At 39.8% G+C, this 72089-nt stretch overlaps 2 protein-coding genes across 3 annotated transcripts; both read left to right on the top strand.

Moving 5' to 3' along the window:
- Positions 1-4542: 4542 nt before the first annotated feature.
- Positions 4543-7805, top strand: GPR61 (G protein-coupled receptor 61). Its single transcript, XM_021000780.2, is given in 4 exon segments — positions 4543-4673; positions 6021-6425; positions 6427-7161; positions 7163-7805. Coding segments are annotated over 3 exon segments (1353 nt in total). The 5' UTR covers positions 4543-4673; positions 6021-6353; the 3' UTR covers positions 7709-7805.
- Positions 7806-14009: 6204 nt separating this feature from the next.
- GNAI3 (G protein subunit alpha i3) lies at positions 14010-64461 on the top strand. Of its 2 annotated transcripts, none has more exons than XM_021000785.2 (9): positions 14010-14295; positions 45294-45336; positions 45471-45612; positions 52183-52340; positions 53122-53250; positions 57123-57252; positions 58489-58642; positions 62900-63105; positions 63204-64461. In XM_021000785.2, exons 1-8 carry the CDS (start codon positions 14178-14180, stop codon positions 63088-63090), a joined length of 1065 nt encoding a protein of 354 aa, XP_020856444.1. In that variant the 5' UTR covers positions 14010-14177; the 3' UTR covers positions 63091-63105; positions 63204-64461. The 2 variants fall into 2 exon arrangements, with proteins under 2 accessions (XP_020856444.1, XP_020856454.1); XM_021000795.2 differs by lacking the exon at positions 14010-14295 and adding an exon at positions 27309-27381.
- The last annotated feature ends 7628 nt before the right edge of the window (positions 64462-72089 follow it).

The following is a 72089-nucleotide window of genomic DNA, read 5'->3' as shown; positions in this document are numbered from 1 at the left end:
ACATAGTCCACTCAGCTGCCAAAGTGATTTTCCTAAAGCACAGGCTTGACCACGTCACCTTCCTACTCAATAAATGTCAGTGGTTTCCCATTACTTCTTGGGCCAAATATAAAATCCTCTGTTTGATACTGAAGACACTTCAGAACCTGGCCCTACCTTTCCAGGTTTCTTACTCTTTACTCCCCTTCACCATCTCTCCAATCCAGCCATATTTGCCTTTTTGAATGTTCTTCATACACGATACTTATCTCCCAACTTGGTACCTTAGAATAGCTGCCCTTCCTTCCCTCTCTCTTCCTCTTGGCTTCTCTGAAAACTCAGCTGAAATTCCACCTTCAGCAGGAGGCCTTTCCCAACCCCCTCTGAGGTTACTTTACTGCTCTGTACATATTTTGTATTTACATGTTGTTTCCCTCATTAGAATGGGAACTCTTTGAGAACAGAACCTGTGATTTTACCTTCATTTCTCCAGTGCTTAACACAGCATCTGGCACTTGCTTGTTGACAGAGATCATCACAGAGATTCCCCCTTTGATGCTTCCCAGGGCTCGTTTACCAAACTGCTTGGATAAGGATTAATTCTCTGATGAATTGGGTTCCGTGACCATCCCTTCCTCCCAAACTTCCATATAATTGTAGGTAAGCTATGCTCCCATATGAATGCTAAGAATTTAACTAAAATTGGCTAGCATGTCTTCTAATCTACCCATTTTCCTTTGATCTCTATAATATAAAGGATATCTCCAAAGTCTTAGTGAAGCTTTTAAGCCAATAAAAACCTAAAGTTGAACTAAGACTTTGGGGACACGATAATAAAATAAGCATCCTATGCATTTGTGCTTGGTTTAACATTTTGATTTTGCTGTTTCTATCCTCTCACAGATACATATGTAGGTCTATATCAACAGGTCTGTTTAAAACTGTAAATTCCCAGAGGACAAAATATCGGTCTATAGAATTCCCCATAGTGTAGTAAAATGTAATCATAGGTCAGGCTAAGGAATCATAAGCAATTTGTAGAGGAAAGGGACTTAAGAGATCATCTGATCCAATCTTATGATTTTCCAGATTAGAACATGAGATCCCTCTGCCTATAATAGTGGTATGGGTACTTTGGAGGGATTTTCACCAAAGTGTCAGGCTACTAATTTTTAAAACAGCAGGCCTCCATCATGTTACATTTTAATTTACATGAAGGAATGCCCAAGAGACAACCCAGCCCTTTGGCCTAGGAAAACAAATGCAAGTTAAGTGAGCTTCAATGCAAATGATATTTCTGAGTCTTAGTCCTAGGGTTTGGGGGCCTCAGGTACAAGGGTTTATAGGTCACAGCAACACTGTTCTTGCTGGGGGGCAGTGATGGTCCTTCTGAAAGGCTGCTTTTTAGATTTGCTATACGGAAGTTTCACCAAGTTCTTTATTTCTCTTGGGACCCCTGTGTCCTTTGCTTTCCTCCATACTAGGATAGCTTGGCAAGGTAGCAGAAAGTCATGAGTTTATGGGAAGGGCATTTTCTCTATTAGAAGCATCTGATTAGTTTCCCATCTCTGATGTAACTGACTGGAAGATGCTAGGAGACTTGATCTTTGAGGCCCTAACTATACAAGCAAAGAGCTGGTAATAGACATTTCTAGAAAACGGAAGTAGAAGGGACAGTATTAGGTAGGAGGAAGGGGGTAGGTTCAGAGAAGAGGCAGCCTGCTGGCAAAATAACCCTAGAGGTCTTAGAGAGAATCAAAAGGGCAGAGGACCTTTAGACATCATAGGCCCACAGAGATTAAGTGCTTTGCCCAAAGTCACAGAGTTAATTAGTGGCAGAGCCAGGATTAAACCCAGTTCTCTTGCTTCCCAGTCAGATGAAGTTTCCTATAAAGCCTTGTTGATGGTGATGGTGGCGTCAAAGACAACACAAACAGCGGCTGATGACAATAGTTCTGTTAGGCTGCTCAGAGGCTTAGCTCAGCTTCATCTGGGGCAAGGGTACCTGGCTGGCTGCTGCTAAACTGGCTAGGAATGTTTTCTTTCTCCCGACAGTATGGGCACAGCCTCAAAAGGAGCCATGCATGAAAGGGGAGTAGAAGAGGAGGGAGGACCTTTGGTTAGGCAGATCCTGAGGCAGTGTGCTCTGGGGTGGGCATCATGACCTCCAGCATCTACCCTTTTCTGAGGGTGCCAGCAGGATAGACTCTACCAGATAAGAATGATTTTTCTCTTGGGTCTGTCACATACACTTTTTGTTCTTTTCCAAATGTGTGTGGGGGGGGGCGAGAGGGGAGACACTATGCCCAGAGAAGCTCCCTCTGGAACCTGGAGACTGTCTAGTAGTTTGGCTTGTAGAGATCATCCATTATTTGGAATTGGGGTATCCTCTTAAGGGCTATGTGATCGACCTTTTCAATTCTATTCTTTACCAAGGACCTGGTTCACTCCCTAGAAGGAAAGTCTCGGAAAAGAAATTGGAGTCCTCAACCCGATGCACACCTAATCCCAGGGGACAGTCTTATTTAGCTACATGGCTGCTCTATCCTCTGGAGTGTTAGCTTCATTCCCAAGGAAGAAAGGGGGAAAAGACCCCCTTATCATTAGCTGTCATCAGGCTCTTAAATGATCATTCCACGAAACTGTGGAAAGAGTTTGGACCCACCTCAGGGCTCTTGCTTGGAGTAGTTCCTCATAGTTCTGACAAGTGATCCAAAGGGCTGGGGCAGGAAGCAGGAGGTCATTAGGACCCAGAAGCCTTCTATGCGTCCTCCACTGCCTGCTGCCTCTCACTCCTCACTGCAGTGGTTCTGAGCTTCAGCAGGCATAGAGGAGCATCAGCTGAGTGGGGCTGGTACCAGGGAACTGGAAAGCTTCTTGGGAAAGGTAGGAGTCGATGACTAGGCCAGGACCCAGGGCCAAACCTGGGGCCTGGGAATGGACACTGAGGTACTCTGGAGAGGGCCACCTTCGTACCTAAATCATAGGTACCTGAGTGTCCTGTGGTGGTATTTCATTTCTAAGGGATGGGTACCCAGGTATCCCAAAGATGGATATTTTATATATAGGGCACTTCCATAGCTTGTCAGTTGGCAAATCTTTCCTAGTAATGACAGCATCTGCATCCTAGGGATGAAATCCTGGTTTCTTTCTATCAGAAATCTGTTTGTTCTGCAGTAAGATCTTCCTATGTGTCAGAGATTAATCTGTATCCTACAGTGGGCCCTTTAGAAGCCTGATTGAATGGGCAACTCTGAGCATAGGTGCCTCTCTGTTCCAGGAATAGAAATCTCTCCCTTGGAGAGACCACAGGCAACTCTCTAGCCTAGGGGTAGGCACCACTAGTGTCCTTGAGATAAACATCTTCAACTTGATGTGTGTGTGTGTGTGTGTGTGTGTGTGTGTGTGTGTGTGTATGCCAATGGCACATTTGCATTATGGAACTGAGTATACTTGTATCTTAGCAATAAGCACATCTATATTCTTAGCACAAACGCAACTGCAGGGTAACCAGGAACTTGGGGAAAGGCTCAGGTCCTATTCCCTAAGGTGGCAGCTGTCTCCAGAGGCTCAAGAGTCCACATATCTGCAGGGAGGGGGATGGGAGAAGCCAATGGAGAACATGGATGGTCAGAACTGTACGAGACATTGTAGGAGCAAGGTTCCCTACGGTTCACTTTATTAAACCTTTAAGCCATGGTCGTTCCCTTTACTACCATAGTCCATCAGGGAACCACTCTGTACTCAGAAGAAAGAAGTGACAGGAAGGTGCAGAAAGCCAAGGGGTATCTCTTCAGTTCACTGTGAATGGGAATGGGAATCACTGAGACTTAGAAGTCAGTGTGATGCCGATGGGAACAGTGAAGGAAAGAGATATGCATGAGTGAGGCCTTTCAGGCTATCTTTTGAGCTCTACTCATTGCCTGTTCCCTTTATCATTGCTATTACAAGACTTCTGGGGATCGTGGTCTGCTCCCCCTTAGCCTGAACTCTTCTGCATTAGGATGGCCAACTCTCTGGCTGGGGCCTTAACGTTCCAAGGGTATTTGTCCAAACAGGGTCATGTCTATCATCATGTTGAATAATGTTGGTGGTAATGGCTATCAGGATGGTTGCTGCCAGTTCTGCTGTGCCTCAACTCCCAATTCTAAGTGGCTATGTGTGCTGACTAGTATGGAGATGAAAGGCCCAAAACACCCAACCCTTTCCCCCATCCTGTGCTTCTCCTTAAGCCACTGTGATTAGAGTTTGTTATAGGTTAGGGGGCTGGCCTACCCACGATACTTCCCTTGGTCTCATCACCTTCAATTATTATCTTTGCAGAGGCTGAATTCAAGTATCTATTTTAGCTGTGATATGAACTTTGTGGTCAATACATTCTGGGATTCAGGATCCACATTCTCTGTGGAACACTCCTGACATAACTATGTATTCTTAGGTGGCAAAAGGTTTTAATTGTTCACACTGGATTGGGAGCAAGGAAATCCTCAGTGGAAGAATTGGGCTCATCTTTCCTTGTGTCCCTAAACTTTGGCATCCTACCATTTTTTCTAGGGTAGGTGGAGGGCATGTCAGTATGAAGGGCAAATGAAGAAAGCAAAGAATTATGGTGGCATAAGCTACTACTTTCAATGAAATGATGACCAGTAGGCTGTTTGACTGGGACCTTTATAGACTGGCAACTGAGCAGAAAGGTGAGCAGACTGCATGTCCTCAGTTTGCATATTAAGTTGCTTAAATTTAAATACTGAACTTACAAGGCCCTGACTTCAGGAGTAGTACATGTAAAGCAAAATAAATTACTAAAATTATCTATTGTAATTGCATAAAAATCTAGTAGTGACACGTTGAACCACCACCAATTAAGTGCATACTAGGCTCTGTGCTAGACACTAGCGTATTGAAAAAAAAAAAAAGGAAGACAGACAGAATGACAGACACAGTCCTCAATGACTTTATAATCTAATTTGGGAGATGACAAGTACACAAATGATTATATAAAATAGGACTATTGCATAGGAGGGATAAAGATATATAAAAACAGATCAAATATTTTATCAATTCGATTTTCCCATCTTGGAACAGGAAACATGGAAACCAAGACAGAAACTTTCTTCTCTCTCAGTCTCCCCATATTGTCCTCCATGATTTATACTCACCCACATACTTTGAAGATTACAATCATTTGTCCATGTTCACAGTCATGCCTATGCTCCTTCTTGTGTTACCCTCAGGGACATTGGGACCAACAATATAATTGGCAACACCAAAAAACAGCTTCCTTTCCCTCTGCCCCTTACAATGAAGAGGACTTTAGAAGCAGGGACAGGGGGATCTGGAAGTTCAGTTTTTCTCCTGCCTGCAAGGACAGCAATAGTTCTGGTTTTTTGTTTTTTTTTTTTTGGTTTTTTGGCTAGGCACTGGGGTTAAGTGACTTTCCCAGGGTCATACAGCTAGTAAGTGTTATGTATCTGAGGCTGGATTTGAACTCAAGTCCTCCTGAATCCAGGGCCGGTGCTCTATCCACTGTGCCACCTTGCTGCTCCCAGCAATAGTTTTTTAAAGTTGAAGAACCCCTAGGAAGAACTATGAATTGCCTTTAGCAGTCCATACCATACCATACAGCGAGGTTTTGAGGAAGCAGAAACAAACACAACCCCTGCTGTACCCCCCTCCCTTCCTAAGGTAAGAATTTTCCCAGTATGTTCCCAGTAATGCCCTTGGGGTGGAAGGCTGGCTTATTAGGGACATATGCAGTTACGAACATACAGTACTGACATGAGTTGTCCTTAGAAATAGGGGAGATAATCCCATTTTTCTGCAATCCTAACAATTGTAGTCCTCCCTCAAAGTTTTCAGTGCCCTCGTGGAAAAAAAAAAGAGAGAAAGGATTTATGGTCACTATGAACCAATCTTTAGAGACAGTACAAGGGAATGGATGAAAAGAGGAAGGATGGTTGTGTTTGTGTAGTGGCATGGAGTGGGGATGGGCAGTCAATTTAGAGGGCCCACAGTCACTCATTTCTTATGTTTCTTTGTAGGCTCTGAGTCAGACCCTGAAGCTACTATACCTGCTAAGGTGGAAGTACATATTCCCCTGAGCCCTCAGTTGACTGGTCTGGTACTGCCTGTAACTCATGGCTGACCTGGACCAAGAGACCTTCTGTCACTACAGTGCCATTTAGCAAGAAGGCTGGTGATAAAAGCATTGTGGGAAAGACCACTTGAGAAGTGACCCATCACGGAGCTAAGAAGGCTGAAATCTGGGCATGCCATTCCAACTGTCTGTTCTTCCTGGGTCCCCAGGGGGCACTGGACTAGGATGGCTGATGGGCTTATGACAGGAGGTGCCCCAGTCATCCCCTTCTGGCCCTATGGAGTCCTCCCCTATCCCTCAGCCATCAGGGAACTCCTCTACTTTGGGTTTGCTCCCTCTACCCCAGGGCCCCCCCAAGGGTCAATGGTAGCCCAGAGACAGGGCATCGGGATGTGGCCTCGGAGTCTGTGGCCCTCTTCTTCATGCTCCTGTTGGACCTGACGGCTGTGGCAGGTAATGCAGCTGTGATGACAGTCATTGCCAAGACACCTGCCCTCCGCAAATTTGTCTTTGTTTTCCACCTCTGCCTGGTGGACCTCCTGGCTGCCCTGACCCTCATGCCATTGGCCATGCTCTCCAGCTCAGCTCTCTTTGACCATGCCCTCTTTGGGGAGACCGCCTGCCGCCTCTACCTGTTCCTGAGTGTCTGTTTCGTCAGCTTGGCCATCCTTTCGGTCTCTGCCATCAATGTGGAGCGCTACTACTATGTAGTGCACCCCATGCGCTATGAGGTGCGCATGACCCTAGGTCTGGTGGCCTCAGTGTTGGTGTGTGTGTGGGTGAAAGCCGTAGCCATGGCCTCTGTGCCAGTGTTGGGGAGGGCCTCACCAGAGCGTGGGCCCCCCGATTTCCCCCCTGGCTGCTCCCTCCAGTGGAGCCACAGTGCCTATTGCCAACTCTTTGTGGTAGTCTTTGCTGTGCTTTATTTCCTGCTACCCCTGCTCCTCATTCTTGTGGTCTACTGCAGCATGTTCCGTGTGGCCCGGGTGGCTGCCATGCAGCATGGGCCCTTGCCAACATGGATGGAGACTCCACGCCGGCGATCTGAGTCACTCAGCAGCCGTTCTACTATGGTGACCAGCTCGGGGCCCCCCGCGGACCACCCCCCATAGGACATTTGGTGGGGGGAAGGCAGCTGTGGTCCTGCTGGCTGTTGGGGGCCAGTTCCTACTTTGCTGGCTACCCTATTTCTCCTTCCACCTTTATGTTGCTCTGAGTGCCCAGCCCCTTCCTACACAGCAGGTAGAAAGTGTGGTGACCTGGATTGGCTACTTCTGTTTCACTTCCAATCCTTTCTTCTATGGCTGCCTCAATCGACAGATCAGGGGGGAGCTCAGCAAGCAGTTCGTTTGCTTCTTCAAGCCGTCCCCAGAGGAAGAGTTGAGGCTGCCAAGCCGGGAGGGCTCCATAGAGGAGAACTTCCTGCAGTTCCTTCAGGGGACTGGTGCCACTGAGCCCTGGGCTCCTCAAACCCCAGTCAGCCCAAAGCAGGAACCACCAGCTGTGGACTTCCGAATCCCAGGCCAGATTGCTGAAGAGACTTCTGAGTTCTTGGAGCAGCAGCTTCCTAGTGACATCACTGTGTCAGATGGCTACCTCCATCCGACTCTCTCACCCCAGCCTGAACCATGATGCACTCCAGAGGACCTGGAGGGAGATGGGGCTGGGGGTAGGGGATGAGAGCAAGGACTGCTTTGCTGGATATTCTTTTAGCCAGCTGTGGCCAGTAAGGGGGTCCTGGATATGGTTTATGCCTACAGCTTTGTGGAGCAGAGAGGGAACAGAGCTAAGAGAGGGGAGCCTTTGGCTTCAGTGTGAATAAGTTAGGGATCTCTAAAGGAAGGTGCTTAGGTGTGGTTATAGTGTGTGAAAAGGGGGGACATAAAGGGAAAACCCCTCTATTAGTGAATTCCCCTTTCTGCTTTAGGACTGGGGAAACTCTAGCATTCGGGCTTGAAGGGTATGATATAATATACATGCCAGATGACTTCCAAAGTCACTCTGGGCTCAGCTGAGGTATTTCATTTTTAGTGGCATTTTCTGGAGCAAGAACTGTACCAAGAGAGGGAAAGAATGGCCCCTGGCCTCCTTTCATTTCCATATTAAGTCAAAACCAATTGTAGCTATGTGTTCCTATTTCAGTTTTTAACTTCTTTTAGCTTAATATCTAAGACTTTCCCCTTGAGAGGACTAGCTGGAGCTATCCCCTCTGAGCCTGAATCTAGCCAGAGCCAAGTCGGCTGGGAGTAGGAGGGAGTGGATCCCAGACCCCATTCTTAGGTTTCTAAGGAAGGTACTGAAGGAGACAGGAAAAATCTAACCCTCCTGAGCAAGAGAAAAGAGGCTCCCAAACAGGACAGACACTCTCCCACTGGTCCTGTCTGTTTCCTCCTATCCCTTGGCTGCCTCCTCTTCTATCCCACCAAAACAACCCTTTTGTGGTCCCTGTCTTCCTTTTACCAAGAGGGCAAAAAGCTTGGGTGTTTTTCTAAGTAAAAGACCACAGCATGGCCTTCACCCTTAACTTTTAGGTGGGGAGACTGGGGATCTGGTGAGTTAGAAGGTAGGGGTATTGGGAGGCTGGGAACGAGATACTGGAGCAAACGGGGACAAATATTTGAGGGAATAATTGCAGGGATACTAGCCAGGTGGTCACCCTGACCAGTAACATTGATGATCTTTCCCTTCTAGGACTGGCCTCTCTGATCTCCCTCCTCATGGCAGTGACCCACCTCCAGCCCCCTGGACAATCTGGTACAAGAGACAAAGGTGGGGCATGGGGAGAATGGGGTTTCCAGACATTGGCATTGCCAGTTAGTTCTCTACTCCTGTCCATCAATCTCAGAACCATCTTCAGTGACAAAGACTTAAATGTCTCTCCTACCAAGAGCTTTGGGCAGGGGAAGGACACTGGGCTCAGATGTTAACCAACTGCGACTTGAATAATAGTGCGTTTGATGGTTTCAACTGGTGACCGGAGCATGGACCTGCCAAATCTTAGAAGGAGGGATAGCAAGTGTAAGCAGGAAAATCTATAGCCTCCTGTGCACTCCATTCTTCCTGGTTTAACTGGTGGACAGGGTGAGCCCACAGGATCTCCACATGGTCATAGGGCCCTGTCAGGTCTAGAGAGTGACCCGGCCAGCACTGACCAAATTTCTGGCTCATTCAGCAAAATGGGAAAATGAGCTCATTCTTACCTTTGAGCAGCCAATAAATGTTTTCTTTTTAAAAATTTATGTTGCAACCACCAATGATTCCATCAATTCAATATAACACATACCTATTGAATACCCACAGAGTATTTTTGGGCAGGGGGTATGGCTTGTGTTAATTCCTGCCCCCAAGACATTGAAGTTCAATTTAATCTATCAGTCAGCAAGTAGTTTTACTCACAAATTAGGCAGCGGTATAGAAAGCATTTGGAAGACATATTAATGAACAGATAAAGTCCCTGCCCTCAAGGTGCTGAATGACCCAAATTTTTTTTGAAAGGATAACTACATCAGAGAATGCTGTACACATGAATATTTCAACCAAGCATTTGTTAGTCTCATGCTTTTCTTGTGGAGAAGATGGAGCTATGTGGGCTAATTGAGACTATAGCTAGGTAGATTCAGACTTGACTGAATGATCATATCCAAAGATTAACCAATCACTCCATGCCAAATTAAGAGGGAGATTTCTAGTGGAGTGCCCAAGGAAACTGTCCTGGGCCCTATACTGTTCAATGTCTCTGTCAATTACTTGAATGAATCCACAGAAGTTATGTTTGTCAAATTTTCATGATACAAAGCTAAGAATGGCTAACAAGCTGAATGATGATGGTTAGGATCCAAAACGTTTCAACAGGCTAGAACAATGGGCCAAACTTAAGATAAAATTGAATAGAGATAAATGCAAAGTTTTACAGTCAGGTTAAAAAAAATGATCTTTTAATGAGTATTGGCTAGGCAACAGTCTATGTGAAGAAGTTCTGGGGGGGTTTAGTTGAATGCATGCTTGATATGAGTCAACAGTGTAACGTGGAAACAAAAGAACTAATACTATTCATAGTGTTATAGATCAAAGGTGGTGAAATAGCTGGAGAACATGCCCAAGATTCAGATGAAATAAATGAGGGTGTTTACTCTGGAGAGAAAATGGGATAGGGAGGGTACATCTGGAGTGCTGTCAAGTACAAATGATTAACCTGTTCTGCCTGGCCCCAGAAGGCAGCACCAGGAGCAAGGGGTAGAAGTTTCAGGGAAAACTTGGATTGAATGTTAGAAAAACTTTCTAAATGATTGGTGCTGCCTAAAAGGTGCATGGCCTGCCTCCCAGCATGGTGGGTTCCCCCCTCAGCAGACATTCAAGCAGAGGCTGAATGACCACTTGTTAGGAATGGCCTGGATTCTTTCATCCAGAATTCGGAGCTTACAGATCCCTTAAGGCATTCACATAAGGAGCTCTAGGGGGTCATGGGTAAAGGCAGGTGGGGCAGAAAAGAAATCTGGGAGATGACTCCCCCAGAAAATAGCAGGTCGTCCAGGCTCTCTGGCATTTATTAAGCACCTACTCCAGTCTAGCCTCTTGAGGAACTCCACTCGGAAGAAGGTGTAGCCAGTGAGGGAGGTAGTTCATGTTTTGGAGAACAGAGCTCCATTGCTTTTTCTTCCCTCCTATGACAAGGATGGTGGTACCCTTCCTACTGGATGTGGGACAACTGCAACTTCTACAGCAGCTAGCTTGCAGCTCCCACAAAGAGCCAGCAGGTGGCACTGCAAGACACAGAAATAGGAAGAGTGGCCTCCGCCCTTGCCCCCAGTGCCTGTCAGCCATTTTGTTAACTAATTTTGCCCACTCTTTTGGCTATTTCACCCAACCTTTGGCTTTTACATTTACCGGGAACTTATTAAGTGTGAGGGTTTCTCTAATCTTTCAGTGCTAAGAAACCTCAAGTTATCTTACACCACATCCCAATGGTGTTGGAAGGCAGGTAGTTTTGTAAAAACAACACTAGACTAGATGCAGCACTTGAGTTCTAGTCTTGGCTCTGCCATTTATTAGTCATGTGACCTCAGGATATTTTTTAATTGCTCCAAACCTCAGTATTTTCATCTGCAAAAAATGGAGATGATGATACCTACCCTATCTTATAGATTTATTATGAGTAAAAAGTGACAGTATATGAAAGTGCTTTGTAAACTGAAAAGACAAATATGAAGCATTATTATTGGTGCTACGCTACGAGAAAAGCACATAGGATCAAAGATCTAGGGCTGAAAGGGACCTCAGAGGCCTTCTAGCCCAATTCTCTCATTTTCTTACAGTTGAAGAAAATGAAGTTCAGAGATTTCTCCAAGGTCACACAAGTAGCAATTGACAGAGACAGTATATGAAGCCAGGTCCTCTGATTTTAAGGCCAGTGCTCTTTCCATTGCACATGTATCACGCTGCCAGGGAAGCATGGATTAGTTTGCTCTTTAGGTTGTCCCTGTCTGCATGGACCATGAAGGAAACTGAAGACCAATTTATTGTCTTGAGATGCCCTTTCAGCTGTCCTACCGTGTCTCAGTGCCTTGCATATAGTATGTGCTTAATAAATGTCAATATTGTTATATTTTCCTGTCACCAAGATGATCAATTAATGAAGAGGGATTGTTGTCATCCTATATTCTGAAAGCTATCTCATTCCAATAGCTTGCCAAAGAAATGACCAAGAAGGGCAACTCTTAACCGCATGACTTCTTTCCTACTTTCACAGTGTTGTAGTTACTATCAACCAAAAATAACAACTCTCTAACCAATGCAAATGCCTTATAATCAGGTCTCTTTATTTATTTATTTATTTGCTTGTTTGCCTGGACCAGCCCTTCCCAGTATTTAGGAATGAAAGGGAATTTGTTTGAATGTGAAGAAGTTGATAGAATTGTCTTTGCTGGGTTACAATTAGAGTAAACAAGGCCATGTATCTTTGGCTGTCCTACAATTATTTCTGAAGGAATCAATCTTCTGTGTTAGCCAACATGGTCTCTATCTTTAAATTCACAATATTGTTGGGGAATTGAAATTGACGTGACTTAACAAGTAATGTGCTGATAACAGCAAAATAAATGGATCATAGTCATAATGGATTGTACTGCCCTGAAGTATTTGGGTACCCATGAAAAGTACCCTTTTTTTTCTCATCCCCTGGATCAGGGGTGAGGAACTTGTGGCCTTCTAGGTCCTGGGATGCAGCCTTTTGACTGAATCCAAGTTTTACAGAACAAATCCTTTTATTACGGGGATTTGTTCTGTGAAGTGTGGATTCAGTTAAAGGGCTGCACTTGAGGCCCTAGAGGTCCACACGTGGCCTTGAGGCCACAAGTTCCCCACTCCTTCAGCCTGGACTATTTCAGGGACAAGTGTGTTAGGGTCTCTTTCCAAAGTTCTGCCTGCGCATCAGAAGTTTGTAGCACTAATTGTAATACAAGTAATATGACTGTATTAATGAAGTATAGAACTTTGGTGTAGAGACTATCGTATTACCTCACTGGAATTGCTCATAGTACAAAGCACGTAAGTTCAATAAATGAGGATGGTAAGATATCATCCAGTAACAAAAACAGCACTGGACCTGAGGTCCAAAGGCCAAGTTCTAGTGCTGCCTGTCACTAATGAGAAGTGTGAACTGGGGCAAGATGTGAGCTAAGGGGCAGGGACTTAGACTTAAGCCCCCACCCTGGTGATCTGACTGACTTCCAAAGCAATCCCTCTGACTGGGCAAAGCACTAGGCTCCTCACTGGCTGAGGGAAAGAAAGATTTTTGGCAGGGCTGAGTCAAGCTTGGAATGATGTATGGTATAATGGCAAGAAACCCTAGACATGTGACCTTGGGCAAGTAAGGATAACAACAACTGGTACTTGTAACATAGTGCTTTAAGGTTTGGAAAACACTTTACATGTTTATAATAACTGCTATTTATATAGTGCTACACACACACACACACACACACACACACACACACACACACACACACGTGCTTTCATCTGATCCTCCTAAGCACCCTATCAGGTATTAAAAGGATCATTATTCTCATTTTACAGATGAGGACACTGAGGCTCTGGTGAAGTGACTTGCTCATGGTCACAGAACCAGGGAATATGCTAAAGTGAAAGGAGCACTGGATGTAGACTCAGAGGACCAAGCTTCAAACCCCAGATCCGCTGCTTGTTTATTTGTGTGTCCCTGAGCAAGTTAATTCACCTCTCAGTTTCCTCACCCTTAAAATGAGGGATTTGAACTCAAATGTGTCTTCCAGTTCTCGGTCTGTGAGTACTGCCAGAGATAGGTTTGCAAAGGTAGAGTGACTTTCCCAAAGTCACATTGCCAGGATTTGAATCCAGGCTCTCTGACTTCAAATCCAGCCCTGTTTCTACACGAACTTACCTCTCTGGTTCTCATTTATAAAACAAGAGGCTGGGAATAGATGATCCCTAAGATGCTTTCCGGTTTGGACCCTCAGGGATGCGCTGACAGGTAAGTGGCCAAAGGTTTTTTCCCCAGGGGAGGAACAAATGGGTAGAGGAGAGTTTTGGCCTTGTCAAAGGACCTGGGTTCGAGTCCCAGCTCTGCGTGGGGAAGTGACTTAACCCCTGCAGGCCTCGGTTTGCTCGTCGGTAAAGCGAGGGGAATGGAAGGCCAGGCGCCGGGAAGACGCTCAGCCCCGGCGGCGGGCGGGGAGTCCTCGGTTCTTTCACGTTCCCCTGCCTCGGGCAGCACGGCTGAGTGGACGAAGCCCGAAGAAAGTGGGGTTCGCCACCGTGCTCTCCCTCAGGAGATCCCGCCAGGTTTGTGCGTACCGCTCCCCGCCCCGGCCGCCGGCCGGCACTTCCTTCGCCCGTCCAGTTCGAACGCTAACGGCCGCGGGGCGTCGCCGGAAGTGTCGTCACCACAGGATATCCGGTTCCCCGGGAGCTACGGAAGGGGACGGACGGGGCCTCCGCCCAGCAGCAGCAACCGCCGCGGTAGCCCCCGCGAGAGCAGCCGCCGTCGCCGTCGCCGCTGCCCCAGCCGGTGCCGAGCCTCCGCGCTTTGTGAGTGAGCCCGGGCCCGGTCCCCTCTCCCGCCGCCGCCATGGGCTGCACGCTGAGCGCCGAGGACAAGGCGGCGGTGGAGCGGAGCAAGATGATCGACCGCAACTTGCGGGAGGACGGCGAGAAGGCGGCCAAGGAGGTGAAGCTGCTGCTGCTCGGTGAGGAGGCTCCGCGGGGGGCCGGCGTGGGGTCGGGGGGGAGCCGGGTGGACAAGGGACTGTGGGCGTGTGTGTGTCTGTGTGTGTGTGTATGTGTATGTGTATGTATGTACACCAGGGAGGGCGTGGCTGGGGCGTGCGGGTGTCTGTCGCTGGCGGGGGGGGGGGGGAAGCCCGGGAGGGCGTGACTGGGGTGGAAGGAGAAAAATTCCGGCTGTGGGGCCGGGCCCGAAGTTAGCAGCTGGGCCTGGGGGGTAAGGAGTAGCCTGGCCCTGGGGTTTGGGAGCTGGAGACCAAGATGGGGCCTCCAAGGTGAGAGAGGAGAGCGGAGGGGCTGAGATGGCCCGGGTGAGGTGCCTACTCAGGACAGTGGCCTCTGAGGTCCAAGTTCGCACGTCAGGAGCTCCTGACAAAGGCTAAGGTGTATGCGGGGCTTTGAATGTTTGTGGAAAGGCAAGGACAGAACTGTCCCACCGGGGCAGCCTCGTTAATAATAATACTAATAATATTCAACAGGAGCCGGCATTTAAGTATTGCTAGCTCCTTCCCTCTCTTGATGGTCTCCAAAGTTCTTTGCATGCTGTTTCCTCCATCAGCTCCCTGAGAGCAGAAGCACTGTTTTTGCTTTTGCTTTTTTTTTTTGTATCCCCAGCACTTAGCACAATGTCTGTTGCTTCGTAAGAGCTGGATAAATGGTTTTTGATTGACTGCTCTAAAGCTTGTAGAATACTTTACAGACATGTAAGGGATGCTCTGACAGGACAGAAAAAAGGTTGTTTTTTCCCCCCCTCTGGGGACCGAAAGGTAAAGGAGGGTTGTGGTCTTTTTGTTGCGTGTAGCAACATTTGAGCTTCACAACAACCTTGTGAGGTAGGTACTATCTACGTTTTGCAGAGGAGGAAACTGAGGTCCTAGAAAGTTCAGTAACTTGCTTGTGATCATTTAGCTAGTGTTGGATTTAAACTCAACTCATTCCCGACGTCACGTGCAGCTCTCTTTCTCTTGCTTTCTCTTTCTACCTTGCTTAGTGGTGTAGAAAATAAGCATGTGGGATAGTTAGCAAGATAAAGAGGAATATAAGAAAAATAGAGATAAGTATCTGCTTGGGAATGAGAGATTAATACCAGCTTGGGTAAATGATAAGACTCTCTGCAACTAGAACATAATGTCTTGGTATAAGACCGCTTCTGTGTCTGTTGCAGTTGCTGCCAAAGTATCAGTAGTCTAACTTTCAGTCAAGCATATTCTTTTTTTCCCCTGCTTTTTGTATTATAGACGGGAAGATGGCTGAGTAAACTTCAAGGAGTGATTGGGGTTGATTAGGAGATGGTGAAGAGAAAAGATACTTTTCCTGTAAGAGTGGTTTGAACTGAAGGAAAGGGATGATCTACATAAGTCAGTCATCTAAGCTGATATAAACTTTGAAATAAACTATAAGGTGATGGATTTTTTTTTCTTTAAAGAGTGACAGACTTTTAGAGGACTGTTTCTTTTATATTTTCTGATAGGCTTAAAATAAGGCCTCAAATCAATGGTCCTGATACCTGAAATTTGATTTTAGTGATATTTCTTTGAAATCAGATATATTTTTCACTCAGCAAGATTATCTTGGAATTTTTGAAGTATTTTGGTATCAAAAATTCTAAAAATCATCCAGAATATATTGGCATTTAGGGTTCTAGTAAATCAGATCACATTAATGAACGTTTTGAAATTTAATTACTCCTAAGAATGGAATAATCTCTCCAAGGGAAATTACATAAATCTCATAATGTTGTAAAATAACTTCAGAGAACTCAGTATAGGTCATAGCCATAGTTGTATGAGACCTTCAAGGATTTACCGGATAGCCCAACTGTCTTATTTTCATGGTCTGAACAATTTTAAGGTTACAGATGTAACCTGGGGTATACTATTCCACACGGATTTACATAACTGGGTTCAATCTAGAGGTTCTCATAAATCACCTTTTGGTTCACATACTCATTCTGAGATTCTCCTGGGAACCTCAGAATTTGACTATTTTTCTCTCCCTACTCAGCTTCATCCCCAAGAGTTATATCAGAATAATGCTCATGTTATGGTCTCTATACATGTGAATAAAAGTGCCCTCAACTCCAAAGCAATTTCTAAAGAAAACAATATATATATATCAAATACAGGACAGCCTTTATTTTGTCCTCTAGAAAAACTTAAAAGACCCAAAAGATTTCTAGAAATCCATACACATATAAGATACATTCCTCCTTTTCTTTGGTGAATCCTGTCTTCCTGTAGGGTTTCTAAGCACAGCCCTATGGTAAATACCCTAGAAAAAGACTTATTTATCCCTCTGTTCCCAAGGAACTTGTACAGATTTCCAGACTTTGAATGCTACCCTAGCCCCAAAAGAGAATATTATACTTCACATTACCCTTCAAGTCAACACCTTCCTTGAATAGTAGCATATGACTTTAATCTCCGCTACTAGAAAGGCCATAGCTGGTAGATCACTTGAGCTCAGGAGTTCTGACTTGCAGTAGGGCTAAAACTGTTCTGTTGTTTGCAAAAAGTCTGGCATCAGTATGGTATATCCTAGGGAGGGCAGGAGGATGGAGCTAGGGATATGGGGAAGAACTGACCCACACTGATAGCAGAGCAGGTCAAACTTCTTGTGCTTATCCATAGTGGAGTTGGCCCCATTGATGGTCTTGACCCAGTCATGCCTTTCCTAACTTCCACCTTCTTCCCTCCTCCCTCAAAAAAAGAAAGAAAATCAAATCAAATCAAATCAACCCTCTTTCCCATTGCACCTGCTCAGTAGTAGAGGAAAAGGTGTAGGTTGCTCTGTCACATCATAGCCCTATCTCTTGCTGTTCTGCTAGTTGCTAGGGCCACATGGGTGCTACTCTTCTTTTCCAAGAGTCTTGGTTGAGGAGCTCCAGTGGAAATCCTCTTCTGCACTCCAGAAGGCTAGGTCAAGGAGTTTTTGTTGTTTTACTGTTGCTTTGGCTATTGCCATCTCTTTTGTCATGAGGTTCGTGTGGTTCCTCTTAATGCATCTCCTATCTTTGGGGTGGATTTTAATCCAGTTAAAACATACCTTTCCCTCTTCCCCATTCCATCATGCAGTTATTTAGTCTCATTGAAGTATTAACAGTTACCCAGACCAAATGTAAAAACCTGTCTGAAGTGAGGTGCCTGTGGGGAATGTTCACATCTATTAAAATCTCAAAACTTTATCCTTTACTATTGTTGTATTGTTTAAATTTTCTTTCGTTCACACCTTCTACACTGTCTTGGTAAAAGCTTTTTTCAAATGTGCTAAAAATAATTATTGGATCCCAATCCTAAAGTTTGACTATATAAATCTCAGATTTAATCCTAAAACTATTTTTTAAGTATTCCTCAATCCCCCCCCTTTTTAAACAGCTGTTTGGTAGTAAACTGTATATAGTTTAACATTGCCAGCTGATGTTGGACATTGACCTCACAGTCTAATCTTTAGTGTTTATAGATCCCTATTTGAGATGTAAGCAATTTAATTCACCAGTCTAATCATAGAATCCTAGAAATTGAACCTCAGTTCAATCCTTACTGAAGTCTTGAATCCCTCTACAACATGCCTAATAATGATGATGATGATGATAGTAATAATTGACTAATATAACATTTTGAAGTAGAGTGTTTTACATATATTATCTCATTTGAGCCTCCTAAAACCCATCTGAGGGAAGCTGTACTGGTACATACAACTACTATTATCTCCATTTTACAGATCAAGAAAATGAGGCTGAGAGAGGTTAAAAGAACTGCCCGCGATTATACAGTTAGTACTCGAAGTAAACTTGGAACCCAGGTCTTGACAAGAGGGCCAGTGTTCTGTCTGCTATGCCATGCTACTTTCCACAGCCTCTTCTGGAAGATTTCTAGTGATAGAACACTAAATGTGCTTGAGGAAGTCCATTCCAGTTTTTTTAGTGTCTGTAATTATTAGGACATTTTTCCTTATCTTGAACTGAAATCTTCCTTCTAACTTCGGCTTATTGTTCCTCAGGGTTGTGTATCAAATGAGACGTTTTTTAAATGCTTTGCCTTTGGGGGCCTAGCAGAACAAATGTAATTCTTAAACATGGCAGTCTTTTAGATATTTGAAGATTGTTATTTTGTTCCTCTAAATCTTTTTTTTTCTTTTGGTTAAACACTTCTATTTCCTACAATTGATTCTCATCGAGTCCCCTAATCATCCTAGTCACCCTACTCTAAAACAGCACCCTAGACTTGGTCTGATCAATTTTAGCTTTTTGGGCTACCATAACACACTACTAACTTATATTAGGCCCATTAAATCTCTACATATTTTTCACATATGTTATGTTCTCATAACATCTCCTTCCCTTTCTCTACTTGTTCGGTTGTTTTTTTTTTTTTAATTGATCCAGGTTCTGGAGTTTACATTTCTCTATTATATTTCATATCATTGGCTCCACCCCAGCATTTGAACCCATCAAATTCTTTTTGAATCCTAATTTAGCCATGCAGTATCCCAGTTTTGTATCTTCTCCAAATTTGGTAAGCCTTGTATATATACCTTCAATTAGAATGGTGATTTTAAAAAAAATTGAACAAAACAGGTCCCAGAACAAATCCTGTGGCCCTGCAGATTAACATTGACCCTATACTTTTACATTTTATCAGGAAGAATAACAGTAAAAACTGTTAAATGCCTTATTGAAGTCCAGATGTTTTGTAGCTACATCATTCCCCTAATACATTAATCTGGTATCACTGTTAAAAAAAAAAAAGAGATTAGGTTAGGCTGGCTTGACTTGTTATTAATAAATCCAAGTTGGGAAGCAGCATTCTATAATGGAAAGCTCATTGGATTTGGAGTCAGATGATGTAGGTTCAAATCCTAGACCTTTTGTTTACTACTTCTGTGACCTTAAGCAAGATACGTTGCTTGCTGGGTTCTCTGTTTTCTGATCTATAAAATAATGGAGTTGAACTAGATAATATCTCTTCCAGCTCCGAGTCTTATGATTCTGGAGTCATCCCTTTCCTTTTCTGAGTGTTCACAGGTTGTCTCATTGAAAATGTGCTTAAGAATTTTATCTGTAATCAACTTTAGGCTCACAGAAGTTGTAATTTCAGACATTTATGAGTTCTTCCTCTTTTTGGAAATTGGGATAGTATATGACTATCAGTCCCCTGGTGCCTCTCCTGTTCATCACAGTTGTTCAGAGATCATCGGCCTGCTCATCCATCTCCTTTCTCAGTACCTTTTCACAGCTAGCTCCCCTACCTGGAATATCCTCCTTCCTTCCCAACCTCCACTTCTTGAAAGCCCTGGTTCCCTTCAGTATTTGGCTCATGCACTACCTTTTATGTGAAGCCTTTACTGATTCCCCCCAGTTGCTATTGTATTGTATTAATTTTGTCTCTGTGCAAGTATATATATATATATATATATATATGGAGGTACACACATGCATGTTCTTTCCCATGTTAGAATGTAAGCACTTGGAAGGATTACATTTATTTCACTTTTGTATTTGTGTCCTTAGTGCTTAGCACAGTGCCTGACACATAGTAAAGGCTTAAAAGATGCTTTTTAGTTAATTGATCACTGATAGTAGGCAGTCATTCCCAACAGTTCTTTGAGTATAATGGGATTTAATTAATTTGAGTCACCTAACCATCCATCTGGGTTATGTGGACCATTATTTAACGTGCAGTGGTACCCTTACTTCCACTTACTTTGAGTTTCAGTTTCTGTTAATCGTTTTTGTATTGTACTTTTCAATCAGAAGATCATTTTCCATGGGAGAGAAAATAAAAGAAAAAAAGCAAATTGAGTAAAGATATGGGTATCTCATACTAAGTTTAAGGCTTTATTATATTTTTATAGGACCTTACAACTCTTTTTTTTCCCCTCAGTTACCTATTGCTTCTATCTCGAGTCAGTTCACAAACATTTGTTAAACAATATGTGCTAAGCACTGTGCCTAGAGATACAAAGAAAAAGAAACAACATGGTCCTTGCCCTTAAGGAGCTCACATTCTAATGGTGACACAACATAAAAACAACTATACATAAAAGGTCTAATTAGAATAGCTTCCCAGCAGAAGTCATTGAAAGGTAGAGAGACTAAGACAGGCCTCCTGCAGAAGGTGGGGTTTGTGTTGATTATCTTGCACACTTTTTTGAAGTCAAAGTTTAAAATGAGCTCCCTATTGCAGCCATTCCCTATTTTCTTTCTCATCCAGAACAATTTTGACTATATTGATAGAATTTTATTCTAGAGTCTTAAACCATAGATTCCCACTTATCCTATTTCTGAATGCTTTAAAAATCTAGGTTGTGGCTGCTGATAATCACCTCCTTGTCTACCATGAACTCTTAAGATGGAATGGCACCAACTTCCAAGGTTCTGGTCATTCTTTACCTTCTTATTGTTATTAATTAGGTCCACCTCTCCTTTCTTCTTTTGAAAGATCATTAAGGAAAGTAGAACATTTATCATCTACTTCAGTTTTAGCAGGGAGACCTCCATTAGGATGACTGATGTGTCCCCTATCACCACTGTTCTACCAACTTTATGGGCTGGGTCAGACATTCATCATCCAATCATTTCCTCTAGGTTGGATGGTCAGTAATATATTCTCACCAATATATCTTTTAAAAAATTCAATCTGTTCCACTCTTCTTTGAGCAAATTAAATAACAAAGTGTCTCCTCACCCCCACCCCTCAATCCCTCAATACATAGCTCCAGCAAACAAAATCCCACATTAGCTACATCTGAAAATGTTTGACTCTGCATTTTCAGTTCATCACTTCCTTCTCAGAAAGTGAGCAGAGTGTTTCATCATTCTTTTAAACTCGCAGTTTATCATTGCCTTGATAGGATTTTAAATCCTTTCAGGGTTGTTTTTCTCTGTAATATTATTATATAAATTATTCTCTTAGTTCTGTTCACTTTACTCTGTGTCAGTTCATAAAGATCTTTTCAGTTTCTTCTACAGCTAATGGATAAGAGTGGTGGACCTCAAATCAGGAAAACCTGAGTTCAAGTCCTTCTGTATGACACTAGCTGTGTGAACCTGGACTGAAACTGCTGCCTCAGTTTCCTCATCTGTAAAATAGGGATGATAAAAGCAACCACCTCCCAGGGTGGTTGTATCAAATGAGAGGTTTTTTAAATGCTTTGCAAACTTTAAAATGCTATATAAATGCTAGCTATTATTATTTATGACACAGTAATAAATGAACATAAGTTCGTTTACCATAGTTTATTTAGCCACTTCCCGATAGCTGCCACTATTTCACTAATATTTTATCCTTCTCTAATCTTTACCCAAATGTTTCCCAGCATACCTCTTTGCCTTGCTGTATTTCACTGTACTGGCTGTACCTTACTGCTTTCCACTCCACCTGATCTGTTCCTTCGGAATATAGTGTACCCTCATTCAAAAGGTTGCAGTATATTTAAGTGGAAAGGGACTGTATGTGGAGTCCTGAGACATGGATCCAAATCAAAGTTCATCTCAGAAATCTTGGGCAAGTCTCTGATCTCTCTGAGTCTTAGTGTCCTTAGCTGTAAAATGCATATACTACTTGTACTATTTTCTTCATGGGGTAATCATAGGGAACCACCTTTGTAAAGGTAAAATGTACTATGTGCTTCTAAAATCAGGTGAAGTTAATAAAAAACCTCTGACTCAGTATTTTTTATGAGTTCATATTTTTTAAAATGAAAATTGTTTTGCTTTATTTAGAAATGTTTACTTCATCATTTTAAAACTCTTAAAATTTGTTGCTACTTGAACAAGTTCACTTAGGTTGCAGATAGACCAGTCAGATTTTCCAGTGTTCTTATACAGTATACATACATAAAGTCAAAATGGATTTCTTTGTTCAGTCTATAAGCAAAACCAGGAGTGAGCCTGATCTGCATTGTTCTAAATACTTAGGGTAGTTATAAAGGAAATACTTCACAAGAAGATAGGGGTTAGTTTAATTTATTGGTATGAAGAGGGTGATGTGGGTCAGAAGGCTGTGTTGGGGAGCCCCTTTTTCTCATTGGGTTACACCAATGTTCTGCACTGTCTTTGTGGTTGCTACTATTAATTGATGTATTCAATTCAAATAAAAAATCGAAGTATTTAAGAAAAATATGTAGAATTCTAGGGCCTCCTAAATTAGACACTAAAATATCATATCACATCTTTGAAATTTGTCAGTTGTCTAATATTCACGCCTATACATGCATATGTGAATACATACATGTATTCATCTCCACTCTGAATTAACTTGACAGATCACAGATTATATTTGGTAAGTGTATGGTTTGGAAATAGTGATACCAACAAAGCTGAGTAGAATAGTGTTGATAGTTAGCACTATGTTGGGTAAAAGTGGTTTTGGATATTCTGAAGCACATTAAATCCTCCAAACATGATAGATCTGTATTGTGGAGAAGCCTGTGGTTATTCTTTGCTGAACTGGGGATTGTACATGTAGTCAGTCTGGGGATAAAGAGAATTCAGTTCAACAAAAAAGATATTAAACAGTGAATCAGCAGACTCACAAAAAGGTAATTTAGTTTAAAATTCAGATTTCTAACAAAAGCTGTTATAGTCTTAGGCTAGTAAAAAATGGTTCATAGCTGTTAGCCATGTTAGAAAGCAGGGTGCATTTATGTGAATAATTCACTAAGTTGGTTAGCAGCCCTTAAGTCATTTGCTAGAAAAACATGTGTATGTCATTAGTAATTTAGTATTTTTTATAAAGAGAAAGTATACTATTTAGTGTTCAGTTTTGCCATTCCACTAAAGTTAAGCTCTGCTGGTGCCTCATTATGGTGTACTGGTGATTTTTAAAGGCCATACCAGTGGAGCACCAGCCTTGGCAAGTACTGCCAAGCTGGAAAGCTTAGAGTGAGTGTGTTCCTGTGCTGGACTAATTGTATTCTTGTTCCTGAGAACCAACCTGATGCTAAGAGGGTTGGCTACAGAATGATGATTCTTTTTTTCTTTTCTTTTTGAGGGTGAGAGGATGGAAGTTGGGGGCACTGAAACTAAGGCCATCTACAAAATTATAGAGGGGTTGTTAGTGAAGGAAATAATAACAAGAGCTCACATATACATAGTGCTTTGTTTTATCTTATTTGCTTATTACAGTAACCCTGTGATGTAGGAACTACAGGTATTGTTATCTTTCTTTCAAAATTAGGAAATCATGGCCCACAGAGGTTAAATGATTTGCCCAAAGCCACACACCTCATGTTAACAGGCAGAAGTCCAACCTAGGCCTCTTCTGACTTGAAGTGGAGCAGTCTTTCCATTACACCACAATAATTCGATTAAATTGCAGATCCTTAAAGTTTTAAAGTATTCAGTGTTGTCAGTATTGAATTTAAGGCAAAACCAGTTTCATTAGCATTTTAAATGAATGCATTTTGAAATAAATTTCTTCTGATATCAAGAATCCTCTGTTGTCTTAGAAGCCAAGGAATGTTACCTCTGTAAAGATGACTTCATCTCAGAAAATTGAGTAAAACGACTATATTTCAAAATCAGGAAATACAAGATGGTATAATTGACTTGGTTGTCATCAGTATCTGTCAAATATTGCTCAGATGTTTGCACTTCACTGTCTTGTTCTTTTAGTCAAATGTAAGTAAGGCACTTTTGGATGAGCGTTTACTTCCAGAAAATTTGCATCTCCAGGGCCTGATTTTCTGTTTATCTTTGTTATTATTCTGCATTTTAATTTCTACCTCAGTATTTCTAACTCAGTATTTCCCTGCACACGCTGTGGTCTGGCTACACTCTTCTACTAGCTTTTTCTGCACACACAGCAGCCCATCTCCCATCTTAATGCCTTAAGAACATGCCTGTCCTCCATGCCTGAAATGCACGGAATTCCTCCTTAACTTCATCTCTTGGAATTCCAGTTTCCTTCAAGACTCAACTCAAGCACCAGTTTCTGTGAATCTTTTCTTGATTCCTTCTAGCTGCTAAGACATTCCCACTTAAAACCACCTCATACAAAAAAACCCAACTTACTTCATACAGTATTCATTTTATATTATTTTTGTTTATTTGCAGAAGATTTCTTCCTCCATTAGAATGGAAACTTCCATTTAAAAAAAGAATGGAAGCCCCTTGAGGGCAAGGATTACTTTGATTTTACTTTCCTACTCCCCAGTGCTTATGTGCCTGGGCATATAGTAAGTGCTTAGGAAATGTTTGTTGATTGGTTGGTAGATTTTTTTTTCCAGATAACAATTATCTAGTAGCTGCATCTGCTAAATACTCAGCTCTTGGGTACATCTTAAATTCTTTTTCTTTTTTTTCCTCTACCCTTTGTCTCTCTGGGAAGACATTACTGTGTGGGAATCATATAATTAATGAATAGTTCTGTAGGATTTTGTTGTTAGACTAGTTTGGCAAAGTAAAGTAATATACAGAGAATCTGAATCTGACTCACTTAAACCCTTGTATTGTAAAACTGGTTATGCATATTTAAATTTGCAGAACTTAATGGCCAGTTATGCTTGCTGGTCTACACATTGTTAAGGGAAATAATTTTATAATTTCATAAAAATGATGTCACCTTTTGTTCTATAGATTGACATTTCTTTAGATGAATATCACAGAATCTTGAAGTTGGAAGAGATCTTAGGGACCCTCTAGTCTAGAGGTTCTTAAGCTCTAGGGGTCCTGGAACATGAATAGATTAACATCTTCATTTCATTATGATTGGTTTCCATTGTAATCCTTTGTACTTTATTTTATGAATTTAAAACTATTATCCTGAGAATAGGGTCCATAGGTTTCACCAGACTACTGAAGGGGTCTATGACAAAAAAAGGACATTCCAATGCAGCATACTATATAGTTGACAAATCCAGCTGATTAAGAATTTCTTGTTGAAGGGAAACCCACCACCTTCTGAGGCAACCCATTTCACTTTTGAATAACTCTGATGGGAGGAAATTTTTAAGGTTCTAAATTCATCATATCAAAAATTGAATTTATTTTCTTTCCCCCCTTTATATTGCATGAGCTTTGATCTTGTCTCCTTGTTCAAAATGTTTTCTTTGCCCTTGACTTTTCTTTCTCTTACCTTTTAGATCCAATCACTTATAAAATGCTGTCAGTCTATAACATAAATTCCTTGATGGTAGGGACTATATTTGTTTTGTCTTTGTATGTCTAATGCCTATCCTTGTATCTCATATGTAGTACTTACTAAATATTTGTGGGATGGTTACATTTCTCACATTTGTCCTTTCTTTTCTGTTTCCTTTGCCATCATCCACCCTCAGAGGGATTTTTAGTATCACACACCTGCGTTGTTGCTCCCTAATGTGTCTTCCTCTTTCTTCCCTTCAGTTCATCCCTCATATGCTTAAGCTCTGAATAGCTTTTCTTATGCATAAATTTGAGCATGTCTTTCTTCTAGATAGAGAATTCACTAAGGGCCAGACAATATACTAAACTCTGGGTATACAAATGCAAATGAAAAAGGCTGTCTTTACCCTCTAGGAGCTTATATTTTAACAAAGGAAAAATGACAGAAAAGAAAACTAGAGGATGGGGAAGATGAGTTCCTGAGCAATTTAGAGAGTCCAGATCAAACCTAGGAGACAAATGAGCCTGGTTGGCTTGGCACTTCCTGAAATAGGTATCCCAGGCAGGAACTCACCAATTGGAGGAGAAAGCTGTAGGGACGGAGACTTCTCCAGAGTGAGAAGGCTGCTGCATGATGTTTGGTGACTCACTACTGTATGCCAGGCGAGTGAAGGGTAAACTCATTTGCCTGGCATTCAAGGCCCTTTATAATCTAATACCATATTCTCATTCTAGTCTTATTTTATATTCCCATACATATTTTCTATACTTTAGCCAAATTGGCCTATGAATATAATCTGTGTTCTTATATCTCTGTCTTTTTTGTATGCTGTTTGCTCTAGAACGTCCTCCATTCCTACTCATCCTTTAGAGTCAAACTGAAAAGACACCTCCTCCATGAAGCCTTTCCTGGTCTCCCTGGTTGGTAAAAGCCTTCCCCCTTCAACTTCATATAACACTTTGTTTTCTAACAATCTAAAGCACTGATATAATATTGTGTATTGGTGTTTTATATTCCTGTTAGTTCTTAAGGTCCATCCCACCACTGATATGTATTACTTCTGTGATCTTGAATAAATAAATCACTTAACATCCCTGGGTTTCAATTTTCTCATTTGTAAAATGAGGGGGTCAGACTATATGGTCCCTGAGGGTCTCATCTAGTTAATTCAGTCAATACTTCTGTATTTTATAAGTTAAGTCTCATTTGGAGAATTAGCAGACTGAGGCCTTCACAATGTACTGTAACACATTGATCTCTTTGAGTGCCTATAACATATCATTTGTGCCACTTACATTAACATTTAATCATATTGTGCTCTTAACTGTTTAATGTCTATGTCTTATCTTTTCAACTAGAATATTAAATTCCCTTAGGGGAAATAGAGGACCTCTTATCTTCCATAGGACTTAAGGGATGATGAACAAATAGTAGTTGCTCAATAGATGTTTAAATTACAGAAGAACCAAATATATTTAATAAGTAGTGATCAGGGCTGCAACTTATTTTCTTGAATGGCACTTCTTAGTTTCTTTCTTTATTGCAAAGTTAGGAAATTAACAGCTGTACCAAAGAGAGATTTAACATATTAACCGTAACCTGAAAATTGTCCATATTTTTCTCCAAAAAGGTGCTTTTTAGATAGATAGGCACCTGTGGTAGTAATTTCCACTTTCCCAGTCTTCAGCTCAGCTGTTTCTCCTCTGCCTGCTTGTGAATGAAAAAGAGAGAAATGGGGTTTCCATATTCTTCTCTTTCCCTCACTTTTATTCTCTTTCCCTTGATTATGTATCTGTCTCATTCAATCTTCTGCCCTCTAACCCCCAAACTCCTCTATCTTTGACTAGGGAAAGTGACACTGACAAGAGATGGATAAACACATATCCTGGCAAACATGGGATGTGATGGTCCATCATGTGCCTGGAGACGAACTACTTCCTCTTGAAATATCAAATTTCTCTTGTAAGTTTAAGAAGTTCTGTTTTCCACTGATAAGATGGAGATATTATGGAGATATTATAGAGATATATTACAGCACAGCTCTAGTTTCTCTCAGGTAATAAAAACAATACCCAGTAAATTGTGAGTATTATATTGTTATATTACATACATGTGACTAAATTTGAGTCAGGGTATAGAGGGTATTTACTCATTGTGTCAGAATAGTTAGCACAGAAGTGGTAGAAGTTGATTTTTCAGCTTGCACAGAGTTTAAGCCCTTTGTTATACTCCTTCAATGCCCACTTTTTTCAGTTTCATTGCTTGTTATCAAGAAGAGGGAACAGGGGCTAAAGAAGTGAGTCATAAATCCCAAAACTCTCGATTTTGCTTTTTGGCCTTAGTGAAAAAATTTTATGGAGGAATAGTTTGAATCATTTTTCAGGAGTAGAGTTTATTTCTTATTGCCTATAAATATTAGTTGTCTAGACTCCCTGTCATCTCTTTCCCTAGGAGGCTTTAAGTAGTCAAGGAATATATACAGAATAAAATAGCAGTATAGAACTAAAAGAAAGTGCTTATAGAGCATTATAGCTGTAATGCTAATTATATGCAAAGCAATAGAGATACTGACTTTCTGAGGTTACACTAGTTTGTTTTTAAAACGTTTTCTTTCTGCGAAATCAAATAAAATCTAGTAGATTGAGTAAAGGCAGTTTGTTTGAACTCAAACTGAGCATCTCTTGGAATCTGTATTGTCCTCTAATTAGGTGATATGTCATGTTGTAGTGTCGTTAACTGACCTGCAAGTCAGGAGATAGCATACTTTCTTATAACTCAGTTATTAACTAGCTGTAAGACTCTGAACAAGTCATTTAACCTCGTGGTTCATAGTTTCCATATATAAAGGGAAGGAATTAAAGTAGGTCTCTAAGGCCTACACTGATAAAATTCTGTGATTTTTATAAATCTAATATTTATAACTAGATGGAATGATTTAACTATTATTGAAACCTGTTTTGTGATGTTTGGTTCTGAAAATTTTGCCTGAATTTGGTCTGTAATAGTAATAACTGATATTTACCTAGGCCCCTTAGTTTGCAAAGTACTTCCTGTATAACAAATATCTCATTTGAACTTCATAACTTTGTTAAATAGATTTTAGAAAATTATGTCCATTTTATAGATCAGGAAAGGAGAAAGATAGGTTGTGATTTGCCCATGGCTATGCATCTTGTCAAGTATTAGTCAATCAGCCAACATTTTTTAAGCATCTGCTTTGTGCTTAGCCCTGAGAATATAAAAAAAAGCTAAAGGACAAGTCCTTTCTCTCAAGGAACTCACAGTCAGGTGGGAGAGACAACATTCAAAAACGATATAAAAACAAGATATAGGCAAGATAAGTTGGAGATAATCAACAGAGGGAGGAACTAGGATTTAAGAACTAGAGTTAAACTGAGATTCCCCTGACTTCAAGCCTCACTGACTCTTTGTCAGTAGTAATTTCCTCATAAAGCTTCTTATTAAGCATCGTTTCTAAAACCTGATGCTATTTTAAAAAGAGGTTAAGACATAAGTTCATAAGAAGAATGCCTTTTTGGGAGACAGTTTCTCTTCTCAACTTTGTTCTTATAGGAAAAGTGTTCTGTGATTGTTGTTCTCTCATTTTTCCTTCTATTTTCAGTTTGTGTAATCTTATTTTGGTGCTCAGCAGCTTAGTCATCTTTAAACCCTTGTATCTGTCCCAGGCTATCCTGTTACCTGCTTAGTGACCAATCATATCATTTCTGTAATTCAAGCTGTTTGAACTGAATAACATTGTGTTAGGATCACTGTTGAACTGTTCTAGTTTTGGTGCAGTACCCTATGTAAGTGACATGTCCTATTTTCCATGACATGTTGCGCTGTAACAGGAGTTAATATATCTGATGTGAACTAAGTAAAGGATTCCAAAAGAATTTAGTTGTATTGGGCTTGTTCTTGAATTATGGTCCAGTTCTCTTCTTAGATGTTTCAGGAAGATTCAGCCTTTAGACCTGAATTCTTCCTCTGTTTAGTGGAGTTAACTTAGATCAAGGCCAGTCTCCGCATTGGGTTCAGAAAGTAGTTAATGTCTCAAAATACTGAAAATAATAATAGTCCTAAAAATCCAAACAGAAATTCTTCTTCTTATGCTACATATTAGTTATAAGAATTATTTTTCTTGAAGTCATTTAAATGTTGAAGTAGTAACAGTGCTAAAAGTCAAACAAATTCTTCTTAAGTGGGAAGAATTTTCAATGGGAATAAAATGCTTTTTGCCTTTGTTTAGTGTCATATAATTAAGTCTCAAACCACTTCCTCACCATATTTTGGTTTGTTCTGTGATGCTGAAATCAACTCCTTTCACCCCGCCCTAATACTTAGACTTCTTGTTCTCGTATTTTCATTGCTTTCAAAATCCACAGAACTTCTTCTGAAGATCCTTATAATTTTCATGCCTTTTTTAAAAAAAAAGATCTTTTCCTGTTAATATCCCTTCTGGTTACTTTTCAAGTGGCACAATTTTGGCTTAATTTTACTATGCCAGTCAAAATAGCAGCTGCACACAGCTGATAACATGTCCCAGGTCCCAGAGTTTGGTTTTATTGTATTCCTGGGAGACTTCTGAGGTTTCAGAATCTTTCCTTAAACCAGGAGTTCTTACCTGAGTGAGGCCTGTGAACTTTTTTTTTTAAACTTTTGGTAATGTTTCAGTATGAGTGCTTTATAATTCTATGTATCTTTTATACGCTTAAAAATATTACTTTGAGTAGGGGTACATAGGTTTCACCAAACTGCTGAGGGTGTCTGTGACACGAAACTGTTAAGAACCTCCGTAAAAGGACTTTTTTTTTTGAACTGCCATAGAAGTGACTATCTAGAACAGTGATTCTAAGGAAGTATGTATGTATCAGGACGTGGTATTGGGTGTGGGCTTTTTACTTCTTGACTAGGAGTAGGAAGGTAGCCTTGTGGCTACCATGGTGACTTCTTTAGGGGATGTGATGTTATGATAAGTTTGAGGAAGCTTTTTCCAGCTTGATTGCATTATGACAGTATTTTCCCAAGCAAAAATTGAATCTGTATAACCTTCAGTTACTACTGGCTTTTGTTGTCTGGAAGAAAGTAACCTTTGGTCAGTGACCACTTTAAGGAAATTAATGTCACCTGCTATGTTATAGGCATACACCTGACAATAGTGTTATAGTAATTTGGGTAGCATTTTAGACCTTTTCCAAGTAGCCGTGTTTAATTTCTTACTCTGTGGTTAATTATCCTGACCCCTAGCTTTTCTTCTTTGGCTGCCTCCTTTTTCGCTATTTCACTTCATCACTTAAGAAATCCTAGTTCAGGTTTGACTCTAAGCAGCTAAAATTCTCATCAAATAATATTTTCTTCAGTTGATTTATAAATGTGAAAATGACTAGCCTGCCTTTTTGGATTGGCTTAATGGGATTCTGAGCACCCTGGCTAAATGAAGCAAGATTTCGAAAAAATATTATCCTACACAGCTTTTAGAACAGGTTTTAGAACTAGGAGCTTAATTTTTTTCTGCCATGATGGTAAGTGCTGCTATTATTATCCTCACTTTACACTTGAGGAAACTGAGGCAGACAGAGGTTTAAGTGATTTGTCCAGGGTCTCACATCTAGTGTCTGAAGATTGAATTTGAAGCCATATCTAGTGCCAGCACTCTGTCCACTAGCTGTTAAGCTGTGCAGAAAGTGGCCAGTGTCAGTTTTACCCCAAAGGGCCTTCTGAGTACATAGAAGGAGTGGGGCATTGATGAGGCAGGGGATCAGTGTTATTGACTTACATGGTACTTAGTGAACAGTGGCTCCAAAGGGTGCCCAAAAGAGTTGCCTCTGATATTAGCTGTATGACCTTGAGCAAGACTCTTAACCTCTTTGAGGCATAAAAATTTTAGTTGGATCCTGTAAAATGGATATAATGCCCATTACACTTGTCTCATGGAGCTTGTTATTTCTGCCTTGCAAGGTAATATGCAGAAAGTGCTTTACAAACTTTAGATACATGAATGTTACTTATTTTAATCCTTAAAAGTATTTTTCTTGTAACAAATACATAGTCAATCAAAATCATTTCCTGCATGTTCAAAAAATGTCTTATTCTGCACTTTGAGACAGTTACCTCTATCAAGAGGTGGGTAAAATGCTTCATACATCCTCTTGTAGTAATATTGGGCCATTTAGTTTATCTGAGTATTTATAAGTCTTTCAAAATATTTGTCTTTATAATATTATTGAATAAATTATTTTCCTAGTTGTTTTTGTGACTTTAGCTTCATCAGTTCATAAAAGTTTTGCCAAGTTTCTCTTTAGTTATCTCTTATAATACAATACTGTAACATGACATTCATGTACTGTACTTTGTTTAGTCATTCTGTAATTGATGGGCAGGCACTCCCTTAGTTTACACTTCTTTGCAATAACGAAAACAGCTGCGGTAAATATTTTTGCACTTATAGGACTTTTTCCTGTTTCTTTGATCTCTTCGGGGTGTAGGCATAGTTTGTACAATTTAGTGACTTTTTGGATATAGTTCCAAATTGCTTTCCAACATGGCTGGACCAGTTCATAGCTCTACTAACAGTACATTAGTGTGCCTATATTACTATAGCCCTTGAAGCAAGAGTAATTTTCCTTTTTTTTTTTTTTCGGTTTTGCCAGTCTGATGGGTGTGAATAGAGTCTTAGAATTGCTTTAATTTGCATTTTTCTAATTATTGCCTGGGTTTTTTTTTTACATAGACAATTGCTAGCATGGATTTTCCCCTTAGAATATTGCCTGTTCCTAACTTTTTACCGTTTATCAGTTGGGAAATGACTCTTATCCTTATAAATATGAACTAGTTCTTCATATATCTTGGAAACGAGACTTATGTCAGAGAAATTTGGTACAAGGTATTTTCACAATAACCACCTTCCCTTCTAATTTTAGCTGTAAAAACTTTTAAAAATATTCTGTGCTCCTCTCTATCCATCATGTCATGATCATAAACCCCTTATCCATAGATCCAAAAGGCAATTTCTTCCTTGTTCCTCTAATTTATCATTTTTTATGGTACAGTTAGAGACATATTTTTTGGACATAGCTAATGTGGAAATTTCTTTTGCTTGACTATGTATGCATGATTGAAGATTTTCTTTTTTTTTTCTTCACTGGAATGAGGAAAGGGACAAAAAATTTTTTTTGCTAATTGGAAAAATAAAAACAAAACAAAAAAAGAGATGTCCCTCAATATATCTGATATTTATCCATTTGGAGATTGTCTTGGTACACAGTATGAGATGTTGCTCTGTAACTGGCTTCTACCAGACTCTTCTTTCCTCTCTTCCCCGTGGTTTTTGTCAGAAATGATTCCTTACCCCAGTAGCTGAGATCTTTGAAATTATCAAACACTAGACTGTTGTGTTCACTTCCTTCTATAGGTTTTGTATCGAATATACTCCACTAGTGGAACTGTCTATTTCTTAACCAGTATGAAATCATTTTGATGATTAGTGTTTTGTAATATAGTTTGATATCTGATACTGCTAATTCCTCTTCTTTCCTACTTTTTTTTCCATTATTTTCCTTGTGATTCTTGATCTTTTTTTCCTCCTGATAAATTTTTATTATTTTTTTCTAACTCCCTAAAGTAATCTTTTGGTAATTTAATTGGTATGGCACTGAATACTCCTTAAAGTTTTAAAGAGATAAAGGTAGCTTTGGGGGTCAGAAAATTGTTTGATAATTAGAGCAAGGGGGTACAAGTGGAACTCAGAACTGAGGTGAGAAGGAATGCTAACATTTCAGAATCAAAGTAGGGTCAGGTGGCGAGCAAAGCCTAAAGGGATCTTGGAGTTCAGCAATAGCTGGAAGCAGATGAGTGGAATTTTTGTTTCTCTTTCAATTAACCAACTTCTAAGAATTCTATTTTATTGGCTTTTTATAAAATGTTATTAGATTACATAAAGAAGAGATCATTGAAGCCTAGTCATTAATTTAAGTCTTTTAGTTGCAAATAATTTAATTCACATTTTAGAAACATACAATGTTCATCTGCTTAGGAAACTTAATTGGTACTTGTTATGTATGACAATACTAAAAAAAATTTCTCCTCTGTAGTTTATTCAGTTTCTTCTCTTTTGTTGATTAGGTAGTTATCCTTTTGTATCAAGTGTAGCATGTTGTGCAGTGTAAAGCAGATGGCCTTTAAATGCTTGGTGAGTGAATAGCTTTTCCCCTTAATCTGAGTTCTTGCTTTGTACACTTTATTCCATTGAGTGAAAGAACCAGTGAAGTCACTGTAGTCTTGCCATCATCTAATTCAGCTACCATTTATCACTATTATGTGCTAGATGCTGGGAATATACAGACAAAAGTGAAGATCCTCAAGGAGCCTCGGGTTCTACTGGGGTAGGAGGGGAGGCACCAAAGATGGTGAATGAATTTATAGGTAGATAAGTAAATTTGAGATAATTTGAGAAGGAAATGAACCCTAACAGTGCTGGTATCAGGAAAGAGTTAAGGAGTTGGCAGCTGAATCCTTGAATAAACACAACGATTTGGGGAGGAAGGTGAGGAAGTAGTGCTTTTAAGACACCTAATTCTTGTTGGTTCTTCTGCTATGATATGTCTCTCATCCTTTCCCTTCTGTCTGCTTACATTGCTACCACCTTTGTTCAAGCCCTCATCAGCATTCTCCTGGACTATTATAATAACTTCTTAGTTGGTCTTAGTTTCTACCTTCTTCTAATCCATGCCTAAAGCATAAGTCTCACCTTGTCAATCCCCAGCTCAAAAATCCTCACAAACTCAAAGAATCTGAGCTGGAAGTCCATCCTTGAGCAAGGGTCCCTCTGACATGTCCTCAAGGCTCCATTTACCTCTTGGAGCAGAAATTCTCAACCTGCAGTTCATGGACATCCATGGAGAGATAACAGGAGGTTCGCTTACTGGGTGGAGAAATGTTGCATCTTTGCATTTCCTTTCATTAATTAAAAACATTCTTCTGAGAAGGTGTCGGTAGATTTTGCCAGATTGTCAGAGGAGTCCATAACACCCAAAAAGTTAGAATCTCTACCAAACTCTTTGACTAGATATTTGAGACTTTCCACAGTCTAGTTCTGTTCTACCTTTCCAGCCTTGTTTTGTGTTAAATCCCCTTCATGGACACTGCATTTTGGTCAAACTGAACTATTAGTTGTTCCCCAAACTCTATATTCCGTTTCCCATCTCTTATTTCCACAACTTGACTTCCATAGAGACTTAGCTCGGGCTCCACATTTTTTTCAAAGTTTCCCTGTTTCTCTCAGTTTCTAGTATTTGTAAATCCTTGTATTTGCAAATTGCAGATTTAGTAAATCCTTGTATTTACTTATCTGTGTACTGGGATGATGGTGTCAAACTCCAATAGAAATAAATCTCTGTGGGCCATATATTGACTTAGAAAACCACATATTCATGTTATCTATGTTGAATTCTATTTTTATTTATTTTTGTTAAATATTTCCCAATTATATTTTAACCTGGTTTGCCTTCATTCAGAAGTTTTGCAGGCCACCTGACATCTCTGCTGTGTAGACCGTAAGCTACTTGAAGGCAGGGACTTTTTTGTTTTTATCATTGTAACCCTGCCTACCATAGTACCTGCACATAATAGGCATTTAATAAATGTTTATTGAATTATTTTTCAAACAATAGAATTTCATAGTAAAAGCACCTTAGAAGTTGTCTAGTCTAACCTCTCATTTTGTGAATGGCAGAGTGGTATGTAGTGGAAAGAATATTGGACTTGGAGTCAAGAACAGCCTGGGTACAGGTTAACTAAATGTTCTACCTTAGGTCCACAAGTTGGTGTCAGAGCTAGGGCTATACCAGTTCCAGTGCTCTTTCCATTAATAACTTTAATGATAAAGATAAATAACTTTAAAGACCCTGTACAAATAATAATACTGTAAGTGTGAGAAATTATCAGTCATACAACTGCCTTGCCTAGAGAGACTATATATCTATCCCAGGTGTGCATCCCAACCCTTCCAAGAGCAAGAGCTTGTGGAGAGAGGTCTGGTTTGGGATTGCTCACAAACCAGTGCTGAAGTAGAGCTTACGTTATGTTTCAGTTGGGAGGCTAAAACTGGTGAATCAGTTGAGCTCAGGAGTTCTAAGATACAGTAGGGCTAAAGCTAATCTGGGTATCTAAATCAGGTCTAGATTTAGTATGGCAAGCTCCTGGGAGTTAGAATGGGAATTAAGGGAGGTAGGGAATGAGGAGTCAGCCAGGCTGTTTAAGGAGTATGAACCATCCCAAGTCAGAAACAGAGCAAATCAGAGCTTCTGTGCCAGTCAGTATTGGCCTGAGTTTGATGAATAGCTGCTGCACTTATACCTGGACAAAATAGGGAGTAGGGAGATCCAGGTGTCCCCTCCCCCCCCAAAAAAAGAACTTGTGAAGGAATGTGGTCTTTTCAGAGTTATTTAAATAATCTCTAACACTATGCTTCAAAGTAAGACAACACTGACTTATACTGAGAAAGAGACTATATCTAGATCATTTATTTTTATATTCCTTTATCTGTGAATGATTTATCAGTGGATCCCCAACATGTTTAGGTTTGTTTTTATAGGCATGTATCAAGTTGGCTAAACTACATACACACACTCTTCTCTCCCTTAAGATTGTTGGTCAAAGGTTTAGTGGTCTTAGAAGTTTTATGTGAGCTCCTTAAAGCTGTGTACTTTCTTTTGCCTCCTTTTATATCCCCAGTGCTTAGCACAGTGTCTGGCATATAGGTGCTTAATAAATATTTATTGGTTGATTGACTTTAATCTCATTACTATCAGATCTTAGAGGAAGCCTGGTATAACGAATAGAGCAGTGGTTCTTAACCTGGGATCTGAGAACTTGGATTGTTGTTTATAAGATTTTGTCTTTCAATTCAGTTGATATCCTTTATAATCCTGTGCATTTTATTTTATACATTTAAAAATATTGCATAGGAACAATAGAAAATTTCATCAAAAAATGACAATAATTAGACAGCTACCAAAAGTTAGGAGATACAACTAAAGCAGTTCCTAGGGGGAAATTTATATCTCTAAATATTTTTGTCAACAAAAGAGAAAAAGAATAAATCAGTTAGTTGGTCATACCATTAAAAAAATCTTAGATAAATAACAAGTAGAAATTCTGAAAATTAAATAAGAGATTAATTAAATTGAAAGGGGAAAAAACCACATTGAATTGATAAATAAAATTAGAGGTTTAAAAAAACTAATAAAATAGATACATAGCTAACCTGATTTAAAAGAGGGGAAAACCAAATTGTATCAAAATGAAAAAAGAGAACTTAAACAATTGAAAAGGAAATAAAATAAATTACTAGGAATTTCTGCAAAATTATATGCCATCAAAACTGATGACTTAGAGTAAATAGATGAATACTTAAAATATAAATGAGATTAAAAGAAGAAATAGACTATTTAAATATCTCAATATCAGAAAAATAAAATTGAACAGGTCATAAATGAACTCCAAAAGGGAGAGGGAGAGGTGCAGAAACCCCAGGACCAGATGGAGTCTGTAAGAGAATTCCATCAAACATTCAAAGAAAAATTAATTACAATACAATACTATCTTAACTGTTTGTGCTGATAAGAAAAGAAGGAACCCTTCTTTTTTTTTATTAATTTATTTTGATTTATCAACAATCACTTCCTTAAGTTTTTGAGTTTTAAATTTTTCTGCCACTGCCTATCTGCCTCCCTCCCCAAGATGGCGCACAATCTGATGTAGGCTGTACATATACATTGCTGTTAAACATATTTTTACATTAGTCATGTTGTAAGGAAGAATTAGAACCAGTAGGAGGAACCACAAGAAAGAGGAAACAAAACAGAAGGAAAAAAAATAGCAAACAGTATGCTTTGATCTGCATTCAAACTCCAGTTTTTTCTTTGGATGTGGATAGCGTTTTCCATCATGAGACTTTTGGAGATGTTTTAGATCCTTGCATTGCTGAGAAGGGCAAGGTCTATCAAAGTTAGTCATCACACAATGTGGCTGTTACTGTGTACGGCATTCCCCTGATTCTGCTCACTTCACTCAGCATCAGTCCATACAAGTCTTTCCAGGTTTTTCTGAAGACTGCCTGCTCATCATTTCTTACAGCACAGTAGTATTCCATTACATTCATATACCACAACTTGTTCAGCCATTCCCCAGTTGATGGGAAATTTGCATCCCTTTAATTTCCAATTCTTTGCCACCACAAAAAAAGCTGCTATAAATATTTTTGTACATGTGAGTCCTTTTCCCATTTATATGATCTCTTTGAGATATAAGCTCTAGAAGTACTGTTGCTGGGTCAAAAGGCATGCACATTTTTATAGCCCTTTGGGCATAGTTCCAAATTGCTCTCCAAAATGGTTGGATCATTTCACAACTCCACCAACAATGCATTAGTGTTTCAATTTTCCCACATCATCTCCAACATTTATCATTTACCTGTTTTGTCATGTTGGCCAATCTGATAGCTGTATGTGGCACCTCAGAGTTGTTTTGATTTGCATTTCTCTAATCAGTAGTGATTTAGAGCATTTTTTTTTTCATATGACTATAGATGGCTTTAATTTCTTCATCTGAGAACTGCCTGTTCATATCCTTTGACCATTTGTCAATTGGGGAATGACTTGTATTCTTACAAATTAGACTTAAATTATAAATTTTAGAATTTATCAGAGACACTGGTTGTAAAAAGAAGGAACCCTTCTAATCTGTTTCTGTGATGCTAATATGGCCTTGATACTTAAACCAAGAAGATCCAAAGAAGAAAAAGAAAACTACAGACCAATATTCCCAATGAACATTGATGCAGAATTGTTAAATAAAATATTAGGAAGAAGGCTACAACAATGCATTAGAAAGATTATAATCTGTGACCAAATTGTGTGTATGCCAGAAATGGAGGATTGGTTCAACATAAGACTTTAGATGTAACAAATCGTTTTAACTGTAAATAACAAAAAACATGATTATATCAATACAGGTTGGAAAGGCTTTTGACAAAAATCCCAACACTCATTTCAATTAAAAACTAGAAATAAAGAATAAAGGGACATTTCCTAAATTATAGTAAATGGTATTTATCTAAATCCAAGAACAAACCTTCCGTGTAAGTGGAGAAAAGTTAGAGGTGTTTCTAGTAAGATCAGTGGTAAAAGCAAGGATGCCTATTATCATTACTGTTTAATACAGTGCTAGAAATGCTAGCTATCGAAATAAGGCAAGAAAAAAATATTAAGAAATTAACATAAGCAAAGAAAAAGCAAAATTATCTCTTTTTATAGATATGGCATACTTCGAGAAAGAGGATCACATAAAATGTATGATTCCGATTACATAAACTTAAAAAGTTGTTATACGGTTTCATGGAGTAAAAATCAGAAGGGAAGCAGATGGGGTGGGATTTTTTCCCTCAAGTTTCTCTGATAAAGATACATTCCTAAATGAACCAAGTGAAATAGATGAGGAATTAAGTAATTGAACCCTGTAAGTAGACATAAAAATTTATACAGTATTCAAGGCAAGATTAATTATATGTAAAGGGTAAGTAATGAGGTTATAAGTTCAATAACTTTTTATAAAACAGGCTAAAGGAATGGGGAAAATACATTTCCTCGGATTTGTTTAGGAAACTATCCTGAAGGAGATAAAAGTCTTAGAGCTGCTTGAAATAATATGTCAACTAGAAAGCAGGAGGATAACATACAGTGAGTAAAGGCTAAGAGGAGGGAATTCAGTAAGTAGTTAAAGAGATCACTAAACGCTTGAGGGATAGATTAGAGGCTAAGGAATAGGAGAAGCCATACAGTAGGAGGATGTTCTGGTGTTGTAGTAAGTTTTTGAAGGAGAGATAAATGTGCAGTACAAAATAGACATAGGGCAGGTGGCCGAGTTTGGAAGTGAACATAGGGAACAAATCAGACTGGGAGATAGGAGGGAAGCAGTGGAATTCTATACAATAAAGCTTGTATCTAATGCAAAGGATTTGGGGGGGGCATTGGAGAATTTGGAGAATGTTTATTTAAATAAAATAGTTCTTAGCTCATTTAATAGTGACATTATTGAAGTGATGAGGAAGAGTTAAGGCTGGGAGATTTAAAAGGTTACGTTAGTACAAGATACAATATGTCCAAAGCCTGGCTCAGAGTCTTGGCAGAATGATGGAGAAGAGGGTGTTGATAAGAGAAGTGTACATAGGAGGCAGGGTTTTGTTACAGTTTGGTGTAAGGAAAGAAGAGAAGTGAGGAGTCACAGATGACTACTAGATTTCATGTGTGAAAGACAAGGAATTTGATGGAGGCATTTCCTGTAGTGATCAAGAAAGAAACTGGGAAGGTAAGGGTTTTTGGAATAAAGGAAAAGGCATAATTTATCATTACATTGTCATGGGAGGTACTTTGAAAATAAATCCTTTAGGTAGCCTGAGATGCTGACTTAATGAGTGGTGGAAATGAACAACTAATAAGGGGATAAAGAAATTTGTTTAGGCATTTATTAAGTGCTTATTCTGTGTAGAGTACTGTCCTAGGTGCTGGGGAAGATACAGAGTGCAGATAAGCTATGGCCCCTGCCTTAATGGTGTTTACCTTCTAGTTGAGGGAATAAGACATGTGCACAGATTAAACATATGCAGTAATTACATGATAAATGTATTGGAGAATTACAAAACAAAGTCTCGTATTCAAGGCCAGGGGAAAGGTAACCGGTAACGTTTCATGGAAATGCGGCATTTGAGGATAGGTGAGGTTTCAGCAGACACAGAAGGAGAGGAAAGACATACTAGGTGTATGGAGCAGCATGAGCAAAGGCAGGAGAGCAAAATCAATCAGCAAATATTTATTAAGTGCCTACTATGTACCAGGCATTGTGCTAGACATTGGTAATATAAAAACAAGAGTGAGTTAGTCCCTGGCCTCAAATAGCTTACATTCTGTTAGAGGAGACATGTACATATATGGGTGTATACAAAATAAATTCAGGATAGCCCAGGGGGCAAAGGGGAGCTGCTATCAGCTGAGAGGACTAGAGAAGAGTTCATTTAGAAGATGATGCTTGAGCTGAGGAGGCTAGAGATTTTGAGAGTGAGTGCATTCCAGGCATAGAGGACAGCCAGTGCAAGTGCACATTGATAGTGAGATCAAAGTGTCATGTATTACAGAGTAGAGTGGAGAGGGACTTGAGACAGAGAAACCAGGTAGGAAGCTATTGCAGTAGGTCCAGGGAGAGTTCATGAGGTCCTGGTGGATTTAGGGTGATGGCTGGGTGATTGGAGAGAAAGTGATAGATATGAGAGAATTAGATATAGAAGTGACAAGATGTGGGGTGAAGGAGGGTAAGGAGTCTAGGATAACATTAAAGTTATAAACCTCGGTGATTGGAAGAGTGGTGGTACACTTGACATAAATAACATAGGCCACATTAAGGGGTCAGATAGTAGTCTGGCATAACTGAAATATAGACTGTATGAATACCAGACAAGGAAGTTTTCACTTTACTTGACAGGCAGTAGAAAGCCACTGAATATCATTGATCAGAAAAATAATATGACTTTGTTGTTGTTGTTCAGTCATTTCAGTTGTGTCTGACTCTTCATGACCCCATTTGGAGTTTTCTTGGCAGAGATAGTGGAGTGATTTGTCATCTCCTTCTCCAGCTCATTTTGCAGATGAGGAAACCAAGGCAAACAGGACTAAATAACTCGCCCAGGGTCACACAAGTAGTAAGTGCCTGAGATTGGATTTGAACTCATGTCTTCCTGACTCCATGTCTGGTTTTCTATCTACTGTGCCACCTAGCTGACCTATAAAATGATTAATCTCTGCAGAAGGAAAGTTAGCCCATCAGTGATATAGCCCAGAAGAGAGAGTGGGTTGGAAGGTGACAAGAGTGGAGATAGAGACTTGTTAGGAAGTTATTGCAGTGTTGCAGGTGCGTGATAATGAGGGCTGTGACAGGGTGGTACACTTGGAAATCAAAAGAGATAATGTGGGGTGGGGCAGTGGTGTTGGAATAATAGAATTAATTGGACTTAGTAGTAAACACATGAAACATGATGTAGATGGAGAGTCAGAGAAAACACTGAGGTTGTGAATGTAGGAGTCTAGGTGAATGGCTTATGCCATAGTCAGAGATGGTGAAGTCAGAATGCGAACCAGGCTTATGGGGAAAGATTTATAATAAGCTCACTTTTAGATCTATGGAGTGTGAGAGTTGATGAAATTCAGGTGGCAGAGGCAGCAAGGTGGTGCATTGGAAAGAATGTTGGGCTTGGCGTCAGGAAGACTTGAGTTCCAATCCCACTCCAGATGCTGGCTGTGTGATTGTGGGCTTAATTCTTCCAGATTCAGTTTCCTTTCCTATCAAATGGAACATACCTCATAAGGTTGTTGTAAGGCTTCAATGAAATAATATATTTAAAGCTTTGCAAACCTCAAAGCACTACATACTTCGTCGTTATTTTTATTATTATTATTAGATAAGAACGGGGGACGTTCAGTGTGGAGAAGAGGAAGCATGGGGGAAGTGCTCATGTTAGCTGTCTTCAAGGGTTTGAAGGGTTCTCATGTTGAGAGGGATTGCACTTTAGTTTGCAAGGCTTTAGCATATAGAACTAGGAATATTGGGAGCAGGTTGCAGAGAGGAAGATTGAGGAATGATTTAAGCAAAAGCATAATTATTAAAATTATCCAAAAGTGTTATGGACACTTTGGGGAGTTAGTGGGTTCTCTCTCACTGAAAGTCTTCAGGCAGAGACTGGACAATCAAATTTCCATGGGTTGTACTAGATGGCCTCTACAATCCTTTTCCACTCTTAACATTTTGTGATTTAAGTCTACAGCGTATGGCTGGAGATACAGATTTGGGAGGCATCTCATTAGAACTGGACTTTGAAGCAGTAGTAATGAAGGAGATTGCCAAAGAAGAGGGTGTAGAGAAAAATGAGGCAATGTCTAAAGCCAGACCATTTGTAAGGACTGGGAATAAATCAAGGAGCTGCAGGAGGGGTGGAGAGCTAGAAAGAGAATCTGGGAGTGTGGTGTCTGAAGCCAAGGTAGGTAGTAGCCTTCACTATCCTGTATTACCAAGGAATCCAGGGGGATAAAGACTGAAAAAAATACTGTTACATTTATAGTGAAGAAGTCATTGGTGACCTTTGAAAAAGCAATTTAAGTTGAATGGTAGAAATGAGCAATAGGTTGTAAAATGTTTAGTAGAAAATGATCAGGTGGTTGAGGAAGTGGAGGCATCTGCTGTAGAAAGCTTTTTCAAGAAGTTTGTCCTAGAGAGGGGAGAAGAAAGATGGGTTTGTAAACAGGAGCCGATGGAAAAGGAGAAAAAGAGGAAATGTAGCGTAGCATAATAAAAAGTAAAATGACTGACTGTGGAGTCAGAGATCTTGATCCAGAAGCTAATGAGCATAATAACTGTTTGATAAACATAGTGAGACCAATTACTGGTTTAAGGACTCACTGTCAGACAAAAATTCCTGGGAAAATTGACAAGCAGTCTGGGAGAAATGAGGCTTAGACCAACATCTCATGCCATATGTCACGGAGAACTCCAAATGGTTGCACAACCTAGATACAGAAGGTCCCCTCATAAAACAGAGTAGAGTATTAGGGAAGGAATTACCTTTTGCAGCTATTGACAGGGGAACAGTTCTTGACCAACAAGGAATAGAGAGGATCTCAGAGAAATAAAATGGATACCTTTGATTAAGTAAAATTGAAAGAACTTTTTGCACAAACAAATCAATGAAGTTAGAAACAAAAGGGAAGCAGTTAATTTGGGATGGGGGAGCCTGCAAAGGAACTTTTGCAGGGGGTTTCTTTGATAAAGATTTCATATCCAGGATATTGAAGAAACTGATTAAAATTTATGACAAGAGCCATTTCTCAAAAGGAGACGTGCTATCAACAGTCACGTGAAAAAGTGTTCCTCCTCGCTAGTAAGAGATATGCAAATTAAAACAACTCTGAGGTTCTGCCTCACACTCATCAAATTGGCAAAGATGACAAACTGTTGGAGGGACTGTTAGGAAGACAGGCACACTGATGGACTGTGGGTGGACCTGTGAAGTGATCCAGTCGGTTCTGGAAAGCAATAGGTAATCAACAACTTGAGTATTGTGTAACCCTTTAATCAAATTCATTGTTTTTGGTCTTGGGGCTGTATATACAGAAGGTAACTAGCTTTGTCAGAAGATAAGAAAACACAATGTAATGAGCTCATCTTTTTTTTTTCCTTAATAAAGTAGAGATTAAAGTTGTACTAGGCATATTAAATTAAATATTGTTTGGGTGGTGCTAGCTGTGCACTTTATCTGTACTCTTTCTTCCTTTTGCTGAATTGATGGTTTTCTAGCATAGAGTAAATAGTATAAAACAGAGGTGCAGAATTCTTGAATACCCAGATTAAAATGTAATTGGGAAATGATTAACAAAATAAATAAAAATATAATACAGCATAGATAATGTTAATTTATGGCTTTCTAAATCAGTATGTAATGCTGGATCTGTTTCTATTTGGGTTTAATACCACTGATGAGAAGCACTCTTTTTGTACACATAAGTTTCAGTCCTGTAGTGAGATCCATACTCATTGGATGTTGTTCTTATAGTTATGACTAGGGGGAAAATACCTGATTTATAACAGTGACATATTTGTACAAAAGCAGATCATGGTGCTTTGCCTGTATTAGAGCAAACCTTTCACTCTTAATATCAAATTTTTGGATATCAGAGGATGAAGCAGTTTGTTATCTAAGTTGCACTTTTAGTACTCATCAGGGAGAAAAGTAGATGAGAGTGTGTGAGCAAGGAGGCCCTATGTTACGATGGTGCGAAGAGGACTGGGTCTGGTCTTACAGAACCTGGATTCAAATACTAGTTTTGCCACATGGTCTGTACATCTTTGAGCCTGAGTTTCCTTATCTGTAAAATGAAGGGGTGGAACTAGGTGATCCCATTCAGCTGTAAATTCTGCTCTCCTATTAACTTACTTAAAAATGTTGTGCTGGATATTTTTGATTCTGCCTTGTCATTTACTTCCTAATTCTGAACTCCAGGACTGTGAGTACCAAGAACAGGGTGAGATAAGACATATGTGTACTGACAGACAAAAGGGACTCTCTTGAGTTGTCCATTCTGTTGGATGAACTGAGGCAAATACCTATAACTAGCATCAGCCTTAGTGATTGCATTGTCTTGACTTGGGGCAGTGGTGTTAAATGTATAGCGAGTAAGTAATTGGTAGAGTCTTACCCCAAATTAGATCACTCTTTTTGTGGACTTGCTATCTATTTATAAGTAACAGATGTGCTTGGGAGATAAGAATGCCTCAGTTTTAGGTCATATAGTAATAGCAGACTTGACTGTGGCAAAGGTGGTGACCAGCATAGAAAGTAGTATTTTCAGGTATAGTAGAAAGACCATTGGGTTAGAGTCAGAGGGCATGCATTCAAATGCCAGTTCTGACATTTATTTAGCTATTGTCCTTGGCAAATCATTGAATTTTACTGGGTCTCAGTTTTCACATCTGTAAAATGAAAATAATGACCGAAAGTTGGTATGAGGTGTTTTTTAAAGCTTCAAACGCTAATGCAAATGTGAACCATTATTATTTGTTTATCTGTGGTAACACTTTTCTGTGGAAGTTTATATATTTTGCAAGTAATGCCAAGAAACAACCCCTAAGACACTGTGGTAAGTTGAATTTTGTGGCTGAGCGACACATATTGAAGTCTAATAAATATTGTTTTGTGACAGAGATAATTTGAAAAAGATTTTCATACCTAAAATGTTTGATAATTGAGAAATTTAAAGTATATCTTCTGTGTATTTCAGGTGCTGGTGAATCTGGTAAAAGCACTATTGTGAAACAAATGAAGTAAGTTAGAATGTGACCTTTTGTAAAGCTCAATTTTCTCACTTAGTATTTTAAAAACCTGTGGTGTTTTATTTTTTCATTTTAGCAGTAATATTGGGTTTTGGTTTCCTTTCTTTCTTTTTTTTATTTTTAAGAATCATCCATGAAGATGGATATTCCGAGGAAGAATGCAAACAGTATAAAGTAGTTGTTTACAGCAACACCATCCAGTCCATCATTGCAATTATAAGAGCCATGGGACGACTGAAGATTGACTTTGGGGAAGCTGCCAGAGCTGTGAGTGTTTCTCACTTCCTTTAGCTTCCTCCTGTTCAGTAGGTGCTGTTCATAGAGAGGCAGAACTTGCTTCATCTGTCAGGAAAAAGAATTGAAGCAATAGCATAGGCCCTGTGGTAAGTACGTGGCAACCCAAGAAGTGTTAGCAGCCCGCCGTAGCAGGGGCCACACTCCAGCTACAGAGAGGTGCTGAAAAGTTCAAGTGGATGCTTCCGTGCAAGGTCTCCCAAAAGTTTATAATTGCTTAGAATGGCACCAAGATTCTCTGAACACCCTGAATTAACCAATTTTTTTTTCAACCATTCATCTCATTTCATGGTCAAGTTTCATTTTCTTAGAAGGAGCTCCCTTTAATAATTTTGTCATCTGAGGAATTGTTGCCACTTGCTCTTCTGAGTAGAGACAATGAAGGTAAAAATTGGTCTCCAGGAATAGACATATTGGGACTAAATTTGAAAAGTACACAAATAAACTAAATTTTAGTGGAAAATTTTGAACTTTAAGAATCTTGTGTTGTTATGTTTTAGACTTTATGAGGCATTCATAATCTATTGATTGACTTAATGAGCTCTAGGACTTAAGCAGTCTTGTACTGCATTAATGAAAGTATAATGTCCGGTGGGTGAGAGTCCCACTCTTCTTTTTACTAGTCAAAACACACATAAAGCATTGTGTTCAATTTTGGGAGGAGAGGGGCCATGTCACATTTTAAGAAGTATATTAAGCTGGAATTCTAGGGAACAGCTATGTAGATAGAAATTGAAAAAATATCATGTGAGGATTCACTGAAAGAACTGGGGACATTGAGCCTGGAAAAGAGAAGACTTATGGGACTACAATAGGTTATTTTGAGATATTTCAAGGCCTGTCATGTAAGAGAGAGATTACTTGTTCGGTATGATGCAAGAGGGTAGAATTGGGACTAATGGGAGAAGATGCAGAGACAGATTTCGGTTCCATGTAAGGAAAAACTTCCTAAGAATTAGTCATTGAAACATGGAGCAATCTAACCTTAAGAGGTGATAAGTCTCTGTCCCTAGAGGAGACATTAACTGGATGAACACTTGCTGGGGATGTTATATGGGAAAGATTCCCTGTATAGGAATCAGACTATGGATTAGATTTTCATAGGTTAGACTTTGTGACCTCTGACTCCAGCTCTATGATTTTGCAATCTAAGTCTCTAATCAAAATGTTCTCATTCCAGTATGGAGCTTTGTTGACATCATCAGTAATTGTGATGGCTAGAAACAGTTCTTCAGGAGGATAGGGATGAGTTGGAGTAGCCTCTTGTAATCGATGGTCAGTCAGCATTATTTGAGGTGCTGTCCTAACCTTGAATCTAGTGGAAGCATAGCTGGTATACATGAAATGACTTAAGGATAATGTACCCTGCAAAGCACTGCATCAGAAAGTATAGTTTAATTTAGTTACACATTGAGTATGTAATTGCTGAAGGGAGGTAAAATTAAAAAAGTTGTCTGAGTCAGATTGGATTAGGAGTCATTCATTCATTCAACAAGAATTTATTAAGTACTTTCTGTGTGCTAGGCACAATGCCAGGCTCTGGGAGTACAAAGGCAGAAAGCAAAACATTTTCTGCCCTTAAGGATTCTACATTCTGGTAATTAGGGCAGGAATTCTTCACCTTTTGGGTGCCATAGCCCCCTGAGGCAGCCTAGTGAAGCCTCTGGACCCTTTCTTGGGATAGTGTTTTTAAATGCATAGAAGACAATACATAGGATCACACAGGAATCTAAATTATATTTAAATACAGTTATCAAAATATTTTAAAAAATACGTTCATGGCCCGCAGATTAAGGATCTCTGTATTAGGAGGAAACAACATGTACAAAATGTAGAAAAGTCAATACAAAGTAATTCCTGGGGGAATAGACAAGAGGAAGTGGCATCTGAACTTCACCTTTAAGGAAGCCAGGGACTGTGAGAGGTGGAGGTGAGAAGGCCGGGTGTGGAGAAAGCAAGTGTGCCAGTGTATGTGAAGTATAGATTGGGTAAAGGAGTTACAAGTGCAGCAAACGGAGAGAGTGAGCTGGTACCAGGTTGTGAAAGGCATTTTAACCAAATGGTCAAGGCAGGTTTTTGATATGTGGGAAGAGGAGAAAAGAGAACCAGAAAATCTAAAGTGCTGGGAAGAAATATGAGCAGAGGCAGGTTTAATAAATGGAAGGAAAAAAATCACATTTGTGCTCTTAAGCATTAGGTGGCAGCTGGTGGCACAATGGATAGAGCCCTGGACCTGGAATCAGGAAGACCTTGAGATCAAATCTGGCCTCAGTTATTAACTGTGTGACCCTGAGCAAGTCACATAACCTATGTTTGCCCCAGTTTCCTCATCTGTAAAGTGGAGATAATAGCACCTACCTCTCAGGATTGTTGTGAGAATCAAATGAGGTAATATTTGTAAAGTGCTTAGCACAGAAGTTGGCACATATAGTGGGTGCTATATAAATGTTGTTCAGTTGTTTCAGTCCTGTCTGACTCTTCGTGACCCCATTTGAGGTTTTCTTGGCAAAGATACTGGAATGGTTTGCTATTCCTTCTCCAGCTCATTTTTACAGATGAAGAACCTGAAGGAAACAGGATTAAGTGACTTGCCCAGGGTCACCCAGCTAGTGAGTATCTGAGGCCGGATTTGAACTCATGAAGATGAGTCTTCCTGACTCCAGGCCCTGTTAGCTGTTAGTTATTACTGCCTCCCAGGGTTATTGTGAAGATCTTATGAGATAATATTTGCAAAGTGCTTAGCACAGTGCCTAGCACATAGTAGATACTATATAAATCCATGTTCTCTTTCCTTCTGCCTTCCCGCTTATTAGAATGCCCATTTTTCCAGGACGCAAGCATCACATTACGAGATACCCCATTTTCTAAGCTTATGCGAGAAGAAAAAAATTTGTATGATCAGAGAAACTGAAGTAGATTCATCACCCCCACCCCACCCCCTTTTTGTCCTCTCCCTTTTCCTCTTCTGTGTTTACTTTTTGTTCTCTCCCTGTCCTGGGCCTGGAGTCAGGAAGACCTGAGTTCAAATGTGACCTCAGACACTTGCTAGCTGTGTGACCCTGGGAAAGTCACTTAACCCTGTTTGCTTTAGTTTCCTCATCCGTAAAATGGGCTAAAGAGGGAAATGGCAACCACTCCAGTATCTTTGCCAAGAAAACCCCGAGGAGTCAGACAGGACTGAAAACAACTGAGCAACAACAGCCCCTCCCCCTCCATTTAGGTTACAGTAATCTTTTCTGATCACCCACTATTTCATTCTTCTCTTCCTTTATCTCTTTCACCCCCTTCTCTTTCTGACTCTTCTCAGCTTGATCAGATTACTTTTTATTAATCTGTGGGCCACTCTTTTCACCAAACACTGTTGAAACCATTAATCCTGCCTTGACTTCGAATGTCCCTTGAGCTCTCTAGCACACACAGAATACTTCCTGCTGTCATTTATAATTTATTTTTAATGTTTCTTTCTTTTATACATGCACACAGTGTTATTCTATCCCTTCTCTGTTCCTCCCTGTTGGCTGCCCAACTCTGCCTTAAAAGAGGTCAGAAGTTAGGCTGTTTTATGATTGGTTTGGAAGAGAAGGCCAGGAATGAAGCCAGCTGCAGGATGGGGCTGCTCTTGCTTGTCTGCTTACAGGTAGGGAGTTTATTGCACTGGAAGGGGGCTGTTTGTAGTTAGAAGGCTTACTAAGCGAGAAGGGAGCTGGTTGGACAGTAAAGGAGAAGAGTTAACAGTCAGTTTCTAAAATAGAATACTATGATTGTAAGATTTATTTGTAACAAATTTTGAACTTATTTTGGGAATGGCTCAAACTTAGAATACAAACTTAAAAGGAGGCTTTGCCTTCAAAGCCTCACATTGTAACCACACCATACCCATAGAAGAAAACAGTAAATGCATAGTATTTTGAGAGTATAAGTTGATTTTTTTACATTTCTAATGATTAATACTTTTATTCCAACTTTTCCCTATCAACATAAAGAGGAGAGTATATCACAAGTGTCAGAGAAGGGTTTTTTTGTTGGTTTTTTTTTTTGGAAGAGAGGGGCTTTGAAGTAATATTTGAAAGAAGGAAGAGGAACCTCACACATAGAGGAGAAAGGAGGGTATACTAGATAAAAAACATCAAGGCAAAAAATTATTGAGTTTGGCAGTGTTGACTAGAATATATTAACGGAAAGAGAAGGGAAAGGTGGGGCTAGAAGTTCATTTTGATGAACTCTTACAAGAAACAAGTCACATTAATTCCTAGTCTTGATTTCACCTTTTCTTTTTTTACTTCTTAATTGGCTTGTTTCTCTTAGAATTATATATAAGAAATATAAATTGGAGCACCCCCTAGGTGGTCCAATGAATAGGGCTGTGGCCTTGGAGTCAGGAGGACCTGAGTTCAAATCCAGCCTCAGACACTTAACACTTACTAGCTGTGTGACCTTGAGTAAGTTACTTAACCCCGATTGCCTCACCAAAAAGCAAAAAGAAAACAGAAAGGAAACGAAATATACATCAGCCTTCCTTCCCATACCCATTCTTTCTAGTGTATAATATTTCTTCTGAGTATCCTGTGTACACTTTTAAGATTAGACACTATTCTTTATGATAGACGGAAACCTTAGATATTAGCTAGGGAAATAACTCCTGAAAGTCTGTTTATTTAGGAAAGGAACAAAGCAATAAGATTAAAACTATTATAGCAATATTCTCTTTCTGGTCTCATTACTTTTAAGTGTTCTAGACTTAAATTCTTTAAGGGGAATTAACTGTTTTACATAGATCTGTTGTCGTGCTACAATGCCTTATTTCTTTTAAATTTTTCTCCTATTCCCATTCTCAATGGGGGATTGTAGTCAGTATGGTGGAATAAGAGGTTACACAGCCACACCTCCTCCAAAACCTTTCCTACATAACAACTACATATAGAAAACACTGAACAGAATGCTGAGCGGAAAAGCCAAGTAAAAGTCACAGTGAGTTATTTTTCCAGCCCAGGGAAGCTTAGGAGGAGAGAAAGAGATCTATGGACACTGGGGTTGAAGTTAACCTTGAACGCAATAGGTGAGGTAGCATCAGCAGGGAGACACAGCCCCAGGAGCCAGGGGTTGTAAGGGATATTCTCACCAAATACTTGGTCAGAAAGAAATTCTAGGGGACCCCTGTATTAGAACTGGGGGTAGGATCAGGTGTCGTTTGGCATTTTGTTTGGCCGTTACATGGCTCTGGGTCACAATTCCAGGGCAGAGAGGAATGGGAGCAGAGGCCCTACTTGGATAAGAACTAAAACGCAGACCAAGAGAGCATTGACCAGACTGCTCTCCATATCATACCATTTTGGAGTCACCAAAAACCTACTGACCGCCAGATTGAGCCGTGAAAGCAGAAAGAGGTAATAGAAGCTCAGGCCAGATATTAACCTTCCCCCTCCCCCCGGTTGAACAGTCAAGAAATAGGCTGGGAAACTAAGCAAACAACAAAAAAAAAGAAGCTAATCATAAGAAGTTGCTGTGGTGACAAGGAAGGTCAAGACAAACTTGGAAGACGATGACTTGAAAACATCTACAAGCAAAGCCCCAAGGGAAAAATGCTGACTGAACACAAGCCCAACAAGAATTTCTGAAAGAGCTAAAGAAATTTTTTAAAAGAGCAAAAAAAAAAGATATTTTAACAAAAGTAGTAGAGGAAAAAATGGAAAAAAAATGAGAGCAATGCAAGAAAATTGTGGAAAAAAATAATAGCTTGGTAAAAGAGTGTGTGCTTGTGTACACACACAATATTGAAGAAAATAATCCCTTAATCAGAATTGGCCAAATGGTAAAGGAGGTACAGAACTTCACTGAGGAAAATAATTTCTTAAAAATTAAAATTAATCAAATGGAAGCCAGTGACTCCATGAGACATCAAGAAGCAATAAAACAGTCAAAAGACTGAAAAAATGGAAGAAAATATGAAATATATCATAGGAAAAACAGTTGCCCTGGAAAACAGATTGAGAAGTAATTTAAGAATTAATGAACTACTTGAAAGCCATGACCTATTCCCATTTTCTTATTAGAAATTTACTTAACCCTTTCATAAGCCCTAGAGATTCTATTTCGGTTTTCTGCATAGAGACCTGTTGCCCCCCACTAGCAGAACAGAAGAGGGGCCCCTGCACGTTGAGTCTTCATTCTTTTGGTCTTTCTGTTTTGTACTGTATTAGTAACTCTGAATGGCTACTGGGGGAATCCATGGGCCAGTCAAAAGGGGACCCCTTTTAGTGAGATCATCATTTCTCCATTCAGCGCAAGATTTTTCCCTCAGACAATATATCTTCTAGGTGGAAATGGTAACTTTGATTTAAGGGAAGAAAGGTAAGTGGATTTAAGTTCTCTCTGTCTTCCTAGGGAAGAAGAGGCCAATGATCTTTTTCATGCCTTTCTGATTCATTGGGACAAATCTTATTCCATATAGAACTTCAGCCTGTCTTTAAATTTTTTTAGTGTTTTAGGAAATAAAAGACTCACCTAACATTTATTTCTCTCTCTGCCCTAAATCCTTTTCCTTAGGATGATGCTCGGCAGTTGTTTGTTTTAGCTGGTAGTGCTGAAGAGGGGGTGATGACTCCAGAACTGGCAGGAGTAATTAAACGGTTATGGCGAGATGGTGGCGTGCAAGCCTGCTTTAGCAGATCAAGGGAATATCAGCTCAATGACTCTGCCTCATAGTAAGTAATTTTCCTTGGTGATGACATAGCAGGAAATAGCTATGGCTCTAAACCCTGGAAAAGTTCTAGCATTCATCTTTGAAGAGAAATCTGCATAACAGACATCTTTTAGAAAAGCGATGTAACATCCTTCATGAAAATTGTTTCATTTTAGTGTTGTACAACCCTTCCACGAACGTGAAGGGAAGCTTGTTGGCGTAGTGTAAATACAATTGTGATATTCTTGTGAACAAGTGGAGGAGGGAAAAATCCTTTGCAGCTGGGGTCTTGGCTATCTTCCATCTCACTAAGGACTGCTGCATATCAGTGTTTCATACCGATAGCCATCTATGGACCGAAATTATCGTTGTGTTTTCTTTTTCTTTCATAGCCCATTCTCTGTGACTGGCACTTGTAATAGGCTTCTGTGTAGAACCCTCTTGTACTAGTCACTTGTAAGTAAATCTCATCCCTGATCCTGTTCACAGGTGGATGACTGTGAGATGGAGAGAGGTAGTGGATGTTAGAGTACAGTTGAGGCATCATGCTTTTGATTCATTTTTGAGATTGAAATTAATGAAAGATTGCAGATGAGCCCTCAGTTGAGCTTTAGCCATGCTTCTTCCTCCCTTATTTTACTTCTGAGACACTAAAGATCATCATATTGTATTTCTGCCTTAGTGAAGTATAAAGAAAGAATGTTTTTGTCTTGTTGACAGGTTTGCTAGCATTTTCTGTTACTTTGCTTAGTATGTGGTTGGTGTCACAGATTAAAAGTAAAGTATATTGTATTTTAATTTAGTTACCTAAATGACTTGGATAGAATATCCCAAACCAGCTATATTCCAACTCAGCAAGATGTCCTACGGACAAGAGTGAAAACCACAGGCATAGTAGAGACTCATTTCACTTTCAAAGACCTGTACTTCAAGTAAGTGACTTTTTTGTTTTACTGAGTGTGCTGAACCCAGAACTGTATTTTCCTGTTGAGTAGTTTTTATTTGGGGCAAAATTCTCCAGGGGATATTCTCACCTAGTTTGAATATTATTTTCATAATTATCGATCAGTAATTTACTTCTCATTCTATTCATGACGCTGAATGAAGCAAGCATTCATTACTCATTCTACCTCTAAGTAACTTCAAATAACTTCATTCTTTGGATTTAGGTTGTAAATGAAATTTAAATTTGCCTGTAAGTAGAATTATTCTGGTGAATACTAGTTTATTTTATTTTAATTTTAATCTTTTCAGCTGCTTTTTCATTGGAATCATCAATACAGGTATTGAATGGTTTGCTGTTTCACAGGGTAAAAATATTAAAGGGAACTTTTGATTACCAGTTCTCTGGTTTAACTATTTAGCTTTCATTGTCCTGCGTTTTTGCTTTTATAAGATCAGTGCTTTTTCTTGCCAGTTGTTTTATCCTTTTCCTGTTTGCTCGGCATTTTTTCCTTTACTTCTAATGGAGCTGATACTGTCTTGGCCCTTGGACTGATATTGTGCACGGCATCATGTGTGGCAAAGTTCTCAAACAATGTGTTGAAATAGCTTAAGAGTGGAGTTATTTTTGGGAAAGGGGAAATATTGATGGAGAAAATTTTTTTAGTCTAATACAGTGGTTTTGCATAAAGTAGGTTAGTGCAAATGGTTTAGGTACTTTAGATTTAGACACTTTACCATTATCCTTTATGTAAGTTTTATGTGTATCAGAACCGACTTTTGGTTCCTTTTTTGTTCTGCATTCTTTATTGCTAAGGTTGGGGGTCACTTTTTCTATGCCCTTTCTTTTCACCCTAAATCCAGTTCTTAAGCCACTCCTAAATCAGTTTCTTGTTCTAATATGCAGGTTTTGGTTAAGCTGTTGTTTATTGGTAGAATCCTTTTTGTTCAATAATGAATAAATGAAAAAATATTTATTAGTGCTTACTGTATCCAATAGCTAATTTATAACACCTTATAAAATAATTTCCCTTGAAGTCTTAGATTGCTATTGATAGCATACTCATTAGATTTTCATATGATACAAGGCTAACCACACTGTATTACAAAGTCAGGATCCAAAAAGATCTCGACAGACTAGAGTGTTAGACTGAATCTACTAATAAAATGAAATTCAGTAAGGATAAATGTAAAGTCTTACTCTTGGGTCCAAAAAAATTAACTTCACAAGAATAGACCGGGGTGGGGGGTGGGGGTTAGACAGCAGTATTTGTCTGAAAAAGATCTGGAGTTTTTAGAAGCCCACAAGCTCTATAGAAAGCAACAGCATGATGTGGCAGCCAAGAAAGTTATCTGCATTAAAAGACACAGCGCTCTGGAGGGGTAGGAGGGAAGGAGAGAACATGGAACTCAAATTTTAAAAAGAAAGGAATGCCAAAAATAAATAGTATGAATTTTTTTAAAGGACTAAAGCTGTCTTCTCTGTCTCTGTTTTCTCTCTATCTCTCTAGTCATTTTGTAATCACTCTCCTCCCCTACAACACCACTCTTCCCCGCCATTTTAAAGAGAGACAGAGAGAGGGAAAGGGAAAGGGAGAGAGGTAGAACTTCTGGGAAGAAGGAGGTGAGAATCCTGTATGGTGCTTGGTTCTGAGTTCTGCAGTTGAAGAAGGCTGTCATTTAACCTAGAGAGGCTGAGAGTTCAGCCTGAATGAAAGGCCTGGAGTCCCTGTCAGATGAGGATGAGTTGAAGGAACTGGGCATATTTTGCCTGGAAAAGAAAAGACTTAGTGGGACGAGTTAGCCTTTATTGAGTATCTGAAGGCTGTTTATGTAGAAGAGGTTTAGACTTGGTCTGTTGGCTCCAGCAGACAGAGCCAAGAGCAGTGGGTGGAAGTGGCAGAGAGGCAGATTTAAGCTGGAAGTCAGGAAAAACTTCTCCAAATCATGTCTATCCCAGAGTGAGATGTGCTGCTTTGGGAGGGAATGGATTCTCCCATGCTGGAGGTCTCGAGGCTAAATGACTGCTTCCTGAGGATTTATCGTAGGGCTCCCTTTCCAGGTGGAGGCTGAATTCAGTGGCCACTGTGGTCTCACTCTAAGAAAGCGCAATTCTATCTTCATTATAACTAAGGCTGTTTTGTTCCTTTATAGAAATTAGAGTTTGCAGAAGGCTTTTTGGTACTGTTAGCCATCAGTTGTGGTTTTGAAATGTGTAACATCTAGAAAGGTCCTGCCGGTAAGATTGTGACTTGTTTGAACATTTTTGGAATGAGCAAGGCTGATTATTTCCTGGTTTTGATTAACAAAGCATAACGAAGTGTGTTGCTGCAGTAGATTTGTGAGCTTCCTAGGGAAAGGACTACCCCTCCGTGTAGAATTAAACAGTAGTAGAGGTGATGATAGTAACAGACAATAAAGCTGGCCTGCTTGAGTCTTTTTTGGTTCTGCTTTCTCTGGACCTTTTCACTGGAAATGACAGAACAAAAATGACCAATGGGCAGTTGATTCTTAAGACAACAAGTTAGGAAGTAGGAAGAGAGCACCTAGCTGCCCTTGAGTAAAAGGGAATACAATCTGCATACTGCAGACCAGTAAACTTTGATTCCTGGGAAAATTATAGAAAAGATATTCAAAGAGATGGATTGTGAATATCCAGAAAGGAGAATGGTGATTATAAAGAGCCTACATGACTTTACTGTGCCAGACTAACCGACCTGAGTTCAAATGTGGCCGCAGACAAAACACTTGGCACTTATTAGCTGTTGTGACCCTGGGCAAGTCATTTAACCCCAGTTGCCTAAAAAGAAAAAAAAAGAATATAATTAAATAGATTCAGAACTATTTGTATCCCCAGACTCAAAGAATAGTTGTTAAGGATTCAGTTCAGTGTGGCAGGAGTTCTGCATTGGAGTCCAAGTGCCTGACCCTACACTGTTTAACATTTTTATTAATGACTTGGATAAAGATATAGATGGTATGCTAATCAAATTTGCAAATAACACAGAACTGGGAGGGATAGCTAACATAATGGATAGTCGGAATCCAAAGGATCTTGATAGGTTAAAGCACTGGGTTAAATTTAATAGATGAAATTTAATAGTGGTAGTTGTAAAGTCTTTAGCTTGGATATAAAAAATCAGTGCTACAGATATAAGATTGAGGCATGGATAGACAGAAGCTGTTCTGAAAAAGATCTAGTTTATAATTGACAGCAAGCTCAACATGAGTCAGCAATATGATGTGACAGCCAAAAAAGCTAATGAAATTTTGAGCGGCATTAAGAGGAGCATGGCTGCCAGGAATAGGGAGGTGATAATCCCACTGTACTTTGCCCTTGTCAGATCTCATGTGGAGCATTGTGTTTAATTCTGGGCACTACAGTTTTAGAAGAACATTTATAAGTTTTAGAATATCCAGAGGCTGGCAGCTAGAATGATGAAAGGCTTAAGTTCATAACATTAGAGGATTGGGTCAGAGGAACTAGAAAATTTTAATCTAGAGAAAAGAGTTGGTGGGATGTGATAGCCATGTTTAATTCTTTGAAGGGCTGTCATGTGAAGGAGAAATTAGATTAATGTTGTTTGGATCCAGAGGACTAAATCAAGAGCAGTAGATAGAAGAGCAAAAATACCATTTTAGGCATGGGGATTATTTTTTTTGCTTTTCATTTTCTTATGCACATAATCTTAGATAATTGGGATTGACTGTATTTCATTAGCTCATTGTTTGGTTTTCCTTTCCTTTAAATAAGGTTTTTGAAAATTTCAGTGGAAATTTTCTAACCATTTGAACCTAGGCAGGGGTGGGTATGTAACTGTGGGTGTGTAATTCTACTGAATTCTTCTTTATCCTCTCTCAGGATGTTTGATGTGGGAGGTCAGCGATCAGAACGAAAAAAGTGGATTCACTGCTTTGAAGGTGTGACGGCAATCATCTTCTGTGTGGCCCTCAGCGATTATGACCTTGTCTTAGCTGAAGATGAAGAGATGGTATGTTGCAGAAAATTACAGTGAATAGGCTTCTAAGTAGAGCCAAAAAATATGGGGAATGAGGAGTAGAGGAGGAAAATAATATTCTAAAAAGTCTTCTCTTATGTAGAACCTCTGTTATTTCACGTGTATAAATTTCTCACTGAACTGAAAACTAATGCCCTTATTGTAAACTTCCAAGAGCAGGAGACCAGGCTGTATGATGATGCATTCACTGCTGCTTCTCCTTGTGAATGGACACATTTGATAATCTGCTCCATCTGAGCTTCAGTGCTATGCAAGGATCTCTTTGAACAAATAAATGTAGATAATGATGCTTTATTTACATCTGTCCCTTGTTTATTGTGAAGCCTGAGTGTGACATTGGTGTTACCCTTTGAAGCATCCTTTTCACATTACCATTCTACACTGCACATTCTACATACAGATGTAACAAATGGGATCAGGCTTTGTCTTTAACTTTAATTGGTTATGCCCTACCAATTACAAGCCTTTATTAATTATTAACAGGTAAATAGTCTGTATGTATAGTACTGTAAATTCTTCTAATTGTGGTTATTTTGGCAGTGACCACCAGAGTTTCTTTAACCTTTTCCTGAATTTACCACTGAGTGAATGATACCCATGTTTTCTTTATATTTCTCTTCTATCTACAGCATACTGTGATCAGCAAGGTCTTGATATCTGTGTAGGCTCTCTTACTGTTCTTTTTTTGTACTTCTATGGGCTTAGCTTCTTAATTTCTTCCCTTTTATCATTGATGATTTTGTGCCTGGGCCTTCTGCTTCTTCTCCTCATTAGAGTTCATAGTGCTAACTGCTCAGAAAGCACTAATGTTCACTACTGCCAATAACATATTCTAACGCTTTCTTTCTTGCTTAGTGAGATTAAATTCTAAATATGAACCATAATTTACAGAGCTAGAAGCAATCTTACAAGTTACCTAGTCCAGAGTTGATTAGTTTTGCCTGTTGCCTAGATGTAATATTTAGTGAGATATTTAATAGCATTCAGCATGTAGACAGGATTAAATCCTATTTTCGTTGCAAAAATGCAGAGTGATTTCTGTGCTAGGGGAATGATCTTCTGTGTGACTAGTTGCTTGACTTGAGTTCCTTTGAATTTTATTCTCTGAAAGTCTGTGTTCTTAAAACTTGATACTATTTTTAAGTTGCTAAGTGGTCAGCTTTTTGCTTGTTCTGCTAGTGATACATTCTCCTGTGCTTAATTTTCCAGAACCGAATGCATGAAAGTATGAAACTGTTTGACAGCATTTGTAACAACAAATGGTTTACAGACACATCGATCATTCTCTTTCTTAACAAGAAAGACCTTTTTGAGGAAAAGATAAGAAGGAGCCCACTAACTATCTGTTACCCAGAGTATACAGGTAAAGATCAGTAAAAGACTTCATTCAGAATAATAGTTCTAGGTGGGCATTTCTGATCGTATGAACCACATCTTATTGTGAACTATATATGTGCTTTTTGTATAAAGTCCCCTGGTCTAGGGGGCAGTACTTGGTGTGATTAAAAGCACCAGGCACTTACTAAGTAACCCTTAAGGTGTTATTCTAGGCATGGTAGAGTTTACTGGTTTAATTTTTACATAATCTTTACTTTGAGCAAATTTTCCATCTTGAGGTGAATGGCCATTGATTTTATAGACACAGTATCAGTATGGACATAGATTACCTGTCACAGATGTAAGACACACACTTATAAAATTAAAATTCATTATCACTTAATAAGAAGCATAATGATGCTAATAGACTAAGTAGACTTTACTTCAGGCATTTTTATTTGATAAATGTAAATATAATCCTGATTGGGGATTTTTACTACTACTGATAATAGTTAACATTTTACACAGTGCTTTATGGTTTTCAGAGTGCTTTATAAATGTTACCTTATTTGATTGTTTCCTGAATACAAATAACTCTGTATGTTCATATATGCCAGTTGGTAAATGGTCTCTTCAGTAATTCAATTCAGCTGAACATTTATTAAATACCTGCTGTGTTCAGAGTTTTGTGTTAGACGCTAAGGATACAAAGACAGGAATGAAACAGTCCTTGCTCTCAAGGAGCCTACATACTCTGGGGCCAGGATATGTAATTTACATAAACAAGCATAGGGTCAAAAGGAAAATGGAGGGAGAAGAAAGTATTATCAGCTGGGATTTCAGAAAAGACTTTGTGGAAGAGGTTGCACCTCAGGTTTTGAGAAGTAAAAATAAGAAGGGAATGCATTTCAGGTGTGGGAATGGCTTGTGTGGAATATACTGAGGTCGAAAACGGAGTATTAAGTTTGGGGAATGACTGGTATTTCAGTTTGACTGGAAGCTAGAGTTGACGTAGAAGAAGGCTATGAAGTAAGACTGGAGAGGGAGGGAACCACAAGCAGGGCAGAGAATTGGTTTCTTCCTTTAAGCAGTGGGGCCCTGACATCAGGGTACGATCTATAACTTAGGAAGAAATTGTTTTTGACAGCAGTGTGGAAGACATGTCACAGAGGAGAGGGACTGCAACAGGAAGATTAGTTGAGAATCTGTGTCAGCAGTCTAGGTGAGAGATGTGAGTATAGCTGAATAAAAAAAGGGGGACGGATGCTTCAGGTCTTACAGGTTTGTCAAACAGTCGGCTGTGAGGGTTGGAGAGAAAAAGATCAAGCCTGATTCCAAGGTTAGAAACCTGGGAAGGTTGTGGTGACCTCAGTAGAAATAGTAAAGTTTGAAGAAGGAGAATGGTTAGTGGAAAAAGATAATGCATTCCATTTTGATCTAAATAAGTTTAAGATGCTTGCAGGACATCCCGGAAAAGATGTGCAACAGACAGTTGAGAGGATGTAGAGAGTGTAAAGAAGGGAACCCGGGACAGAGCTTTGAAATTTAGGAGAAAGGTATGAGCAATAATCCCATAAAGAAGACCGAGAAGGAATGATCAGATAGGAGGAGAGGAGAGAAAGGATAGGAGAAAAACCAAGAGAGACAAGGGTCATGGAAGGGAAGGGAGGGTGTCCAAGAGGAGGTAGTGGTCAACTGTAAGGTGAGGCCATATTGGATTATTAGATTAAAATTTTATGGTGATCGTGGAGAGGAAAGTTTTGGTCAAGTGGTGGGGTCATTTTCCAGCTGGCTACAATCCTTTTCTTCCATTAGATCTAGATCTTTGAACATGCCCACCTTTTTCAACATATCTGCCAAAAAATCTCCATTTTCTCTTCAAGAGTTTCTTTGTTGTTATTTCAGAATATACATCTAATGCTTTCTTAACACTTTAGGTAATAAAAAATTTACTGAACTCTGCATTATTTTGTATTTTGAACAAGCTCCCGAATGTGTCAGGCCAAATGCAGCATGTCAGAGAAAACTCACTGAGAGCCGATCATAGAGTTCATATAATTTTGGATATCCATCAGTATGAATGACTAGAAATTTCAGGAAACTCTCTTAGATGCTTTAGTTCATCTTCTTTTAAGAAGCAATTTTAGTCTTATCCCAAATCAAAGCCTGACTCCTCCTCCTAGCTCCAGGCATCCAAAACACTGCTGCCAAAATCATTTTCTTCAGACACCACTCTGACCATGTCACTTCTCTCCTACAAATATGTCAAAGAAGTCACCTATAGTATTAAATCCAGATTCTTGTGTATGGACTTTAGCGTCTGTTAAACATTGCTTGCATCTTGTATGTGGATACTCCCTGGCCTGACTCCTTGGCCCCTGCCAGCACCTCTGTCAGGCACAGTGTGCTCAGCTGTCTCCCTTCTACCATTATCAAGCTCTTTTCATACCTTGAGAAATCTCTTCCCTAGTTAATGTTCACCAGGGTTTTTTCCTTCTAGTCTTGAAACCCTTGTTCTGATGAAAACTTCTGTGTTTCTTTAAGCTTTTTTGTCTTAAATAGAACTTGAATTCCAGCTTTCATAAACTTCTTAAGAGCACTGCAACTTCCTTTCCACACTGTGGCTTACTTATTTCTCTAGCTTTGGTAGAGATCCCATTTATAAAATTATTTATTTGTATTTTGTCATGCCATTTGTGATAAATATTACAGTCAAATATCATTTGGATATTTAGGTTGATCTTCATTGACTCTCAGGCTGTAAGTCCTGGCTCCACAAGTAGTGAACATGCAACAGAGGCGTTGCCTGTAGGACTTGGAAGTGTGGCTGAAATAAGGAATTATCAGACTTCTCCCCAATTAACATAAGGCTCCAATACTAACTCCCCTTAAAACTAAACTGACCTTTGAAGTTGGGGGTAGAGTGCATGACTTGTGAACCATTCGCTTGTTATGAATACTAAGAAAAAGAATTTATATGAGCCTAAAGTTCACAGCACTTACTTTTTCTGATTGTGGGTAAATTGGTACTCAAGAAGTACCATCTTCTACTCTCCTGCCTTTTTTTTCCCCCTAAGTCTGAAGCAGTTCCACCCCTCCTCTCCTTTTTCCCCTCATTTTTGGTTGCTACCCAAGGGTTTTTCCTCTTTATAGAGACTGTGTAGGGTCATAGTAAGTGTTAATAGCTTAGAGTCTTCATGTCTATTGTAGCATGTTACTATTCTAGTAGAATTCTTCATTTGGTTTTTTAATTTCATCAGACCTATTGATTAAAAAATATAGACTGAGACATTCCAGATAAACAAAAAAGGAAAAAGATGAAGGGGCAGGATGTTACCTAATATCAGGTAACAACTGTTTCAAAGGGAAACTTCTATTTTTGACTAAGGAATAGGCATCCAGATGTTAAAGAGACTTTCAGAGTTTAACATAGAATATAGAAATTTTGTTTAATTTTGGAAATAGATTGTATCTACTGACCATTGTCTGGTCCAGCCAAGTACAGAGAGACACATCTCTAAGAGATTGGCCAGTAGGTGATCAGTTCTTTGGTTATGGTAATCCATGAAGTAGATCAAAATAGCCTCAAAAAGTCTTCCTAAGTTTGATTTACTGGTAGAAATAAAAGAAAGGATTTTTATTTTTCATTCTGACAAAACAACTAATTTAAAGAAGTATGATGCTTAACGTTAAAAATTAAGTATCCATAAAGTGTTTTTTTTAAAGAATAGTAGAGGATTTAAACTAACAATTCTAACTCTAAATGTAAATGAGTTTAATTCCTCAATAAAAAGAAAAGGATTACAGAATAGAATAAAAAAAATCAGAATCCCAACAATGTTGTCTATGTGAAATGTTTAATTTAATGCAAAAAAAAATATGAGAGAAAAAAAAATCATAATGTATTTGAAGGTATTTTTCGAAATGAGCTTACCAATTTTAAATAAACATACACCAGATAATATTGGATAAATTTATAAAGGAATAGGTTGCCGTAGTTTAAGAACATGTAGAAAATAGTGATACATGATTTCAGTATTCCACTATCACAGTACGACAAATTTTAAAAAAAGATAAATGAGGAAATTATTGATGTCTAACAGAGTGTTGAATAAACGGAATTTAATAGCTGCAAAAAACTTAATGACATAGACATTTTATTCAGGTTCACATAGTACTTTCACAGTAAAGAAATATAGACTACTGTCTTGGTAATGTGTCCTGTATTACAAATATATGGTAATAATATTTAGAAGTTTTGTTTTATTTAGTTGAGCTTATCAAGTGTCTCCTACTTTTTCAGGTTCTAACACATATGAGGAGGCAGCTGCATACATTCAGTGTCAGTTTGAAGATCTGAACCGAAGAAAAGACACCAAGGAGATCTATACCCACTTCACCTGTGCCACCGACACCAAAAATGTGCAGTTTGTTTTTGATGCTGTTACAGATGTCATCATTAAAAACAACTTAAAGGAATGTGGGCTTTATTAAGTGGAATTCATAAAGGTAAAACTCTAGTGTATGTTCTTCGTATCCATACTAGAATAATATCTTGGCCTGCTCTGATAAACCTTCACTGTCTAAAAAATATTCTTTTTCCCCAGGCATTATGGTGTGGACTGTAAGAACCAGACTTCTTTTGCTGTGCCATGGGGCAGCTGTGCAAGCATGAACGGGACCAGGGGAATGACAGCAACATGCAGAATCTTCACATTCTCTAGCACAATCTTCTGTAATAGGGATCTCTTGATTGACATGACATTTTAAAGTTGGACATTGGAAATGGAGCAGCTCTAAAGTGTGACTTGATCATCACAACATGAGGGTTTCACAATCTCAGGCGCATACAGCTGGTGTAAATTTGAGGTGCTGCATTCCACAACTTCAATATGTAGCTTATTCTTGTTTCCTTTTCTTTTAACAAACCACCACTAGTCCATTTTTAAAGTTTTTCCATCTAAAAAGTATAACTTTACTAAATTTTATTTCCTTGTTTGCAAAAGAAACTTTATTTAAAAAAAAAAAAACAACGAAAAAACCCCCAAACACTTAACTATGCACATGATACGACCAGATCATTTTGAAAGTATTCCTCTTAGTAGGAACTCTTTGTTTTTAACTCTTGGGATGATCAGAATTTGATATGACCACAACTGAAGGTTGTTTTGAGTTCTTGTGGCTACGATGGCTTTTTTGAATGAAGCTTGTGTTTCCATCCTGTTTCCAAGGACCACATTAATTTCTAAAAGGAAATGATATTGAAGATTTCTGCCGTAGGATTATAGCTCTTTTTTTTTTTTAAGCTTATAGGTTGAGGGTTGACCTGGTTTATGCTGATTACCAAATTACTACTTTTCAGATTGAGACTATTGTAGTATGCAAAAGCCAGCTTCTTGGGCGTCGGCACACCCTGGACAGCTGCCGATTAGAGAAACAAATTGCTAAATTCCAAACTGGATGAAAGACTTTGTTGCTACTCATCTACTAAATTGACCACTTTGATTCTTGTGTGTGAGTCTTAAGTCAGTGGGGGAGTTTTGTAAAAGGTGCACCTTGTTTTCCATCTACCATGGCCTTTTTTCTGTTGAGAGACGTTCAGTCTGTATTAACAATGCATGCCTTTGCTTTGTCAATTGGTGCCAAATCCCTGTTTGCCATTGTTTTTACTGTAGCAATGTTAACTCTAGTAAACTTGAGTCAGTATCTTCTTTTGCCGAAACTTGCAATTTGGATTCCCCTCCATCCCCACCTCTGTTTTGTCAGTCTATACAGATTTCCATCTGTTACAGTTGTCAGCAGTATTAAAATGGTGAGTAAAGAGTCCAGCTTCGCTCCCTGGCGTACACACGCCCTTCCTGGGAATATCTCTTTCTGTTTCTTTTGTCCTTGCCGGCTCTGACTTGGCTGATGTCTGAGAGGGGCTTAATTTAGGTACAGGGGGAATTTCCCTTTCCAACTACTGTGCTCATGCCATAATGGTACAAATGATAATCATGTGCCATTTTTCAGATTCACATTCTGGCTATATGCCAAATCACTACTTTGCTTTATTATCACAGAGTAGTAGAGTTATAGATGAAAAAGACTAGAATTGATAGAGTTCAGCCAGACTGGCAGAGGCCCAGAGAGTCTGAGTGACTTGCCCAAAGTCATACGGGTAGTGACAGAAGCAGGATTTAAACCCAAGTCTTCTGACTGCAAATCTAGCACTCTTTCCACTGCCTAATGACAGGTTCTTCGGTATTACTTATGTGGCAGTTGTCATTAAATACTCAAGAAGAAAAAGAAAACTAGTCTCCATGGTTATGATTGATTCCAAATCAGTAGTTAAAACAGCAGTGCCTTTTAGGGTTAGATTCCTTTGTATCCATTAGCCACGTAACTTTCCTATAGTAAAAGAGGATCGTGGTCACATAACAGTGCTTTGGGGATAAAAACCTACAGCAGCATATTCTTGGCACTTTAGCACTTGATGATGTAGCCCTGTATTTTTCAGGCTGAGAAATGTAACTGTGGTTGGTATTAAAAGATGTTGTTTAATAGTGGTCTCTTAAAAATGAGATTTGTAGCTACAACAAGTGACTGGTCTCCTTAGTAAATAGGCCCTTGTCAGTGCTGGACCTGTCAAGCCAGTGGGCCCTATACTAAACTTTGGGAGCTCACAGTCTAATGAGAGAGACAGCAGGCAAACAGCTCTACACAAGCAAAATACACATAAAAGACATTGGGGATGCTCTCCGAGGAAAGGCACTAATGCTTAGGGATATCAAGAAAAGCTTCCTGTAAAAGGTAGGGTTTCAGATGAGACAGAGAGCCAGGGAATCCAGGAGGTGGAGAGAATTGTAGGCCTCAAGGATGGCCAGGGAAGAGGCACTGGAGTCAGGAGGTTGAGTGGTGTGCAAGGAAGAGCAAGGATGTCAGTGTCACTGGATGCTGGAGGACGTGGAAGCAAACAGAACTAAGAAAGGTAGGGAGGTGGTGTGTTGCGAAAGATTATGAGCCAAACGGAGGATTTTATGTTTGGTCCTGGAGGTGATAATGGAGCTGGTAGAGCTTATTGGGGGTGGAGGGAGACACATGGTCAGGCCTGTGCTTTAGGAAGATTACTTGGATGGCTGAGTTGAGGGCTGGACTAGAGTGGAGAGAGACTGGAAGCAGGGAGAGCATTCAGAAAGTGATTATGGCAGTACTCCAGATGTGAGGCAGTGAGGGGCCTGCACCAACATAGTGGCAGTGGCAGAGGAGAAAAGGGGGTATACATGAGAGAGATGGCAAAGGTAGAATCAACAGGCCTTGGCGAAAGATTGGATGTGGAGGGTGAGAGAGTAGATTCCAAGAAGACACCAAGGTTTCTAGCCTGAGGGACTGGGAAGATGGTGGTACCCTTGACAGGAATAAGGAATTTGGGAGGAAAGGGCTTGGGGGAAAAGATGATGAAGGAAGTTTTGATCACACATATTGAGTTTAAATTGTCTGTGGTATGTCCAGTTTGAGATGTGAGGCTGAAGGTTAGGAGAGCTAGATAGATAGACCCAAGAATCATTTGCACAGAGATGATAATTGAATCTCTGAGAGAGCTGATGAGATCACCAAGTAAAGTAGTGAAGAGGGAGAAGAGAAGAGGCCCTGGGCAGCCTCGAGGAGCCACCCACCTTAGTGGCATGAATCGGATGAAGATTGGCAGCTGGAGGGAAGGGATTGACAGTGCTGAAGGCTGCAGAACGTCAAGACAAGAAGACTGGGGAAAGGCCACCCGGTTTGGCAACTAAGAGATCACTGCTGACCTCTGGAAAGGGCAGTTTCAGTGGAATTATCGGGAAGCCAGATTGCAGAGAGGTAAGAAGAGAGTGAGAGGAGAGGAAGTGGGGACATCATCTGTAGGTGGCCTTGAGGAATTTAGCCAAAATGAAAGAAGAGGGTTTCCCTTACCGTAAAACATAGGAACTAACAGAATACATTCGGTTACTCTCAGTGTAATAGTGATGTACATAGCTAAAATGATCAGTAATCAAAAATATCTGGTTTTTGAGCTCAGTTTTTGTATTTTCATTTGATTGTGGCCCTCTGATGTTCTGGGGATGTGCCTTTTGTAGGAAGGCTTTTTGCATATACTCCTTCAGGGTAAAGAGAAGTAATTTTAAGTGATTAGGATTTTAAAAGTTCTTTCTTCAGGTCCTAGCCAGAAGGAATTTCCTACCTACTAAAATGAATGAATTTCAGAGGGATAACTAATAATGGAAGTGATATCCTAAAATAAAGTTGGCTACCCAGGTTTCCAGAGAGAATCTGAAGATTTAGCAAGGATGATCTTGGTTTTAGAGCAGTTAGGTTCAAGTGCCTAATAAGTTAGTCATAGAAGTTAAAAAAATGAGGAACTTTTTCTACATGCCCTAAGAGGAACAACTTCACTAATTTTGTTGTTGGCAGACGTTCACAGTATTTTTGATCCCATCTCCCATTCCTCACACCGTGAAAACAAAAGCTTTGGGCAGAACTATAACTAGGAATTTTTGCACCTGGAACAAGAGGCAGAAATGGAGGCCACCCTCTGTTGGTGAAGAAGTACTGACCCAGGACAGATGGACACAGGCATGAGAGCCTCTGCAGATCATCAGTTAGCTTCAGATCCAATCCAGCAGTAATATTATGTGCCTGCTGTGTAGAAGAATGAAAAGCAGTCCCTACCCACAAGGAACTTTTGTTCTTCTGGTGTAAACAGTTAAAATACATGCATGGGAGGAAAATGTCCTAACAAGGGAAATGAGAAGAGGCTTCCTAAGGGAGATAGCACATGAGCTAAACTGTGAAGGAAGACAGTCATCCTAAAAGGAGAAGATGAAGTAGTAAATTCCAAATGCAGAGGGCAAGGGTGTCAAGGCAGAGACAAGGGAGTGTCGGGTCAAGTGCAAGGGACAAATAAGCCAGTTTGACTGGAACATAAAGTATGTAAAGGAAATGTTTTCTTGTTTTATTTCAGCGTGCTTATCTCTTAGATAAAGGGTATACTTCCAGGTGGATGGTATTAGAGATGGAGGCAGACTGGTTCAAGCCTTCCCAGAAACTTAGAGGAGAGAATTAACAGTTCAGTGATAGGAAGGTAGACTAGAGACAGATTGTGGAGGGCTTTAAAGGCCAGACGAAGGAGTTTCTATTTTATCCTAAGACTTCTTGAGTAGAGGTGTGACGTGGTGTGTGACTTGTACTTTAGAATGATTGTGTGGAGGGGAGCTTAGAAAAAGGCCTGGAATCTGGTGGGTGCAGAAGTCCAGGCAAGAGGCAATGAGGAAGGCAGCTAGTGGTGCAGTGGATAGAGCACCAGCCCTGAAATCAGGAGGACCCGGGTTCAAATGTGGCCTCAGACCAAACACTTGACACTAGCTGTGTGACCCTGGGCAAGGCACTTAACCCAGATTGTCTTTAAAAAAAAAAAAGGCAGTGAGGGCATGAAGTAATAGGGTGGTGGCTGTGTGAGTGGAGAGAAGGGTTAGATGGTGAGAGATAATGTGCTGGTAAAACATACAGGATTTGATATTTGTGGGAGGGGTCAATGAGGAAGAGGGAGAAATAGGGAAGTTTGGAGGGATGGGTTTGGGGAAAGAGATAATGAATTCTGTTTAAATGTGGAGTTTGAGATCCCTATGAGACATCCAGTTAGAGATGGCCAGCAGACAGTTGGTGGTGTGGGATGACCTTAGAAGAAGAAAACAGGTCATAGCTAATAGGGCAGGACATAGACTGAGCCAACAAAAAAGAATGAGGAGAAGTGGTCAGTGAGGGGAACCAAGTGAGAGCAGTTTCATAGGAAAGCCAAGGAAGAAGATGGTAGAAAGCTGAGGTTGGTGAACAGTGTCAAAACACCCTATAAACAGGTCAAGAAAGGTAAGAAATGAGAAAAAAGGCTGTCGGAGCAGTTTAAAAAACCATTGGCAGCTAGGTGGTGTAGTGGATAGAACATTGGACATGGAGTCAGGAAGACCTGAATTCAAATTAGATGCTAATTTGACACTAATTCAAAATAGATAACAGTCACACTGGTGCTGTGATCTTGGGCAAGTTTTGTAACTGCTGTTTGCCTCCATTTCCTCAGCTATAAAATGGATATGATAATAGCACCTACCTCCCAGGGTGGTTGTGAGGATCAAATGAAATATCTGTAAAGTGCTTTTAAACTTAAAGTGATATATAAATGCTAGTTATTATTATCATCATCTAGCTAGGAAGGAGCAGTTTCAATTAAGTAGTGAGGTTGGAAGCCAGATTGCTAGGGAATGAGAAGTGAATTGGAGAAGAGGAAGTAAAAACATGAAGTCTGGACAGCTTTTTCTAGGAATTTGGGTGTGAATAGGAGAGCTGTTTTAATTATTCCTGCTAACTAGACTAGCTTGGCCATGGGGTCCAGGGTGACAGATCTGACACCCTTCCCCACCCTTCTCTTCCTTTCACCATCCCTATTGACCAGCAGGTACAACCCAGTGGAACTCCTCTCCCCTGTGCCTGCTAAAGGTAGGTGAAGCCAAGCCTCCAGCATGGGATGGCAAAGGGCCAGAACCCTTCACAAAGCACAAAGTCTGTTAGATTAAGAGTTTACTGGCTGACTTGACCCCACCCCCCAACCCCCACCCCCCGCCAGATGCATGGTAGAGTAAATTTTTCCACAGAGAGTGTGTTTATGTATGTGACAGAAGGGAACACTGTAGCCTTCCAGGGATAGGCTTTCTCTCCCTGCCCTCTCCCCCATTGCCCTGTTACTTGGACCTTAATCCATACTAGATTCCAATGTAGTCCAACAACAGGGACTTTGTGTTTTCTTGTTTTATTTCAGTTTATTTCCCTGAAAAATTTGTCTTCAGCCAAAGGTTAGGAGGCTTCAGAATAAGTAGGGATAGTACTTCTTACAGGAGTGGGGTCAGCCTGGTTCAAGCATTCCCAGGAACCTGGACATGAGAGGGTTAACTATTTAATAATTAAAAATTACTTAGACTTAAAAAGGATCTCAAAGGTCATTTAATCCAATCCACACCAGAACAAGAATCCCTTTCTACAGCATCCCCTGTGAGTGGTCAGCATCTATTTAAAAACTTCTATTTCCATTTATGGAGAGCCTACCACCTCTTGAGGCAACTCATCCTATTTTTGAACAAGTAGAGTTCTTTGGAAGTTTATTCATTCTTGTTTGTGGTCAAAATATGCTTCTCTGCAATTTTGACCTATTGGTTCTATTTCTGCCCCCTCGAGCCACACTGAATAAACTGAACAAGCTGATTACTCCTCCCCCCCCCCCCCCCCCGGTCTCTTCCCCAAACTAGATATGCCCAGCTCCTCAGGTGGTGTGGTTTTGAGTCCGCTGACTATCTTGGTTGTCCTAATTTGCCCTTAACAACCTTGTTGATGTCTCTTAAAATTGTGGCCTCCAGAACTGCTTTGACTGGTATAGTTTGACCAGCACAGAATACAATGGAATTGCTTGTTTCTATGAATGAGTTATGATTGCCTAGCCCAAGTCTATCAACTCTTAAATCAGTAAATATCTTTGGATATTTATTGCCTGTAAGGCATCATAGTATAGCCATATTTGTGACTTAGCATATAGACTGGAAGCTCTTCAGTCTTGTTACTGTATCCATAAGCGAGTAACAGTATATAGACACTTGACAGGTGCTTGTGGAGTAGAATCCTGTACAGTCACATAAAACAAAATTCATAGACACCTACTTTTTTTCTAAATTGTAGTTTGCTCAGACTTTCATCCTTTTCAAGTTTTTTCCCAATCTGTTTTCTCTTGGAGAGCAATTAATTCCCTCTGCCCTTACACCGGCTGTGTAAGAGTTATTAAAGGAGATCACTAGAGGCCAATGAAACATGCCAGTAGCTAAAGGGTAGCCAGGAGGGCATCAAAAAGAAGTTTATTAGGTAGCTAATTCCCCCAGAGTTCACTAACAAATAAGCTCCTGCCTCAGGTTTGTAGAGATATGTCCTTGACACTTTTCTCCCCCCCTAAAAAATTAATGTGGAACCAGTTAGTGAAAAGTGCCTGGTTTTTTTTGTTTCTAAAATGTGGCATTCTTCCATACTTCAGGCGGGTGGGGGAGTGGATATAGTGCGGGACCTGGGGTTAGGAAGTTGTTTTTCAGTCTTGTCCATCTCTTCATGACCCCATTTGGGGTTTTCTTGGCAAAGATACTGGAATCGTTTGTTGTTTCCTTCTCCAGGGTGTCCCCATTTTACAGGTAGGAACTGAGACAAATGAGTTAAATGACTTGCCCAGGGTCACACAGCTAGTCATTATCTGAGGCTAGACGTGAACTGAGAGCTTCCCTGACTTCAGGCCCAGTGCTCTTTTCCACCGTACCACCTAGACTTGAGTTACAATATTGCCTCAGAGATTTATTAGCTGTGTGACCCTGGCCAAGTCACTTAACTCCTGTTTACCTCAATTTCCTCATCTATAAAGTGGCATAATAATAGCCCCTACCTCCCAGGGTCATTGTGAAGATGAAATGAGACAGTCATTGTAAAGCTTAGCACAGTGCCTGGCACATAGTAAGCACTATGCAAATGTTAGCTGTTATTTTTATTTTAGAATAATACTACTTCAAAGGAAGAATAAACGAGAAACTTTTAAAACTCAATGTTACTAATTTTTTTGGATTATTGTGCTATTCTGTTAGGAGCTGTATGAGAGTAAAAGCCAATACCATGCTAATCAAAGAAAATCCTATGGCAGACTCACCGAGAAGATAAAGGAGGGTTGCTGTCCTGTGGCCGTGTTGCTTCCAGGGTTTGTCTGCTGTTCTTTTACTTTGTCTTCAGTAGAAGGGGATGGTATGGATGAGGGAGGGGAACTACGTATAAAGGACTTTGCAAATCCTGATGCTTGCTTTTTTTTTTTTGGTCTTTTCTGAAAACTAGTGCGATCAGCAAAAGGGATAAAAATAACTCAATTATATAATACTTTCCATAGACTCTCGCTTGAAGCTCACAGTCTTGTGATTGTCCTGTGATAGATAGGACATTTCTTATTGTCCCCATTTTACAGAAAGACAGGGTTAGAGAAGTTGTGACTTGCCCAAGGTCATATAGCTAGCCAGTGCCAGTGCTGAATTTGAATTTCAGTGGCATCCCTGCTATTTCTTACATCTTACATATATTTCTTAGAATACAGCTCGCTGTAACGCTTGGGGCAGGTCATTTCTGTAATTTAAAAGGCTCATTGGTTTGGCAGGTACATTTTAGTTTCTCATCCCAGTGACCTTTGGTTCTCTGGTTCATCCTTTATTAGGGCCAAATACTTGATCACCTTGAGTACTGGAGAGATCTCCATGCTGGCCTCTGACCTTTTCAGCCTTTCATAGCTGTGGAGTCTTAGAATCAGGATCACAGACTTAGATCTTGAAGAGGCCTTAGAGGCCATCAGGTTCAAACTTCTTGTTTACATATGAGTAAACCAAGGCAGATGGAGGTTAAGTGACTTGCCCAGAGTCATATAGCAA

This window comes from Phascolarctos cinereus, unplaced genomic scaffold (assembly GCF_003287225.1).
Source record: "Phascolarctos cinereus isolate Bilbo 61053 unplaced genomic scaffold, phaCin_HiC Scaffold_5;HRSCAF=322, whole genome shotgun sequence".
Taxonomy (NCBI): domain Eukaryota; kingdom Metazoa; phylum Chordata; class Mammalia; order Diprotodontia; family Phascolarctidae; genus Phascolarctos; species Phascolarctos cinereus.
The sequence above is the reverse complement of the archived record's forward strand: the minus strand, read 5'-3'. Positions and strand labels throughout refer to the sequence as shown.

Bases quoted from the DNA above. Each gene is read 5' to 3' on its own strand.
- GNAI3 (XM_021000785.2), top strand. From the start codon at position 14,178: ATGGGCTGCACGCTGAGCGCCGAGGACAAGGCGGCGGTGGAGCGGAGC. The intron at 45,613-52,182 runs GTGAGTGTTTCT...CCTTTTCCTTAG, and splicing joins TTGGGGAAGCTGCCAGAGCT to GATGATGCTCGGCAGTTGTT. The intron at 52,341-53,121 runs GTAAGTAATTTT...ATTTTAATTTAG, and splicing joins CTCAATGACTCTGCCTCATA to TTACCTAAATGACTTGGATA.